Source organism: Sminthopsis crassicaudata, chromosome 5 (assembly GCF_048593235.1).
Source record: "Sminthopsis crassicaudata isolate SCR6 chromosome 5, ASM4859323v1, whole genome shotgun sequence".
NCBI lineage: Eukaryota > Metazoa > Chordata > Mammalia > Dasyuromorphia > Dasyuridae > Sminthopsis > Sminthopsis crassicaudata.
Window position 1 is genome coordinate 65238249 of NC_133621.1, and position 72089 is coordinate 65310337.

Sequence of the window (72089 nt, forward strand, 5' to 3'; positions counted from 1 at the left end):
AACCAATGATTCTAGCCACTGCATCATTTGCAAATCCATTTAAATGTATACTATCTAGCCCACACTTCTCCATCTATTCAATAAGAATGGCATAAAAGACATTATAACCCAACTAACAAATATTTATTAAGCACCTACTATATGTCATCAATGTGGTCCAGTGGATAGAGTGTACCTCCAGGAGTCAGACTTATCTTATTGAGTTCAAATCTGGCCTCAGACACTTCCCAACTGTGTGATCCTGAGTAAATTACCCTCTTTGCCTCAGTTTCCTCATTTGTAAAATTAAGGGGGGGAAGGAAATGACAAACCACTCATTTTCCCAAGAAAACCTCAAAAGGGGTTACAAATAGTCAGACATGGTGAAAACAAATAAATAACAAATGTTATGTACTATGTCAATAAGACACTGAGATAGAAATGAAATTGTCTTTGTCCTCAAGAAACTCTATTAAGTAAGAGATGTACAGAAATATGTGTATGCCTATATATGTACATATATATATGAATATGTATGGTTTATATGTACCTAAATTTTAGCAAATATGTAAATATATGGTATTTATATATTTATACACATATGTATACATGCATATATATGTGTATGTGAATACACATAAAAAATTAAATGAGGAAGGTAGAGAGGATACTAGGTACAATTGGCATTTATCAAATGTTTTGCTAAAATTTAGGTAGTTTTAGATAAATTTAAATCACCAAATTCTTTGAGGCATTCTGGGAAATACCTATCTCAATCTCCCTCACAGGAAATCGTCAACTTCAAGTAAGTTCTTTCCTTCCTCTAACTCTTAATTAAATGGTTTCTTGTCTCATAGCACTTGTGGATCCACAAGGACAAGAAGGACTTTCATCTACTTTCTAAGGTCTAAGTTCCTTCTTTTCAGGAAGCATATCCTATTTGTTATTTAGTTCCAAGTGTCCATTTGTCTTCTCTTCTCCTCTGTATAAAATTCTTCTTCCCTAAAGCTATCTGATGATAATCAAGATTCTCCTGTATCTCTTTTATAATTAATTTTTAAAGTTAACAACTATATATTTTATCTCCCTCCCACTTCCCTAACTTCCATAGAAAAGGAAAAAAATCAAAACCCTTGTAATCAATTTGCATCATCACACAAAACAAACATCCACATTGTCCATATCTGAAAATGTATCTAGTTCTGGAAATTTAATTCATCATCTTTCTGTAAGAAGGAAGATCCCATTTTTCATTATAAGACCTCTGAAATGATGGTTGGCCATTGTACTGACCAAATTTCTTAAGTCTTCCAAAATTATGTGTTTTTATAATGTCATTGTTACAGTAGAAATTGTTCTCTTGGTTCTGGACTTAATAAACGCTCTCTCTGGCTTTGTCTATTTGTTTTCTCTCATCTATATAAATAAACTCCCCTTTCTAGTCAAAAGGACTAGTTGGCTCCTACTATCCAGAGACTACAGATTTAGAAGCTACATGGTTTTACCCTTTTATTTTAAGGCTAAGGAAACCGAGGATCAGAATGGTGACAGAAATAAGTGACTGTTTTTTCCCCCCATTACATCATGCTGTCTCCTAATCTCATTATTACTGGTTCTACAATGGCTGGACACTTTGCTTTCTGGAAACTAAAGTCAGAAAACAGAAAAGGGGGCAGACAAAAGAAAAAGAAAAGCTTGTACCATTTTGAGTTAGAATGGAAGTGGGAGACAAGAATAGAAGAAGGGATAAGTCTCTTTTTTTCTCTGTCCTCTTTAACTTAAGTGATGAATAGATCATGACCGTTTGGTTAACTTCTAGCTTCCCAAGGAGACACTTCATATAAAAAATAAGCAAGAAAACAAAGGACGTAAAAATCCAACCTTCAAATGACTTTTAACATTCTACCATTAACTTTTGTCACTGTGCAGGAATTCCAAAACATGAAGGAAGGTATAAACAGAGATGTAGCAATCATTGCCTGATATTTATCCTTTCAGAAAGCACTGTTTTGGAAATATTGTTAGTATTTAGCAGATGTTCACAAATCTCACGTACTTTCAAACATTTGCTTTAGCTGATGAATTCTAACCACTGGTTTCCATTAGAACCAAACTGGATATAACAGAGCAATCCTGGTGTTTTGCCACACTCTTTAAAAATGGGATCCTACCAGTGTTTCATTGCAGACTAGCAGCTATGGAATGCTATCTGAGCTGTAAAATATCCCAAACATACTACCAAGAAAATGAGAAGGCATGATGTGTGAATTCTGACTTTGCTTAGCACTCTGGAAAAATGCTTGTTGAAAAGTTCAAGATAGGAATTTTAAAGACAATGAGAGGAAGGTTAGATGTGCAACTGATTGTCATTATGAGAAAATGCAATAAAATAAATCAGGTAAATCCCATTTAGCCTAATAAGCTGTATTCTGCTCATAAAGAAACAAACTGACAGACACACAGAAACAGAGACAGAGGCAGAGAGAAAGGGAGGAAGGAAGGAAGGAAAGGAAAGGAAAAAGGGAGAGAAGGAGGGAAAAGGAAGGAAGGAAGGGTGATATTCATGTGTGAGAAACTGGCCAATATGGTCAAAGATAGGGCCAAAAGAAGATATCCTTCTCCTCTTCCTCATCTAAAGGAATAGATCAGTGAAACATGGTAGAATAAATTTAAAATTATTTGGAGATGAATATCTTTTATGACTTTTTCTGCCTTTCTTTTTCAAATTTCTATCATTACTAACTCTTTACAGAGGTTCTACTGGTTGGGCATTCCTGGTTATTATAAGAGGAAAAAAAATCATCCCCATCAAGCCAACATATGCTAGGCTGGAAATCTGATGGAATAATTGATTACCTCAGATAGAGAGGCCATATCATACTGGAACAGTGACCAGAAAAGAAACTAAGTGGCGGCTACTATTGCTAGGGAAATGCCGACTAGCAGAACACACCATCAGTCCTGAACCATAGCCAGAATCCAGGTTCAAAACCCCAATCCTTGTGGAAAGTGCTGTTGGAGCTCACACGACCACAGTGGTTAGGATGTTGGCTTTCACCTGAAGTTCTTGGAGAAGGACGGACTCTCTTGCTCTCTCTCTGGCTCTCTCCCTCTATCCTTACTTGTTTTCTTTTTTTTAAATCCTTTCTATATCAAGTAATCACTTCCTTGTAAACCCCTAAGTTTCATGCCAACAGTGAGCACATGGCTTTCACTGGTAGGAGAGTTTTATGCCCAGTGTAGTACTAAGTGGCTACTTCAAACCAGCCGTGTTTGTAAGGTTCATCTGAGGTGTATTGCTTTGGCTGGCACTGGCTTCCCAGTTCCCAGGCCAGCCAACTCTGTTGGATTGAATATTTCCTGCTTCAGCAAGAAATGGAAGTACTGATCTCAGGGGGTGGTTTATATTTTGTTATTTAGGGCCAAAACCAAAATCAGTCCATGTTTTTTGGTAGGAAAGGGAGCTTCTTCATTTAAATACTTCCAATTTTTTTCCTCTTTTCCTCTTTTAAAGAAGGCAAAGGAAATGAATATTCCAACATTATTTAAGCTCAAACATTTGAATAAACACTGCTGTTTCTAGAAGTTAGAGATAAGAATGGGGCTGATATTATAGGGACATGAAAGTCTATGACACACAAAAGCTTTTGTTAGTCAAAAATATTTTCCCATTGAGTTAGTCACAGTGTCTAAAATGATCATCATTAGAAATCCTGCTTATTTAAGGATTATGGGATCATAGATTTAGAAAAGGAAAAGATTTTAAGGCCATCTAGTGCAATGCCTTCATTTTGACAGATTAAAAAACTGAGGACCAGAGAACAGACATTACTTGCCCAGAGTCATCCAGCATGCTTCCTATTGTGTCATGAAAGACATATATAAATTTTAACTGCAATCAGATTTAAACTTGGAGTCTTAATACATTAGTTGGATGCTATATTAACAAAAATTGGTTTAATCTGTCTAGCTCTTCACAATTACCCATGATTATGTAAGAGAGAGCAGATTTCTGACAGGCAAGAATAACAGATGCATCAGTTTTGATAAAGAGGAAGGAGAAGTTAGTACAACATAAGGAACTACATTTGGGGGTAGTGTAAACATTGTCATCCAACTATCTTTTAAATGAACAAATTTTAATTCCTTTAAAAGATGTTTATTGAACCATGAAGAATCATAGGATTCTTAAATTTAAATTCTTAAATCCTAAATTCTTAAATCACACAGCATCTTAAACTATAAATGAAAAAAGGCCTCCTTTGTAGGTTATTCAGTTCAACACAGTTCATCTGTTACTATTTTCAGCTGCATAGAATTCAAGTTTCAGCCTTGAAAGAATGATTCATGGGGTGCAGCTAGGTGGCACAGTGTATAGAGCTCCAGGTGTTTATTAATCTTGTTTTTCCTATCCCAGCTGTACCATTGGCCAGCCTAAGTAATTTCTGGAGAATTTAGTCATCTTCCCTGTGCACCATGTTCTCCCTCCTCAACCCGAGGATGGTGAAAATTAAGAGAATCTAAAAAAAAGCTAATCAATCAAGGCAATTCCAAGAGACTTATGACAGAAAGAATTATCCTCCTTCAGAGAGAACTATGGAAACAGAATATGGATCAAAACATAATATTTTCACCTTTTTTGTTGTTTGTTTGCTTGGGTTTTTAATCCCCTTTTCTCATGTTTTTTCCCTCTTTTGATCTGATTTTTCTTTTGTAGCATGACGAATATGGAAATATGTTTAGAAGAATTGCACATGTTTAACCTATATTGGATTTCTTCCTGTCTTGCGGAGGGGAAAGAGAGAAAAATTTGGAACACAAGGTTTTTCACAATATTTGGAAAAAATAAAATACCATTTTAAAAAGAAGACTTAATCAAATCAAAATGCTGATACAGCATCTTAATGCAAATGTCAATTGTTCAATATCTACTCAATTGCTTATTTGAGGTGCTGGAAGTAGAAAGAGATAGGAGGGATCTAAGGAGCCAGATTAAGAACCATCTTATTTGGAGATGGAGTTGCACATTACTCATGACTGATATATATTGGGGGAATAGCTCTCCTGCTATATCCACCTCCCTTTAAACTATTAACACAGTGAAAAATTCATTTACTGATGATGAGCCTGGAGCTGTGAAAAGAGTTAATGGACCTGGGGATAGGGGAGGGCAAACATTCACTCTCCATGAAGGGATTTGGCTCATTCTTCTATGGAACAGCCCCTTCAAACATCATCAATGGAGCTCCTTTATTAATGTCTTTCAGATGAAATCAATAGCTTCGGTTGCTCATTTTGCCCTGGACCTTTTCAGAAGGTACTTCCATCCAAGGTGTCTGGCAGAGAGTCAGGTAAGCTTCCATGTACTTGGCTTATTGAAATTGGACCTCCTGCTATTAACAGTCCCTCCCCCTCCCAACCTAGGCCACTTATTACAATATTCTATTTCACTGGAATTTTTAACACCTTTATTTAAAGCAAGAACTTGAGCGATTTCTTACAAGACTTTTCAGAAACTATAAATGTCTCACCCAATATCTATCCACACTGTTCACTTTCTCTTGCTAATGTGAATGGGATAAAATATACAGTTTATCCAGGAAGGGTCATACTTAATGGTGACATTGCATTTTGTTTAAAAAGTGGGTATCTGGTTACTTACAACCCCTCACCTTCTGGCCCAGACTAATGCCATAATTACTCTCTTAAATTTCTCTTTATTTAACATCATCCATCCTGTCTTCTTTTGTTACCATTATTTAACTAACTAAACAGACCAAACACAATACTGGAGGCTGAAGGCAGGCAAGGATCCAACTTGTGGAAACCTGCTTTTAATTTAGGATTATGGGGCCGGTTTCCTAGAAATTGCCACATTTGAAAGAAAATGAATTTTTCTCCTTTATGTCAAGTGATGGTTGATCTAATTAGGCTCAGTTTAATCTAATAATGAGTCATTTTGGTTCTAATTTCATGTCTTCAAAATTAACAATCTGGTCCCCAATCCAAACTTTAATCATCAGATGCAAAGTCTTGCTAGTCTGCATCCAAGATTAAATCACAAAATTCCCATCAGAAACTTTTTCTCTTCCCACACAGATTAGTGGAATAGTAGCTAGGCCAAAAGATAAGGGGGAAACAGTAACAGTGACCACCCAAAAGGACCACTAGGAATTCATTTCCCTGCTAAGGAGCCATTGGATTAAAGTCAAATGAAACTTCTGCTTAGAAAACTGGGAAACTCTTAGCAGAGGTCAGTCAGGATCACCAGTCCCGAAGATATAAGGCTGAAAAGTACAAGCTATTTGCCTCCAGGACACAGAATCACAAGCTGATCAGATCCCACCTAGTTTGGTAGAGGGATTTAATTCGTATTGAATCAGGGGTAATAATCCAAGTCATATTGAAATACCATGCTGCTTGAAGTGTCTGGCACATGAATAATTGAATTACTTGGAAAGAAATGTCACTGGAACACTCTGCTAGCATGGAACTTATTGTATCCCCCCTTCAATGACAATTTTACATCAGTGTTTGGCTTGGAGAGTGCTTTGGCCATGTAGAACCCCAATGCTATCATTATATTTGCCAAGTTAGAAGGGGAATCAGAAAGATGGATCCCTGAGGGAGAAAAAATATCCCAGAGAGCAGAGTACGGAGCATATATGATGTTAAGTTGTTGTTCAAGGATCTGAGACTTCTCAGATGGGGGCAGTCCTTCCCTTGCTACCATGCAGATCACGGCCCCTCTAGGAGAGGTCTTTAGGGCCTGTTATAAAGGAAAGAGGCATTCTCCTTTGGTTAGCATGGAGAGTAGCTAAGATGATCTTCTCAAGATAGATATATTATTGAGCTTAGGCCCAAGCAGTGGAAGAAATTTCCACTTTGCAAGTTTAAACTGCTTGATAACTAGTTGTTTTTTTGTCATTGCTCTGGTCCATGGGTGACAGAGAGAAAGATTTCTTGAGTAATATATTTAAATGTGTTTGCTAGGAAAGGAACATTTTCCAGTCAGGCAGGTTTGTTAGAAGTGAAGGACATTTTGCTTGTTATCATAGAGATAAAAGATCAAGGTTGCAAATGTTTGAACCTTGAATCACAGATCCCTCAAGAAGATGAACAGTTTTTAGACCGTCTGGAAAAATTAAAAAAAAAAGAAGCCAGTAATCTTTCTTTTACTGGAAGTTGCACACTGTCTTTCCTAACTCCTTAGTTAACAGTATTTTATAGACAAGCTTGAATATAGCAGCTGATCTCAGATGGGATGATTTGGGTGACAAAATGTTTAAAGTAGTATTGAGCTCAGGTAATGTTGGCTTTTTTATGTTTAAGCTGAAAATTAGGGGGAAGAGGAGAATCACAGTTACAGAAGTATGGCCACTAGAAATGACCCCAGAGTTTCTGGCAAGCTCTTCACAGAGATGTTGCTATGATAATGGAAAATGGGATTAAAAAAATAATGCTTTCTGTTGTCAGAAGATTCTGAAAAACTTTCTATATTTTGCCAAGAGGGATATAAAATACCCTATTTTTAATTTTATATCCCAAATCCATTTCTGTGTGTTTTTACATAAACTTATACTTTTCTCTGCATTATGAAGGAAAGATGAAAACACTTGCCTCAAAAACTGGGTCTGGGGAGAAACACAATAGCTATTTAACTGGGCACATCAAAACTCCTCAATGGTTTACTGATGGGCCTTTAGGCAATGAAGAATAGCGTGTCCAATTAGAAGTGCAGGAGGAATCTTGAGGCAGTGAAAAAAAAGGCAGAAAGAAATGAATCCCTCCTTTCTTTTTTTTAAGTTACTATAATATAATTTTTCAGCATTGTTCTTTTGAAGGCTGACATAATGATGAAAATACTCTAAGGAATATGAGACACTGGAATGCATTACCAAGGGAGACTGTGGAATCTCTCCCGACTCTCCTTTTTTTTCTTGCACATTTTTTTTTACAAACTTAGTAGAAAAACTATTTTTCCTGGGAGAATTAGACCCAAGCCTGCACAAAAATAATTAGAAATAAGGCTTTCAAAAAATTCCTTTCAGCTTTCAGATTTCAATGAGATATTTAGATGAATAAGTGTTCTAATAAACATTGATCCTTCTTACAAGAATACAGACTGCAAACCTCATTTTGGTAGGCCTCTTGCCCCTGTACACTTTTGCAGGGTGCCTCCTCACTATATATAGGTTGGTAGTCTCCCTCTGGATAAGGAGGTGTGATATGGAGCTTGTTGGCAATCTGGGAAAGACTTTGGACCTCTTCTCAAAATATTCTTAAATGCACATAGTAAAATACATAGTATTACAAGGGAAATCAATTATATTGAAAAAAAGTTATCAAGGAGCAGCTAGTTAGTGTAGTGGTTAGAGCACCAGCCCTGAAATCAGGTAGACCAGAGTTCAAATCTTATCTCAGACACATAATGCTCCCTGGCTGTGTGACCCTGGGCAAGTCACTTAGCCTCAATTGCCTCAGGGAAAAAAAAGAAAAGAAAAGAAAAGAAAAGAAAAGAAAAGAAAAGAAAAGAAAAGAAAGTTATCAAAATATCAAAAAAACAAGTTCATGGACTCTAGATAAAGAACTTCTACTCTTATCTCATGATATTACATAACTATCAATATACAAAATATGGAGCAAGTAGGCTCTTCCATCATCAGTATCCCTTAGTCTTAACACTTCAGCACCCTCTCTTTTTTCAGTAGCATATAATTGTTTCAGCATGTAGTTTATCATTGACAATATTCTGCTATATCTTCATACTCATCTTTCCATTACCTTTTACAAAAGATTAATCAATTAATTGACAAGGATTTATGAAGTCCCTCTGTGCCACGAAAGGGACAATGAAAGACTGGACATTTATTAAGTGCCTCCTATGTTCTTGGCACTGTGCTAAGTGCTTTACAAATATTATTTTGTTTAATCCATCATGAGATAGTAATTATTCTGGGCACTGGGGATAAAAAGCTATAAATAAAAAAGTCAATGACCTTAAGGATCTTGTATTCCATTGGGGGTAACCTACAACTCAGATAATTAGAAGCCTGTGGCATTCCAGCACTTAATTTCTGATCCCAATAATCTATGAAAAATTATAATTACTACATCAAACACAAGCAAAATATATTCTGCCTACTAATATCTGCATCCCTCTGGCCCAAGGAAAAATGGAGAGGAGAGCAACGAGAGGGAGAGGAATGAATGTTATGGTCAATGTGATGGAGAGAAGAAACTGCTCAAGGAAATCAAAGGAAATATGGAGAAATTCCACTGAGCCAGGTAAACTTGTCCCCAGGTTTCTCAAGTGAAATATTGGTAATAGTATATGGATAAAACAGAATTGACTGGAATGGAGCAGGAGATGTGAGTATGAAAGTATTAGGGGAAGGAGAGCCAGTGAATTAATGGATAATGATAGAGGCAAACAAAAAGGAAAACATGAATTAAATATCTTAAATGAATATAAGAAACATGAATGAATAGGACAATTATTACTGCAGTATTAAATTTAATATACATTTCAAAAGCAGACTATACAGTCCTGTATAATACAAGTTTGAATATTCATATAAAATCTTTTTTGTTCATCATATATGAAAATATTCATGTTTGTTGGCGATTCTTAAGTTCATAATAAAAAAGACTTGAATAAGAAGTTTGCAGAGCCATCGTAAAAATATGCATAGTTTTAACCTCATTCTGACAAATTTTGAGGGTAGCTATGTGGTGCAGTAGATAAAGTTCTGGGTCTGGAGTCAGGAATAGCTGTGTTCAATCTGGCCTCAGATGCTGCCTAACTGTGTGATTGTGGGCAATCACATCCTGTTTGCCTCAGTTTCCTCATCTGTAGATTAAGCTGGAAAAGTAAATGGCAAACCACTGCAACATCTCTGCCAGGAAAATCCCAAATGGGGTTATGAAGAGTAGGGCATAATTGAAACAATGGAACAATAACAAAAAATTCAGAGCAAAAAGGAAAATATACTATATATAGATATAGATATAGATATAGTAGATCAAATCAACATGTATTTATTAAACACATTTTGCCTACACAGAGACATGGAGAGAGACACACAGAAAGACAGGAAGAGAAACAGAGATAGAGAGACAGAGACATACAGAGACAGAAAGTTAGACACACAGAGACAGAGACACACACATACAGACCCAGAGAGACAGATAGACATAGACACAGAGAAATAAGGATTGGACTTATAATTTCACAGCCCAGATGAAGAAATGTTCATCTATCAATGTACTACCTTCTCTGAAACCTATAGTCAGTGTTGGAGCACAGAACTAATCCCCATATTATAGGCTAACTCTAGTTTATCAAACATTAGCTGTACAGCTATTATAGTTCAAGGAGTATGATTTAACCAGAGCTATATCTGAATCTATGTAATAATTAACCACATTATAACAAGCTCTTCTGTCACTTGGCAAAATCTTCTCTGGACACCCAGAGAACCAAGATGATGCCTTGCTCCATCCAAGCATACACTTAATTTTTTGAAGGATTCCACAGAGGCAAGCAGCAGCTTTATCCCTAAAAGGAAGCTTTGTCTCCATGACATAAATAGCATTTCTTCTTATCTCAAAGTATGGAGCCACCCAAGTGGCCTGTCAGTCTGTATTATTTGTGACACCTATGGGAAAGGGCTTTGAAAAGTTAAAAGCTTTTCCCAGATGTCAAAGAGCATTGTCATTATTATCATCATCATAAACAATTGCACCCATTTTCACAAACGAGTCCTAAAAATGGATTTTCCCATGTTCTAAGAAGAAATATCCTTTGGTTGTTCTTTTAACAAGTGAATGGCTTTGTTCAAATAATGAATTCTCAATTTGTGATTTATTTTAATTGTTCATATTCCTTCAAATTCAGCTCTGGTGTTTTTTTCCTACCAGTACAACTTTTATATAGCACCTTGGGAAAATACAATACATGTAATGTAGTGCAGATTGAAGTAATTTTGTGCATGCTCTCTACAGAGTAACATTTGCTGTCATGTTTGAGTATAGAAGTACAATACTCTATTTCATTAAAAAGAAATAGTTCAAATTCCTTGAGAGACTATATAGTTAATGTATAGCACAGGCAAATATAGGTCTTGAGAGGTATTTACAATGTTGCTTAAAATGCAATCATTGGTTCTTAAATCAAAGTATGTAATTTCAAATATGACCTCTGGCACTTACTATCTATATTACTTTAGCCAAATAATTTTGTCTTCCCGAACCCGTTTCTTTGTTTGCAAAATCAAAGGTTGTTTAGTTTTTTTCAGGCCAACTCTGAATATCCAACTCCTTCTATTTGGAGCCTGTATGGTAATGCAAAGAATGCTGGGTCTGGAGTCAGAGTTGGTTGACATCCTTCCTCTGACACTTCTTCCCTATGTGATTTTAGGGAAAACTCCTTTGGGTTTGACATTTTTTTAGCTGCAAAATGGAAGGGTTAGACTATATGATCTCTTCCCAAGGTCAAAATTGTTTGAGAAATGTTGAACCAATTCTCATTGGAAAAAAGAAAAGTCACTTAACCTGTATATATATTTTGACCCAAAAATAACATTTATAAAACAACCAAAATAGTAGAAAGAAAAATGATACGGAAAGATACCAGCATTGCCCAATTCCTTCTATGACACAAATATGGCACTAATACCTAAACCAGGAAGAGCCAAAACAGAGAAAGAAAGAAAATTACAGACTAGAAAGAAATTAGCACCCTGATGAGTTTAGGACATCAACCTTAGTAGCACTGAGTCAGAACTAAAATGGATTGTAGTGGGGCATCTAATTCAACCTGCCCATTTCATACTAAGGAAACTAAGTCTTTAGAAGCGATATAGAGAGCGTCATATGGGTATATGCATATGTATATCATATATATACTACATAGCTTACTATCTATATTTATATAGATAACTTAGAAGTTATATAGATAATAACAGACATATGTTTTCTATATAAATTACATATAGTATATATAGTAAGAAACATATATTAGAGTTATCTAACATATAGATACATATTATAGAGTTGTATAACACAGACACAGAAAGAGAGATAGACAGACAGACAGACACAGAGAAATAAAGACTGGATTTGTGATTTCACAGCCATAGGGAATTCCCAGATGAGAAAATGCTCATCTACCAATGTACTACCTTCTCTGCAACCCATAGTCAATGTTGGAGCACATATTATAGAGGATATATACCATATGTAGGTACATATTATAGAGTAATATAATAAATATCATATATAGATACATATTATATAATTATATAATATATACTATCAATATCTATATAGGTAATAAGCTATATGGATATAGCTATGTTATAGTTAAGCTATGTGTATAGTAATATTTATATATATTTATATATAATATATATGCTATATAGACATACTCTATATGTATATTGAGATATTTATATAGGTACTAACTGTATTTATATAGATAACTTAGAAGTTATATAGATATATAGTTATATAGATAACATACCCATATATATAGCCTTATATAGCATATATATACTATTAATATTCATATAGATAATAAGTTATATAGATAGGAACATAGTATATAGATAGTAGAAAATATATAGATATATGACACATATTATATATAATATATAGATACACTGTATCTATATAGAAAGTAAGCTATTTGGATACGGCTATATTATAGCTAATAAGCTACATAATTACATAGCTATATCCATAGTAATAAAGATATTGTATGTCGCTATATTGACGTGCTATTTACATATAAAAAGCAATATTTGAACTAGATTCTCCGGCTGCAATGCCAGATTTATTTGTGCATTCGTTCCTTCTCTGCTCCTTCCCCCTCCCCAACATTGCTACTTGTAATAATCTCTATTTCCAAGGCCCAGCAGTGATAGATAACCTCCCTCTCTGGCAGAGGGATAGACAACTAAAGATTTAGAATTGATTACATTGTCAGGCTTATCAATAGGATTCCCTCCCTTCCCCCACCCCCCTTAAACTAGTTCTTTTTGTAGGGGAGAGGACATTGGGAAGTAATAGTGATGTGAGTTTAAAAAAAAAAAAAAGCCTTCAATAAACTTTTTTTTTTTTTTTTTAACAGAGTAATTGAAAGGTTAATTGAGGGGTCATCAGCATGAATATTTAAGATTTTGATTATTATTTAATTTATTCATATTTAAGACCCCGAGAATGGTGGCAGAGGATACAATAGAAAAGGAGACAGGTGAGAAGTGATACCCCGGAATGATACACCAGGTTCCGGGGAACTCCTTAAATCGCTTTCTATGCAGCCAAAACTTCCTAGCGGGATGCCTGAAATCCTTAAAGCAACTTCTTGAAGAGTACCAAATTCCAGGGGCTAGTTTATCCACCCTCCTCCCACGCTGGGAATCTGAGGGAAGGGGGTCAGGGTAGCCACTGGAGGTGTCATTCAAAAAGGAAAACTCCTCTGGGGACTGTTTCTTGAGTCTTGCTGAACTTACACCGAGTTCAGTAACTCTTGCAAGCTAAGCCCGTCTGAGTTCAGATAAAGTACGTCTCCCGACCTGCTTGACCCTAACAAGTCTCCTACAAAGGATGTTAATGATCTCGGGTGCATACCTGAACGTCTGCTAGCTCTTCTGCCACCCCCATCCCCCAGTCCCCACCCGCTACCCCCCAGGAATCAGCAATCCTCTTTTTAAGGGTCTTTCTCTCATGAAAGAGATTTTGCCGGGTGAGCTTAGAAAGGGAATTCCTTGTGCTCATCTCAACTCCTCCGGGCATTCTGGCTGTTAAGATAAGTGAACCCAGCTCTAGCAGACAGAGAAGAACTTGATGAACAATCTTTATCTTAAGTCTTATCTGTGCCACTTTTCCCTGTCGAAAATGTCTGGAAACACATTTAGATATTTTCTTGCCCTCATTCTTTAGATAGGGACTATTTTAAATGGAGGTTTTAAAAAAGCTCTCAACATGACCTAGACTTGGTCAGGTCACAGTTTTTTTCCCTTAATTTCTCTCTTAAAAAAAATAATAATATTTTATTTTTTCCAAAAACATGTAAAGATTGTTTACATTCGTTTTTGTAAAGCTTTATGTTTCAAATTTTTCTCTCCCTTAGTTCCCCTGCCTCCAAGACACTAAGTAATCTGATATGTTAAATATGTGCAATTCTTTTAAACATATATCCATATTTATCATGTTGTGCACGGAAAAAAAAAAGAGCAAAAGGGAAAAAAAAACATGAGAAAGGAAAAAAGCAAACAAATAAAAAACAACAATAAAAAAGTGAAAAACTATGCTTTAATCCATTTCACTCCCCATAATTCTCTCTCTGGATGCAGATACAATTTTCCATTCCAAGTCTTGGAATTGCCTTGAATCACCTCATTGTTGAAAAGAGCCACCCACATCCATCAGAGTTGATCATCACATAATCTTGTTACCGTGTACAGTGTTCTCTTGGTTCTACTCACTACACTCAGCATCATTCATGTAAGTCTCTCCAGGCCTTTCTGAAATGATCTTGTTGGTCATTTCTTACAGAACAATAATATTCCATAACATTCATATACCACAATTTACCCAACCATTATCCAATTGATGGGCATCCACTCAGTTTCCAGTTTCTGGCCACTACAAAAAGGGCTGCCACAAACATTTTTGCACATGTGGGTCTTTTTTCCTCTTTTATGTTCTCTTTAGAATAAAGACCTGCCCAATAAAGCAGGTCACACCTTATATTGTCAGAGGAAGAAGATGCCAATTTGATGGGCAGTTAATTGGCACATAGTATCTTCCCCACAAAAGCTTTGTATCCTATGCACTTTTAGTAAATATTAATAAGTTGTCATTGTCAGGTCCAGCTCTTCTCATGATTCTATTTGGGGTTTTCTTGGCAGACATACAAGAGTTGTTTGCATTTCCTTCTTCAGCTCATTTTACAGAAGAGGAAGCTGAGGGCTAAGTGAAGAACTCAGGATCACACAGCTGGTGAGTGTCTGAGGCCAGAATTGAACTCAGCAAAATGAGGCTTCTTCAGTCGAGGCCCCACACTCTCTCCATTATGACACTTAGCTGCCCAATAGTAATAAAATAAATAAGAAAAGGTGGCTTGTGACCAACAGGATGATTTCAGAGAGGCCTGGAGAGATGAACTGATTCTAAGTGAAGTGAGCACAATCAGGAGATCATTATACACTTCACCAACAATACTATATGATGATCAGTTCTGATGGATGTTGCTCTCTTCAACAAAGAGATGATTCAAACCAGTGCCAATTGTTCAGTGATGAAGAGAACCAGCTACATCCAGAGAGAGGGCTGAAGGAACTGAGTGTGAACCACAACACAGCATTTTAATTCATTCTGTTATTGTTTGTTTGCATTTTTATTTTCCTTCTCAGATTTTTTTTCTTTCTAGAACCAATTTTTCTTGTGCAGCAAAATAACTATAAATATGTACACATATATTGGATTTAACATATACTTTAACATATTTAACATATATTGGTCTACCTGCCATCTAGGGGAGGGTGTGGGGGAAGGAGGGGAAAATCTGAAACAGAAGGTTTTGCAAGGGTCAGTGTTGAAAAATTATCCATGCATATGTTTTGTAAATAAAAAGCTATAATAAAATAAAAAGGGGGAAAAGAGAGTATATAATAGAAAAAGCAAAACAATAGAGAAATGTTTTTGTCAAGATGATGTATTTATTCTCTTTTTAATTTCCTTTATAATATTGATAATATTCTGGAATGTTAGCTAGCAAAAAAAAAAAAAAAAAAAAAAAAAGGTGGCATGTTGATAGAATGCTTGTGAAAACCTGAGTTCAGAATCAACTTCATTCACATACTAGCTGCATCACCCTGGGGAAGTCACTTAACCTGGTCTCCCTCACTTTCCCCCATTATAAAATGAAGATAATAATAGCATCTGCTCCAAAGAGTTGTTATGAAAAGTCAAATGAGCGAATATTTATAAAGTGCTTCACATAGTCCCTGGCACATAGTAGGCACTTAAATACATCTTCCTTTCCCTCTTTCTCTCTCCTTTTCCTCCTCTTTTTTTCCTTCCCTCTCTTTCCCCTTCCATTCCTCCCTCTTTTCTTTCTTCCCTGCCTCCCTTCTTTGGGATATTTGAGGAGAGCCTGGGAAAGTCCCAAAGGGAAAAAGAAGTGAGGATTTCCTTTATGACTGTATCATGCTACATGACTATTGAGGTCTTCTCAGAAAACCAAATTCTGAGATTGAAAGGGGTGAGTATGGGTGCACTTCACTACCTTAACTTCACTGGGTTAATAATCTGCCTAATTACTTTCCATTCCCTACCAAGTTGCATTGCTGTAGTGGTACTGCCCCATTACTTAATCCCCTCCCAGGCTGTAGAGATTAAAACCATTTTTTAAAAGCTCTCCAATGGAAAAACAGATCAAAGGTAGCTCAACTCAGACAATAGCATGGCAGCATAAATATTGTTCCATGGCCCAAAAGAATCTTCCCGATCACTTAGGCGTGGAGATAAGATTGTTATGGTCTCCCTATGTCCTTCCCTGTAAGAATCCTTGGTTATCCCATAAGACTCAGGAAGAAGGCCAAGCCAGTTCTTGAAGAATCCTAGTAAGTTTTAGATTGTTAGGCAACACAATGAAGAGTCTTAAATATTGTATCTTCTATATTCACTATGCTGAAAAGATAGATACTGGGATCTTTAGTGGTGGCAGCCAAGAGTAGAGGGACAGGGTGAGAACATGGATAGAATGAATGAATGGATGGATGGATGGATGGATGAGTGAACAAATAAAGCTTTTATTAAGCAGTCGCCATGTGCAAAGCTAATAGAGAGCTGAAAAGACTCAAAAAAACTTTGATTCAAATGCTGCTTCTGACGCATATGATTGTATGACTCTGGTCAATTTATTTTATTGCCCAGTACCCCAGACCACTCTAAAATTATAAATTCCAAAACAGTTTAGGATCTGTATTGGTAGGGGAATCAAATTTCCGCGCTGGGAGTTTCAAATGCTAATGAAAATCACAGGTCAGGTAAAATCAACAATGATGGCAAGAGGGGGATAATTTTATAAACCAATTAGCATTTTATCATATAGCAAAGATTAGCCCTTTCACTTTCATGCTCTACATTATGCCTCTAGGCAAATGATTTGGAATCCTTTATGAAGTTAGCATATGGAAAACCAAACATTTCCAGAGCATAAGAAGAAACCACACAACTTCAGGGGAATGCACACAGCACATGAGGAGATTAGCTCAGTTGCTGAAAGCATCAAAGGTGTCTCCATTTTTAATATCAGAACATACAAGTATGACTTACTTGAAACTGGGACTCTAGTTTTTTGTTTGTTTGTTTTTTAATTAAATATTAACAAAATTTGTATATTTTTTCTTGGAAAGGGAAGCTTCAGTTTTCAAACAACCTCTTCTCTTTTTCCGAGTTCTTACTTTTACTCTCATATTTCTAGCATTCTTTTCCCTCTAACTCAATGGTTTCTGGGTAAGTGGGTTAGCTAGCCAAATAAGAATGAATTTTCCATGGGTGAAGTAAGCCCATCCCTAGAACCAAGGAGGGGACATATGGGCTTTGCTATAGGGAAGGAAATATAAAGGATGCCTACATCACCCTGAAATATATTTTCTCCCTGTCCTTCACCCTGGTCAAATTCTCTAAGGCACTGGACTACACCTGGTTGTAAAATATATAATCTTTGCAATTCAGAGAGATTCCCATGACCCTCCATCTAAAGATGAAAGAACATCAAATAATCCAATTGCTTTTTTTTTTTTTTTTTTTAACAGATGTGGAAACTGAGGCCCAGGTCACAACTTGTCAGGAAGGTGTTAAGCATCACAGGAAGTATTCGAACCTAGATCTTCTGACACCTGAACTAATAGTCTTTCCAACACAGAAGACTGCACCTTGGAAAGCACCCCTTTCCTTCTGGGTCTCATTCAGGTGAACCCTACCCTATAATATCACTTGTCCCTAGTGCAAAAATTGCTAGTTATGGCTCTAAATTGTGGAATAACCATAATTTACACTAGAGAATCAAAGAACATAGAATATATGAATGGGAAAGGAGCTCAGGATCCCTCTAGTTCAAGGTAATATGATATAGTAGACTAAAGACCTGAGTTCAAATTCTATTATCATAGGTGAAGAAATTAGAGACTAGGCTTCCCCTGGAGAAATCAAATAAGTTGCCTAGAATTTTCCCCAAAAATCCAAAGGATAAAAGAGACTGTCATGTGTCATTTATTCTGACCCCTCAACTTGATTTTCCATTGCATTGAGAGCAATATTTTCATATAGCAAGAGTAACCCTTAAACCTTGCAATTAGCCTCCCTTCAGCTTTTATCCCTAAAAATGAAATAGACCTACTTCTTTTTGTCTTTTCTCATAGATTTTACTTTCCTCTCTTGGAGTCAGCACAGTGGCTTTCCCCAACAGAACTCCCTCCAGTGAGGAAGCTGGAAATTCAAAACATGCAGAATTAAGAATGCCCGACTTAAGAGTTAGGAACACTCATTTTCCCAAATTCAAACTTGGCCTCAGATGTTACTAGATAACTCTAGACTAATCACTTAACCCTGTCTGCCTCAGTTCCTCATCTGTAAGATGAATTGGAGAAGAGTCAGACACAATTAAAATAATTAAACAATTATCACCTTGTGATTCTATGAAGGTCTAATCAGTAAAGTAATATGTAAGCTGTAATCAGATGGAAATGAGACCAATCAATTAAAACTTACATATTTCAGTAGGTGATATTTTCATAAATTATGGTCTTAGGATGCTATGGATAGCCATATTCCAGAGAGGGGGTCAGTGGTTAAAACAATTTGAGAATAGCCCAATATACATTTTTAATAATAGCCTTCTATTTTCAAAATTTATGCAAAGATAATTTTCAACATTCACCCTTATAAATCCTTGTGTTCCAAATTTTTACTTTCTTCCTTCCCATGCTTCCCTCCCCTAGACAACAAATAGTCCAATATAGGTTAAACACATGCAATTCTTCTATACATATTTTCACAATTTTCATATGAAAATTTTCTTTCACAAGAAAGATCAGATCAAAAAGGAAAAACAAACATGATAAAACAGAAAGCAAACAACAAAAAAGGCAAAAATTCTAAGTTGTGATCCACATTCAGTCCCCACAGCCCTCTTTCTGAATGAACAGATGATCCTCTCCATCACAAGGGTATTGGAATTGTTTGAATCACCTCATTGTTGAAAAGAATCATGTCCCTAATGTAATTCTTATCACTGTTCTCAGTGGTTCTAGTGAATTACATCATAGTAAAATGTAAGCTCCCTAAGGGAAGCAACAGTTTTATTTTGTATGTTCAAAGCCTTTCATATAATGAACATCTAGACATATTGAGTTTCTTGCTAGTAGTAGTATGTTTTGAGTGGATAAACTTGAATTTTAGAAAGCAAATCTGGAAAACAAGGTAAATAGCCAATGGAATAATAATATAAAGGATATATTTTCTTTAAAAACAACACTATTGAATAATGAGATTTGTTTTCTCCCATAATTTATAAACTAACTCTCAAGGCAGTTTTGAAAGATCAAGAAAGTTTTGTACAACTGAAAGAAATGTCATTGAAATAAGTATATAATGAAATAAGTATATAATAATTATTAAAAATAATAAAAAAGTTTTTAAGGTAACTATGTGGATGGACACACATTTAAATTGGTTTATTTATTTGAAAGTCATTCTTGTCATTTTAAAGGAACAATCCACAGTTCCTTCAATTTTATTGCTATCACCCATAGCAGAGGAAAAAAAATAAAATAAGAATCTTGCTCATGCTAGACTCTTGTGGCTTGGCACTGGGTGAAGCGCTTGTCTTTAAAAACTTTTTTAAAAAAGGAAAAATGATTCAAGGGTGGGAAAAGCCATTGAAAACAGTAGTTTCTCCTCTAACTTTAGCTCCTACTTATCAAGATGTCTTATAACCTCTAAGCAGTAAATAGCACCTAGCAGGATATTCATTACATAAAAAAGGAGCCAGTGAAATGATAAAAAATGGTGGAAAGGAAATATGGCTGGATTGATAGCTATGAGACCTGAATTTAAAGCCCATCCTTACCACCACCAACCTGTCTGATCCTAGACTTAACTCTGCTTCCTCATCTGTAAAATGAAGGGTTGGATTAGATGGCTTCTAAGAACCCCTCAGTCCATGTCCTTCCCCAGAAGGGCTGTCTTTTCAATCAGTATTTCTTTAGGACGTAGCCTGGTGATCATTTTCTTTGGGATCTTCCTTTGACATTCTGCCAAACTCCAGGGAAAAGGCTATTCCAGCTTTGCCTCAATATCGTGGGCATAGATGGAGCGAAGGAGAGAGGGAGGGGATGAGTTAAGGGGAATTGTACATTCAAAACTAAAAAGAAAGCAGTGACCTATTTGTGAAAGAAAGAAATAGAGGGAAAAGGCTGGCCTTAGCGCCTGTCCAGAAACAAAACAAAACAAAACAAAAAAAAACACTCATGATTGCCATCTACTGGAAAGGAAGGAAGACAGAAAAGGGAGGAAGGTATGGGATATACCAAGACTTCCGGGAGAAAAGAAAGGCTGGGATCTGGGAAGAACTCCAAAATCTTGCTTATTCCTAGCGTATTGTTCCTTGTGATATCAGGGCTCTATTTCAGGGGCAAACTTATCATGGTTTTCTTTAAATTTTCAAAACAATCCCCAAATAGCATCTGAAAAAATGTGAAATAGTGAAATTATTTGCCTTTTATATATTCTCATTTCTTCACAATGTCTGTAACAGTCTGTAATAATGTGTAATGTCTGTAGTAGTGACTAATAAATGTTGATGGCAACTAGGTGGTTGGGTGAATAGTGTTGGGTCTGGAGTCAGGAAACTGGAGTTCAAGTCCAGCCTCACATACTTACTAGCTATGTGACCCTTGGCAAGTCCACCAACCCTCTTTAGCTCAATTTTTCATCTGTGAAATGATCTGGAGAAGGAAATCACACAAGTTTTTTTTTTTTTTTTTTTTTGCCAAGAAAACCCCAATGGGGTCATGAAGAGTTGAATACAACTGAATAACAACAATAAATGTTGAATGACTGATTGACCAATGACCTGGGATTACTTAAAACTGTGTGATGCCATCATCATCATAATAATAGTAATAATAGCTAGGATCTCTATAACACTTTAAGATTTATAAAACACTTTATACACACTACTGCATTTATTCCTTATGGCAATGCCATGAGATAAGTGGTAATTGTTAATCCTATTTTACAAGTGAGGAAACTGAGACTGGGAGAGATTAAGTGATTTACTTAGGGGCACATAGCTAGTAAGTGTCCAAGGCTGGACCCCGACCAAACTGAGGTCTTCCTGAGTTGAATTTAAAAACAATATGGCGATTGTAATTTTTTTTTTGGCCCTTTAATGTTGTCTTCATTTAATTATTATCTTTGTCTATGTGTGTTCTTTTAGTTTTACATCATTCTTCACATGAGATATTACTGTGCAATTCTGTTCATGTTTTATCACCTTATTTAGTTCTTTTATAGTAATATATTCCATCATATAAGTATAATGAATAATTTTGTACTTATATAATTAATAGAATTATATTCCCTTATGTTAATATACCATATTTTTTCAGCTATTTCCCAAACATGGTCTTTATTTCCAGCTTTTCTGCTATTTTCCGTGGTGGAAATGTTTTGGTATATTTCTTTCTCTTGGGATCACTTGATCAAAGAATATGAAGAAAAAGAAGTTTGGGGATAATTTCTATGAAGACTGACAAAGGGAATCCATAGGGAGGAATAAAAATACTGCCTTGCTGAAGTGATGGCCCAGTTGACATTGGACACCATGAATGGGTAATATCCCCAAGTAGCACCATAATGAAATGGTTCTTGAGGAGGATGGTGGGAAAAATCCATAGCTTGGGTTTGGGGACAGGACAAGGGAGCAAGAGTTAGAGTCAAAATGATTCCTAGGTTGTTGTTAAAATCCCAACAATGTGCAGCAGAGTGGACAGAGTACCAGACCTGGAGTCAGCAAGACTCATATTCCTGAGTTCAAATCTAATACTTACCAGTTTTTCTACTTATTTAATCTTGTTTGCTTCAGTTTCCTTTTCTATAAAATAAACTGGAGAAGAACCACTTTGGTATTTTTTCTAAGAAAACTCCAAATGGGATCACAAAGAATTGGATATGACTGAAATGACTCAACAACTATAAGATCTCACCTCCTTTAGGAAACCTCTTAGTTCCATTCAGTGCTTTCTCTATTTTAATTATTTCCTATTTATCCCACACACAACTTGCTTTGTATATATCAATTTCCATGTTGTCTCCCCATTAGATTGTAATCCTCATGGTCAGGATCATCTTTTGTCCTTTTTTGTATCTCCAGCCCTTAGCACAATTGATGGCAATTGATAAATATTAATTGATTGATTTGAGCAGGGTCACACAGGTAGTGTCTAAAATTAGATTTGAACTCATGAAGAGGAATCTTTCTGATTCCCAGTCCAGCATTCTATTCATCTTTCACTACAGATCAGTAAAGTGAGACCAATGGAGGGGAGGGTTACATGACTTGATCAAGGGCACACCACTAGTAAGTATTTAAGGCTGGCTTTAGGAAAAAAAACATGTAATATATTAAAAAAAAGAAATCTTTCCATTTCTATGCATTTTAGTGTTTTGAAATTAATTTGTATTATATTTTCTCAAGTGTTTTCCTGCATCTATTAATATAATCTTTTTTTTTTTGCTCTTATTTCTATTGATATGACTAATTGTCCTAATTATTTTCCTGATGTGAAACCATCCAGCTACCTGTGGTATAAATACAGTTGGGTCATTTTAAAATATTCCTATGAACCTGTGATTTTATCATTGTGGAAGCTTACTTCAATGATGCAGATTACAACCTCTCTTTATCAACTGACCAATGCTGATTATCTATTTTATCTTATAAATATGCCACAGGAAACTCAACCAATGTGCTAAAAGTGTAAAAATGAATTTCATTTATGACTTGACCTATGACATTACAACAAGCAATTTTATTTCACGATACCTCAGTATTCCCCTCCATAAAATGGGAAAGGTGCCACTTTTCCAAAGGATGAACGCAAAGCAATGAAGTTGCACTCTGAAAACCTGGGTTGGAATTTTATCACTTCTGAGCTATGTGACCTTGGACAAGAGACAATCTCTGGGAGAGGCAAAGTCCTCCATTTGCACTCTATCTCCAAGGGATGTTTTAAAGGGATGGAACATGTGCAAGTGCTTCCTGAACAGAGAAGTGCTATTACTTTATTATGATGAAGATGATTGTGTATTACCACTTAAATACAAGTTGTACACTATTGTTATAATAATTAGAACCATGGTTAATACACTGTCCTCAAGCCTAATCCATTAAATGTAATTTCAGACCCTGAGGGAAATGTATTTCAAGGATTAAGTTGGAAATGTATGTATAAAGAACTTCAACAAACAACATTTTCTATGCTTGCCTCCCACGCCTTATTGAAAGCTAGTTTCTCTGGATAAGTCCTTCCTGCTCAGCTCTGATGAGTCTTTCATCAACAAACAGGCTACTGTCATTTAAACTTGGCAAAAGACTGAACATAGATGAGACTAGTGTTCAATACCATTGACAGAGACAATGGCTGGGAAAATGTTTGAACATCTCCATTAATAAGGCAACAAAAGTCCACTGTGATCAAACAGAAATGGGAAGGCTGAGCTGCTTCCTCCCATAACCCACCTGCTTGTTTTAAAGGTCCTTTGGGCTGAGGAGGAGTCCCACAATGATCTGAGGCTTAAAACTCCTGTTGGCTAGCATGCAAACCGTGTCATCCCTCTGGCCAGAAGCCAGCAAACCTGCTCTCTTTCTCTTCCTGCCCTTCTCTCCCAAGTAACTCCTCTACCATGGAGCTCTAAAAAATTCAATAATATGATTTCTACTCTTATAATCTATTTCTATATTTCTCTAGTCTGCTTTTCCCTGAAGTATTTATGTGGAAGAGGAAATGATCAAGTTTGAGAATGATGTAAATGTAAATCACACCCCATGAGGAACTATAAATCAAACTTAAGAGGAATATAAATATATGTATGTGTGTCTGAATACATATGTGTCACACAGATACTAAGCAGCTGAAGTTGGATTTGAACTTGGGTTCTCCTGACTCTAGCTAAACCCAGCAACCTATCCATTACCTAGCTGCCAAGTATCTACAGTAACATGGAAAAGATTTTCCTCCTTACCAATAGCCCAAACATTTCTTTCCAAAACAAAATGAGTGAATGGATCAAGAATTCTTTTTAAATGTTTCAGTTATTTGAATACCAATGATGTGGGGCAAATGCTTTTAATTTTCAGCAAACAGAGCACAGTGTCAGAGTGTGCTTTTTTTAAATGTTCAGATATTCGAATTATCCTATTTTCTGCCCTGGTAGATATACCTTCCACTTTTTTAGGAGACCACAGAGACTATGTCAATCAAGCACATGGAGAAGTTAGGACATGTGGACTGAAATATATCTTTAAAAAAATCAAAATCTGAATTTTTATTATTGCCTTGCAAAGATATCTTCCTCCACAATCTTTCCTTCCCTTTTAATGTCTTCTGGAACTGCATTTTTGGAAAAGTGGCTAGCCTGGGAAAAGAGAAAAGTAAAAAAAAAGGAGAAAAGGGAAAAGAAAGTAACAGGGGAAAAGGAAAGAGAAGGGAGAGAAAAAAGAATGGGAAAAGAGAGGGGAGGGGGGGAGAAGAGAGAAGAGAGAAGGGAAAGAGAGATTGGGGAAAGAGAAATGGAAGAAATGATTCAAGGGCCCTAATAGATTTAATCAAAATAAAACATGCCCAACTAATCTAATGTCCTATTTGACAGGGTTGGAGGGAGGGATTTATCTAGATTTTAGCCAATCATTTCACAATCTCATACTGTTCTTAGGGAAAAGATGGAGAAATGAGAATTACACTGTCATATGTTTAGGTGGATTGGAAACTATGGTGGAACCAATGATTAGTCATTAATAGTTCAATGCCAGCTTGGAAGGAGGTGTCCAGTGGAATACCTCAGGAATCTGTACCAGGCCCTGAATGGTTAAACATTTTGATCAATAACTTTTATAAAGGTACAATTAGTATGCCTGTCAGGCTTATACAAAAATGGAAGGGTTCGCTAAATTTACAGTCAAAATTTCAAAAAGATCTCAAGAAGCTAGGCCATTGGACTGAATTGAATGAGATGAATTTAATAGGGAGGGGATCAGCTAGTGGCACAGTAGCTAGAACATTAGACCAGGAGTCAGGAGAATATGAGTCAAATTCAACCTCAGACATTTAACAAGTATTTGACCCTGCAAGTCATTTAACCCAGATTGCCTCAAAAATTAAAAAAAAATGAAGATAAAAAAGATAAGAAAAGAATTAAGGGATGATAGAAAGATATTTTGGTTCAAAAGCCGAGTACAAGATAGAAAAGACATGACCAGACAGCAGTTTATTAAAAAAATAGACATAGGGATTTTAATGAATTATATTCTCTATATGAGTCAAGAGTATGACGGGGAAGCCAAGAAAGCTACTACAATTATGGGCTTCATTAACAGAAAGAAAGCTTCCAGAAATAAGGAGGTGATCAGCTTTGCTTTGTCATACTACATCTGGAATGTTGGGAGTGGGAGGTACACACATTTTATGAATGACACAGATGGGGGAAGGAGAGGCAATGGTATTTATTAAATATTTATTGTGTAGCAGGGAAGGAAATAAGCATTTTTAGAGCACCTACAGGTATATGGGCCAGGTATTTTATAAATATTCTATCATTTAAATCTCTCAACAACTCAGCCAGGTGCTATTATTATTATTATTATTATTATTATCTCTTTCTTACAGTTGAGGAAACCAAGACATTGCCTTAATGACTTGCCCAGATTCAGTTATTAAGTGTCTTTGGTTAGATTTGAACTCAGGTTTTCCTTCTCTTCAGGCCCAACACTCCATCCTCTGTTCCATCCAGCTTCAAAGGATCCAAAATAATCACTAAGATGGTGATAGCTTGAGACCATGCCATATGAATATCTACTAAAGGAACTCCTAACGCTAAGCCTGCAGAAGGTAAAGAGAATCTGAGAGTCATCTTCAAATATTTGAATGGAAATGTGGGAGAATGTTCTGCTTTGTCCCAGAGGAAATATTGCGTGAAATTGCAAACAGGACTATTTAGACTTTATATATGGAAAAACTTGCTATCCAAAAGTAAAATGGGTAGTCTCAGGAGATGATAAATTCTAAATTATTGAATCAGATGCTAGATAAATAATTTACCTGGTTTATTGTAAAGAGAATTATTTTTTCAGGCATAGATTAGATTTAATGACCCTTGGGGTTCCTTCTAAATCAAAGGGAGTTGAAATTCGGTAATTCCATAACCAAAATTTGCCAATGAGGAATTTGAGCTGAAATAATTTGTTTTCAGTCATATCACTAATGGTTACAGGAAATAGGATTTGAATACAAATTTCTCCTGACTCCAAATTTATAATTTTTCCAATACAGATTTTTTTCCAGGTTATTTGGATGTGATTAATATCAAGAAAAGTTAGATGTGGCCAGGAAAAAAAAAGATCAACATTACTTTCCACCATGGAAGAGATCTATAAACTTTTTCCTTCCCCAAACTGACCCTCATTATCCCAAATGTCCAGTTCCCATTAGGCCCATTGTAAATGGGTGTATATGAGGAGGGTGTCCATATCCATCCCCCCCACACACACACACTCCTCATCTCTGCTGGAGGTATCACAAAACCACTTCCCTCTGATCCTTGAACCCATTTTCTTTTTGGTGAGGGGCCTGATCTTGCTTCCAAGGCCATTTGGGCCTTCCTTGCTACCTGTCCTGTTACTGTATTTGATAGTATCTAAGTACATTCTGGTCTTTCCATCTTCAATGAGTTGAATATGAACATGAGTCTCCTTTATGTGTTGTCTCCTTACAAACAGGAGTGTCTTGCTTTCTATTTGCATTCTTAGCACTTAATACTTTTTCATTAATTCTATAAAGGTTGTATACCTATATATAAATGCAGATTACATGAAAGTATGAATGAAGATAAATATATGAATACAAATATGAATATGGATCTGGATGGAGATAATGAATTCAGATACGGATGTATATATATAATATGTAAATGTATGTTAATAAATGTTGACATAGAAATATATGTGACTATATATTTAGATAGACAAACCAATAGATAAAAAGACAGATATTCTTTTTTTTCTAAAGTCCTTCTCCAATGTCTCCATATAGTTTAGTGAGTCTCTAATAATCACAATAATTTTAATTGAAATTTTAAAAAACAGAGCCTTAAGATTTGTATAGAGCTTCTCATACACTGTATCTTTCAAACCTACATCAAAGATTATGCCAGCAAGGTGTTAACTTTGAGTCAGTCATTCTATAAAACTATAGTGACTTGGAGAACAGATTTTGAGCTATAATCTTTATTTGTTGCCCAAAGACCAACAAGGCTGAATTCTCAAAGCCTCATTACTGGAAAGTTGGCCATAGACTTATGAACTGTTTCAGCCACAGAAATTAAAATATTAATTTGTCCAGTAGACTTCTAGAAAAAATGGCAGCTTCAATGGAGTCAGACCACCCAGCTCCCAAATACCTATAAAAAACTGAATATACACCTGACTAGAAAATGATCAAGAACTACTATGAGAAATTAAAATAAGTGACTTCTATCACAAACCCACACAAAAAGTCAGCCTCAGGACTAAAAGCAATAGTTGAGGGAACCTCCAATAAAGGTCATTGACAGTACAATTGGAACCCAAGCCCTTGGAATTCAAAGTCAATGTTCCTTCCTCTTTGTAATGCTTCTTCTCTTTTCAAAAATAACTCACCAATCAAAAGTAAAATTTTGCGGGTTTTTTCCCCCCAAACTTCACAATTCTTAAATATTCTTTCCTCTATGTAGCATCAATTCCAGTACAACTGACTCTCATGCTGGACCAGAGACAAACCAGGAACAATTATAGCCATTTCAATCCCTGGGAAAATTAGTAAGGGATCATGGAAGTAGGCCAAATGGTGAAATTATAAATGTTTAACAATCAGTTCAATAGGGGGAGGAGAAAGCATGGCAGGGAGAAGATATTCTCACCATATTTTAAAGTTTGGCCCTGCATCTGGAAATAGTAATGCCGACCCCTACTCTTATCCTCCGCCCCAGAAAGCCCCATTCTGATCAGAAAGATTGAGGAAGCACCAATAGCCAGTATAAATGTGCTTCAGATTAAGTCATTCCAAGGCTTTGAGATCTCTAGCACTCATTGCTCTGATATCATAGAGCATTGGTATCAAAGCCGTATAGAAACATATCTTTACTAGTTGCACATTGACTTAGATCACAACAAATTAAAATTATCTGTGTTTTTTTGTTGTTATTAAATATTTTCCAACTACATTTTAATCTACTTCAGATCTAACTAGGGAGTTTTGAGCCCTCCACTTTAAAGGAAAAAATTAGAAGAATAAACAGTATAGAAGAGACATAGGTTAAAAAAATGGACTTGCTAAAAAGTAGAATATACCAATAGGACTCAATAATTCCATGAAACAGCAAGAAATATTAGAACAAAATCAAAGGAGAAGAAGAAAGAAGAAAAAGAAAGAGAGAGAAAGAGAGAGAAAGAAAGAAAGAAAGAAAGAAAGAAAGAAAGAAAGAAAGAAAGAAAGAAAGAAAGAAAGAAAGAAAGAAAGAAAGAAAGAAAGAAAGAAAGAAAGAAAGAAAGAAAGAAAGAAAGAGGAGAGGAGAGAGAAAAAGAGAAAGAAAAGGAGAAAAATAATAAAGAAGCAAGAAGAAGAAAAATGTATACTATCTAATATTTTAAAAATTAACCTAAACAACTGATTAAGGAAAAATCATTTAAGAATCAATGAACTTCTTGAAAACCATATTTTTAAAAAAAGTCTGGACACTATGTTTCAAGAAATCATAATTGAAAACTGTCCAGATTCATTGGAACCAGAGGGCAAAGTGAAGATAGAAAGTGTCTCCCAATTAACTTATGAAAGAAACCTCAGTGAAACCTAAAAAGATAATTGAGGATCTTAAAGGAACAGTAGATGATTGAGGGCTGTTTGTAATTTAAAAAAGAAATAAGTGTCCCTTTTGAATCTGTCCAAAAAGTGTCAAGGGAATTAAACAAGAAACGGAGGCACTGGGGGTACTTTGGTTCTATATTGGAAATTTTAAGAGGCAAAATATGGAAGAGAAAAAAAGAGAAGGGAAGGTCAAAGAAGTAATACATTAAAGCAGAAAGGAAGAAAAATAAAATCAATCTGGCTAAGGGGACCATTGAATTATTCCTAATACACTGAAGAAAACAGAAACAAGTTCAGACAGAAACACAGAGAAGCAATACAGTTTTGAAAGGAGAGTATAGAATTTGTTAGATATTTATTTTTTAAAAAGTAACTATGAAATGGAGATTCATGTTTCTACACACACACACACATATATACATACATATATATGTGCAGTCCACTATGATGTAGAAATATTTTCTATTTTTTTCTTTTTTCTATTTTTCTTTAAAAAATCAAATTAATTTTTCAAAAGAGGCTTTTCTAAGGGATAGTTGGAATTTTGAATTTGGAGAGAATGGCCACTTGACAAAATCATGGACCCCCTTGTTTCAGAAGCCTTTGTGTTCAGAAATTGGTGATTCTCAGAAACTACAGAGAAAGCACAGATTTGATTTTTTTCCCCTCCTCTCCTTAATTAAGGTCCTTTAATCAATGACCACAGGACTCCATTAAGCAGTAACATCAGATCAAATTAACTGGAGCCAATTTTTGGAGCCAATTGTTAAATGTTCATTGTGAATATTTTACACTGTTTCTTTTTGTTGTTGTTGTTGTTTAATCCTGTCTGAATGTTAATGATCCTACCTGGAGTTTTCTTAGCAAAGATAACGAAATAATTTGCCACTTTCTTCTCCAGGTCATTAACGGATAAAAAAACAGGCAAACAGGATATAGTGACTTGTCCATACTTCTAAGATTTTATAGTTAGAAATCTGAACAGGCTACAAAAAGGCTTGATTTTTAATTTTGATTGTCCAGAATTAAGAAAGTGATGGAGAAAATGTTGAAAATTCAGATGGAACAGTATGGTTCCAGTACCTTTTCCCATTCCCCCCATTGAACTGGTTATTAACATTTATCATCCCACCACTAAGTCTACTTCTGTTATCTGTCTACTCATTTTTCCAAGAATTGAAACACATTTTTCTTTGAACATTTTGCTATTGTTTGTAGAACTATTTATTGAGCATATGAAAATAAACTTTACTAAGAGTTAAGCCACTATCCCTAGCCAAAACAAAGAGGGTGTTTCTAGCCCCTTCTCCACAAAATTCAAACAATAAAATGTCTCTCTAAAGGGAAAAATAAATCTCTTTGCTCTCTGATGTAGAGAATGTGTGTTCATAATGTTGTATTTCACAGTCTGCCCTCATCTTGCCCACATGGCTGCCATGGATGTGGGTGGGATTTTAAGACCCTAAACAGCTGGCTCATAGGGCAAATCAAAAGGGAGAAAACCTGCCCTAAAAATTCAACAGCTCAAGCCAACTAGCAATAGCTCTAAGGTTCCCATGACGGGAAGTCATAGAAAATTTAGGCATGCAATCTGCTGCTCTAATTATTGCTATGAATAAGCCTTAATTAGTAAAGTCATTTAACAACAGCTTTATGGGGATTTTCAATGTGTAGCCAGAGTAACCATGAGAAATCTTTTTTATCTTGTGGGTCCTTTTTATGAATAATGCTCTGAGAATCTCATTAACTTTTCCCAAGATTTCTGAATGTAGTGTAAATGTCATTCAATAAGGAAATTTTCATGGTTCAAAAAAGTCAATACTCTTCTTCAGCACCATGTGCTTAGCCATATCTTCTTTCCTACGCAGAATGTCACAATCCCTGGATAATCTTTCCCTCAGTATATTTTTGGCAGTTGGTCAGTTGGTTAAACACTTGGAAATCACCGGGCAGTGTGCTTCATGCTAGAGACACAAAGAAAAGGTAGAGCTTACCTTCTACTGGAAGAAGCTAACATCTAAATGACTAAGTTGTACCTAGAAGATGGAAGATAGAGTACTGGGCTGCATGAAAGTCACAAAGACCCAAATTCTGCCTGAGACACTAATTGAATGAACTTAACCAAGCCACTTAAGCTTTCTTGGCTCTAGTTTCTTTATTTAAAAAGAGGGACAATAGCATATAAAGGGGGGTATAGTAATAATAATACACAGAGTTGGTGTGAGAAAAAGAGAACATCTAGTTTCCTTATTTGAAAAGGGGGATGAGAACATACAGAGGGGAATAATTAATAATAATAATAATAATAATAATAATAATAATAATAATAATAATAATACACAGAATTGGTGTGAGAAACAAAGAGAATAAATGTAAAGTACTTTGCAAACATCAAAGTGCCATATAAATGGTGTATATTATTATCATTGAAGATGAGAAATTTTTAGCAACTGGCCATACCCAGAAAGAAGTACTCCTGCACAAGAATGATTTTGAAAGAAGCCATGGAAAGAGATGGAGATGAGAGGGGATAGAGCATCTTAGAGCGAGTGCAAATACACAGAGAGGAGAAATGGAATGGTTTGTTAGGTTGGTTAGTAGGTTGAATAGTAGAATGAATGGAGGGAAATAAAGGGTAAGAAGCACAGTTAGGTGGTGCAGTGGATAGAGCACCAGGCCTGGAGTCAGGACATCTTCCTCGGTTCAAATCTGGCCTCTGAAACTGTCTAGCTATGTGATTCTGGGCAAGTCACTTAACTCTGTTTGCCTCAAATCCTCTGGAGATGCAAATGGCAAAACACTCCAGTATCTTTGCCAAGCATATCTCATATTGGGCCATGAAGAGTTGGACATGACTGAAAGACTGAACAACAGCAAAAAAAGGCAATCCTAGACAATGAAAAAATGTGAAGCTCAGCTTAAGAACAGGAAGGCCACGTGGATGCCAAATGAGCCAGTCTTAGATATCACTGGCCTCTTTTTCCTGATATCCATAGGTTGTTGTTCACCGATCTAGAATGAGAAGGATCCCTATGAGGACACTGAATCTGACCCCCTCATTTTGCAAAGGGGGAAACTAAATGATCTTAAACAAGTTATTCAACATCACAAAGTGATATTAGAGCTAAGATTTGAACTTGGGGAAAGTATCACTCTTAATATTTGCCATTAAACCAAAGACAAGATGTCCCTGGGAAAGGGAACCTCAAGCCAGGATGACCTTTTTCAATGAGACAATTAGCCGAATAGAAGTTTTGCTTGGGAGAGATAAGGAATGCAAAAGTCTGGGAGAAACAGAGAGGTTGTCAGAGGCAGAGGGAAGGCAGCAGATAAGAAGAAAAGGAAGAGCTCTGGCAGGCCTGGGTACCCAAGGGGCAACGAGAGAGTACAAGGCAGTAGGAGAAAAGAGAAAGATGCTGAAGGGGAATTTGGGAGACAGATCAAGGTAACAGATATTGCTCACTTAATAATGTGGCTCAGAACTGGCTCTGCACTGTCATGGAGAAGAGTTCTATATAACTCCACAGCATGAAACTCCTGACTTAAGCATCAAGTGCCCCAGAATTCTGGATCGAACTCACCATGTAACTTGAGGCAAGAGCCTTGATTCCTGTAAGACTGACTACATAATAAAATTGAAGGGTTGGACTTGGGTACTTTCACATTTGCTTCTGTTTCTCACATTCTACTATACTGTGGCTTTAGGAAATGGGAGCCTGGGACCTTGGTCTCAATGGAAAAGTTCCTTCCTGGAAAAGATAATGATAAATGTTGGAGGGGATGTGGGAAAACTGGGACACTGATGCATTGCTGGTGGAATTGTGAAATGATCCAATATTCTGGAGAGCCATCTGGAAATGTGCCCAAGGGGCTAGAAAACTGTACATATCCTTTGACTCAGCAGGATCTCTACTGGGTCGCAAGGAAATCACAAAGGAGGGAAAAGGGGCCCACATGTGCAGAAATGTTTGTAGCAGCCCTTTTTGTGGTAACAAAGAATTGGAAAAGTAGTGGATGCCCATCAGTTGGGGAAAGGCTAAACAAGTTGTGGTACATGAAGGTAATGGAATATTATTGTTCTTTAACAAACGTGCTGATTATAGAAAGGCCTGAAAAGATTTATATGATGTTGGGGTGAAATAAACAGAACCAAGAATATATTGTACACAATAACAAAAAGAAGATGCTATAATCAACTATGAAAGACTTGGTTCTTCTCAGTGATTCAGTGATCCAAGCAATCCCAATAATCTTTGGGCAAAAAATGCTATCTGCATCCAGAAAAAGAACTAAGGAAGCTGAATGTAAATCAACATATACTATGTACACTTCTTTTTTCTGTTTTTTTTTTTTTAAATCTCTCCCATGGTTTTTTGCTTTGATTTTTCTCCCCCAACATGATTCATAAAGCAATGTATATTAAAAATGAACTTACTACAATTAAAAAGACAATTAAAAAAAAGAAAAGTTCCTGCCTTCTGCCTATAGGAGTTTTTCTTAGCTTAGGCCATGGGATCACCTCCCCTTCAGCCATTCACTTCTCAGAGGAAACAAGGGTTGCTTTTGTCCTGGTTCCCATTTGAACCTAGCTTTTGTAGTTTTCCCTCAGATCAAAAGGGTTGTTTGCAACAGCACGGGACTTGAACCCAATAGGGAAGATCAAAGAATTTCTCTTTCTTCCAACTAGCTCGTTCCAGGTGTTTTCTTCCACATCAGTTACCCTATTGACTGAAAATCAGGGATGTACTTTGCCAGTCGCACTGCCACAGAAAGCCAAGCCTGCTTGTAGCAACAGGTCCCTCACAAAGTTTCTGGTTTGATGATTTACACTCCACCCCATCCCACCTCCATCCCCACCCAAATGGGAGCAGGATGTACTGCTCCTTAGCTTGGGAATCCGGAGAACTAAATACCATCCCTTTTCATAGGATCTCAGACCAATAGAGTTAGAATTGAAAGGGGTTGTAAAGGTCATTCACTCCAACCCTCATTTTACATTTTACAAATGAGGAAATCAAAGATAGGAGGTCAAATGGCTTCTGATCATTGTCAGGGGGATGGTGGGGAGTATTTGAACCTACATCTTCATTTCCAAGTCCAGCACTCAATCAATTCTACCATGTTGCTTAAGCAAACAAGCAACCTTGGACAGTTCACTTTTCTCGTTTGTCAAATGTTCAACAGAGCTTAGCAACTTGACAGTAAGATGAACAGGAGGCCAGCAGATGGTGGAATGAGCTGTGCTTCTTCCCATATCCTGCTCTGTTCCCTGCCCACTCCTCATCTCCCTGCCTGCCCCATCAGCCTCAGTCAACGTCAGAGTCTGTCTCATAAATGAGGATACGCTTTGAGCCTTTTGTCCTGCAAACAACAGTTCCTAATTCTAGCTCTGTAATAATAGTAAAAGATTTAGGTGGGCAAATGAAGTTCACAGAATCATAAGATGATACATTTAGTGTTAGAAAGACTTTAGAGGCTCCCAGATCCACTGTCTCATTTATAGAAGAGGAAACTGAGGCACAGAAAAATTAAGGGACTTATCCTAGGATTGCTCTTTTGGCAAATATTTTCAGCAAGATTTGTAGCCAAATCTTGTCCTCTTCAAGTCCCATGCTCAAATCACTGCTCTAAATTTCTGCCAATCATGTGGATATGGTGATGTGATTTTTTTTTAGAAGAGGAAGATTCTGGTTCCCTTTATCAATGAATCATCAATAAATAAAGATTTATTTATTCCTATTATATGCCAGACATTGGGCTAATCACTTCAGCAGAAATAAAGGAAAATCAATTACCCAGCTTAGATCATTGTATCTCCAATAGCAAGCAAAAAAGCAACCCCATCTTTAAGAAAAGGAAAATTTTCATTCAAGTAGGAGGCATTTACGTTGTGTGTAAGAAGGGCAGTTAAACTTGACTTTCTTTTCTTTAGGTAATATTTCCTGAGGGAAGCACCTTGCCTAGAATGCAACCTCCTTGCCTCCACAATGGCCCTTCCCATTTGGCAGTATCTTCTAAAAGAGCTAATATGATTATTTCTTGGAGAGCTGCTAAGTCACGTTTCATATCTGAGCAAGTCCTGGCTGCTGCACCTGGGGGGTTCTGACCCAGATTTCCAACTTTATAGCTTCTAGGGCGGAGGGAAAAAAAAGAAAGTGGGCAAATTATGGTAATTGAATACCTGGCACATCCCATCAGTGCACAAGAGACAGTGTATGCCGGAGGACTGGAAAAGGGTTTTGTGAAAGTTGGCCATCTGTGTGTAGACAAATTTACTTTCTACAATCTACAGAATTTGTACCAGACACTGTCTTGAAAACTATCTCCTTAAGAAGCAGTTTATTGATCTGGCAAGGGATTAAAAGGCAATGGAGGATAGTCTGAGCAATGTTTTGGGTTTCTTTTCTTTCTTTCTTTATACTGAGAGTCTGAAATTTCCTTGGGGGATCATTAGCCCAGCTGCTGAAAAATAGGCAGATGGATCTTTAACCCAGTCAAAGTTCACAAGTGTGTCACTGTCTATGTCTCCTGGCTGGGTTGCCTGGTGGTGAGCACCCTCTATCTCAGGACCTATTCAGTGGGAAAAGGTATCCCAAATGCTTCATTTAGAATTTACTCATTTATTCACTTATGTATCCATCATCTGTTTGTTTAATTCCTTGTTTGTAGTCATATGTTCATATACATATGAATACTCAGACATAAAAACACACACATATGATATATTAATGCACACACATGCACGTATATCACACATATGTACACGTATGCATTATATTGCATTTCTATGCCAGCTTTTTGTTCACAATCATGAGCATGTACAATATGTGCTACATTTGTATTTCAAAAGGAGCTTTCTGAGATGTCTCATCTAAGCACTTTATAGGAGGAAAGGAATGATGACTAGAACAGCTGTAAAGCCTTATAACTTCTCTTAGGGCCTGGGGAAAGGCCTGGCTACTATAGCAAGGAGAGCAGACGGTTTTAAGCAGCTTTGTTTTGGAATACCCCAAATCACCTACAGTTGTCCTTCGAAATGGGTCTTGGTCTCTGCCAAGGCCTCCGACAGCCTACATTGAACATTGTTGAACTTGTCTGTGAGTCAATGGGCTTTAAATTTAAAAATTCAAGGAGAGGGTGGAATTAAGAGATTAAACTATGTCCAGATTATTCCTGATCCAAGGGCTTTTTAGAGTCAAGTTATAGTGAGACAAAAGTAAACATTAAAAGGCCAGAGATGGCTGGATTATATAGCAGGCCACTTCTAGCAGCAGAACCCTGTTCCATCTGATTAAAGGGGGGTACAATTCTCCACTGGAATGAATTATATATTCTGTCCAAGACAGATAAGGGAGAGCTTAAATAACCAATGATGGCCGACTTCTCCTTCTCTCTGTTATAGTCAAGCTGACACAGATGCTGAAGTAAGAAGTCTCCTCACTGGTCAGAGGACACCAAGGATAACAATAATTAACATTTAAAATATGCAGAGGGCTTTCGTGCATTTGATTCTTACAACTTTCTAAGGTAAGTGGTAACAACTCCATTTTATAGGCGAGAAAACTGAGGCTGAGTGTGGTTTAAGTGACTTGCCCAGAGTCACATAGCTATTATGAGTCAGAAGCTGGATTTGAATTCTGGGCTTCCTGACTCTGTCCCACTCTCATTCTGATGATGATCAACTCATCCTAAGGGATTCTGAATTTTAGGCTTTGAAATGAACTTCTCAACTGAGCCCCTCAAAATCTTACTTTGAAAATCTAGTGGCATGGAGCAGCTAGGTGGTGCAGTGGGTAGAGAACTATCCCTGAAGCCAGGAGGACCAGATACTGGTTTCAGATACTTAACATATCCTAGCTGTGTGACCCTGGGCAAGTCACTTAACCCCAATTGTGGAAGGAAGGAAGGAAGGAAGGAAGGAAGGAAGGAAGGAAGGAAGGAAGGAAGGAAGGAAGGAAGGAAGGAAGGAAGGAAGGAAGGAAGGAAGGAAGGAAGGAAGGAAGGAAGGAAGGAAGGAAGGAAAGAAGAAAGGAAGGAAGGAAGAAAGGAAGGAAGGACGGAAGGAAAGAAGAAAGGAAGGAAAGAAGAAAGGAAGGACGGAAGGAAAGAAGAAAGGAAGGAAAGAAGGAAGGAAAGAAGGAAGGAAGGAAGGAAGGAAGGAAGGAAGGAAGGAAGGAAGGAAGGAAGGAAGGAAGGAAGGAAGAAAGGAAGGAAGGAAGAAAGGAAAGAAGGAAGAAAGGAAAGAAGGAAGGAAAGAAGGAAGGAAGGAAGGAAGGAAGGAAGGAAGGAAGGAAGAAAGGAAGGAAGAAAGGAAGGAAAGAAGGAAGGAAGGAAGGAAGGAAGGAAGAAAGGAAGGAAAGAAGGAAGGAAGGAAGGAAGGAAGGACTTTCTTTCTTCCTCTCTCCCTTCTTCCATTCCTTCCTTTCTTCTTCTTTCCTTCAAACCTCAGAGCCTTAGTTGGGGAATGCAGGGAATTATGAACCAAAAGAGATGAGCCCACTTAATTGAGTTCTTATTTCAATACTTATTTCAAAAATCTAGTGGCAGGAATGGTTTGATCGTGTCATATACATGCACACAAAGTGTAAGAGAGCAAAACGAGTGACCACAGGAAGCCACTTCCTCCCCTACCCCCCCCCCAATTTTTTTTTTACAATGGGTTCAGAATAGGTATAAAATAAGCCATTCTTTTTCTTCTTGGAAGGAGCTATGGCTACAGTTCATTAATCACCCATCTCTCACACAGACAGACGCCGACAAAGAATGCCGATAGCATCTGGGCCGGACTGAGCAGGCCACAACAGGAATGGCGGTGCTGACGACCTGCTTGGGTCCCATCAGTGGGCTCCTGCCTCAGATCCTGACATTTCTCAGCACCTTTTCATGTTCTAAATGGGCACTACAGATAGACACATGGACTAAAAACTGGCCATGGGCGCTGAAACAATGGGGCCTTTGATACCCAAACAGTGACTGCTCTCTCAAGCTTTCCAGCCCATCTCAAATGCTGTCAAAATTAGAAACTAGGAATGGAGTCTCTATTCTTTAGTGAAGAATAGTAAGTCCATTGCTTTGCATCTGTGAATATCCAAGAAAGTTTTTCCTTCCTTCCTCTGTCCCTCCTTTCCTCCCTTCCTCCTTTTTCCCCTCTTCCTCTCTATTCTTCTCTCTTCCCTTTTCTCTCTCTCCCTTCCCCTTTCTTTCTCCCTTTCCCTTAATTTTATTTTCTTTCTTCCTTCTTTCTTGATATGATAATAAGTTTCTAGTGCTCTATGCCAACTGGGTCCACTTAAGATAAAAAAGCAATACAGATAATAATAATTAAGTATACAGTGCTTTAAAATATATAAAGAAGTCTACAAACCATCTCTCTTTTGATTCTCACAACAGTCACAAAGATAGTCTTGTCTCTGTTTTATAAATAAAGTGAGAATGAAAGTGGTTAAATGACTTTGCAGCGTCATGCTGATCATAAATGACCAAGGTGGGATGTAAATTCAAGATCTAGTAGTCTAACCACCGTACCAGGAATAATCACGTAGTACATTTCTGGTCCACTTATGGCAGTACCATAATCATTGCCTGAGGTTTAGAAGGGAGAGGGAGCAGGGGAAATAACATCACTTTTCTATTTAGCATCAATTCCAATCCAGGTTCACTGGCCATTCTTTGTTGTTGCCACTTACAAGAGACATTGCAAAATTCTCAAAACAAAACTCATTCTAATTTTCTTTAAACTTAAAAATCAGCAGTGGATAGAGCACCAACCCTGAAGTCAGAAGTACTTGAGTTCAAATCTGGTTTCAATCACCCAACACTTCCTGGCTGTGTGACCCTGGGCAAGTCACTTAACCCCAATTGCCTCAGCAAAAACAAACAAACAAAAAAAAAAAAACCCATAAAAAATCAATACTTGCTGTCCAACACTGTGGATGGTTATTTATTTGCATTGTTCCATAATACTGAGAATCACTAGTTTAGAAAAATGAAGGAAAAGACAGTGGAAAACACCAAAGAACTAGAAAGCTGGAACCTGGGAAGGGATGGGGAGAGAGAAAGTGAGACGGAGAAAGACACAGAAACAAAGATGGAGAGAGATAGAGACAGAGTGATGGAGAGATACAGAGAGATAGTGACAGAGACAGAGAGACAGAGATAGACAGAAACAAAGATAGAGAGACAAATAAAGAGAGAGACAGAGGCAAAGACAGAAATGAATCAGCAAGCTTAATTTCTGGATTTTGGTTTTTGAGTTTGTCAGAATGGGTACTGTGTTTAATTACATAGTGGAGTTTTCACTGACTCATTAAAAAAACACAGAAAAATGTTAAAGATTTCAAAAATAAATGTAGCTTTGTTTTCTTATCAATAGCTTAATTGCATAATTGAGGAATCCGTTCTTGGCTACTTCCTGTCAAAAGTTTATAAAGACATCTTCAGGAAGGACAAAACGACAGATTTTTTTCTTAAAAATAGAATAAATTTTAATTATTTAAAAAAAGATCAACTTCCACAAATGGAGGAAGAGGCATTAAAATGCACTGAATCTAGAATGTCACAAGGGAAGTTTTCAGGCAATATAGTCAGTTAGCTAGAAATGTTTCAGTAAGTTGTACAAGCCCTAGACACTGAGCGAATAAAAATATTCAAAGCCAGTTACCCTTACTCAGCCTCCAGCTGCACCAAGCTGAATTCCAGAGTATGAAACCGAGGTGAATATCAACAAAAAAACTTTCAATGAGGGGCCTGTAGAAAGTCTCAAATTGATAGTTTTAGTTTGAGGTTTCAGGTGGATAACTTTCATTAACATTAATGTCCCCAAACCAATTGTTTAGCTGCTGAAGAAATATCTTGAAGATATGAAGTAAACTATTCCCTCTCTATAAAATTTAGAAGGAAAGAAAAAAGAAGGAGGGAAAATTAAGCAACAGAGTCCAGACATGCCATAAGGCCTGCCTCCATAAATAAAGAGTGTCGTTTAAGAGATAAGGCAAATACTGTGACTACATAATGGCCTCCCCCTGTAAGATAAATGTTGAGGCATTTATAGAAAAGAAAGTCAAGACTTTGCTTGTCAAAACAGAAGATTATTTTCTAGCAACCAAGTTCAGTCCCTTTGACCTTATTTGCAAATGAGATAGCAAGAGAGTAAGGTTGTACATAAGTGAAACTTCAACTTAGAGAGGGGAAGAGAAAGCTTTGCAGGGATTCAGACTAGTTTTTAATACCCCATTGCATTCTCAATAACTATTTATTTATTAAAGACTGAAGCTGGAGAGTATGCCCCAGAGGATTGGGGGTAAATGTTTGGACTTCTGTTCTTACCATATATATATATATTTGCACCCCATTGCATTCTCATTCCTTAAGTTAAAAATCTTGCTTTTTATTACCTCCAAAACCCAATTTAATTCAATTTAAAAAACATTTATTAAATACTCACTATAGTTGTATATCATGCAAGGCACTAGACCTTTGGTTTTATTAGAGCAGGGAACTTCTAGGTGAAAAACTGCCTGCTAACCTAAAGTACTTGATTGTTTATACTCTTTGAAAACTGAGAGAACCAGTGATTTTTCCTGATCCTGAGCCTGTGTCAGTAGGCACTCTATCCACTATCTTAATAATGTCTCTCACTGGCATTGGACTTACAAAGACAAAAGAATGGTTCATGTTCTAATTGGAGAAGATAACATAAAAGGGAACTCTGGGGAGTCGGATTAATCTTCAGTGAGCTGGATTTGGAGAGCCAACAGACAAAACTCCAAGAACTTCATGTGATCAGCAGGCAACGATGGTTGTTTTGTTTGTTAGTGATTTCTCTAATTCCAGCAGCTGTGCCCTCCCAGGACCAGGGATCTGGTAGCTGCCGGACCCAGGAGGGCAGCATTTAAGTGCAAGGGAACGCTTGGAAAACACATTGTCTCTGCGTTCTCGGCATGTACTGGCAAAAAAGCGCCCTGGCTTGTCTTGTAAAAAGTAGCTCCAGCGTGAATCGTTAGCACATCTAACCTCAGTATTTTGAAATCCAGAAACAACATTGAGTCATATTGGTCGTGCTGTAAAGTTTTATGACTTTTTCTTCCCCTTTAAACGGGGTAAAAAACAAACCAGGGATCACGCGAATTATCTCTTTACATGTGTCAAGCCCAGGAATTTGGCACATGGATCAAGATGATGGCGTGGAGCATGGAAGCCACCCAGAATGCATCATCAGAGGAAAATCTCTTTGGCATTGGGGCTGAACGTATGGCAGTGCTTCAGGCAGGCGTGCCCCTGTCTGCACCACATACCTGGCTTGGCTTTTGATCTTTGGAAAGCTGGGTCTATAAATACCTTTCCGTGTGTATTAAAAATAGAGGGCTACTTAAAGGAGAAGGGTAGGGAGAAGCAAGGGGAGAAGTATTGACTATTGCTGGAACGTCCAGGAGGCTTCCAAACCGTGGCTGAGGTTTGTGGCCAATTTGCTGCTGCAGATCTCCGAAGCCTGAGAAACGTGGACGAGCATTCCTTGGAAAGACCATTAGTGGTTGGTGAATATTCTTAGAGCAAGAAGAAAGATGACTCAAAAACAGTTTGTAACTATAAAGGACATAGGAAGAAAGACTATCTGTGTACAGAGAAAGAACTGATAAATAAAAAGTTTGTATAGAACACTTTACCATATATATATATATATATATATATATATATATATATATATATATATATATATATATGAAATATTGTGTGTGTATGATGTTTGTATCTAATGATGTGATGGGGAAGGGAGAAAAAAGAAAAAAATGCATGATAATTTTGTTACATTTTTAAAGGAATAGCAAGTTGTACATAACAGATTTGTAGTTTCATGTGCAATCATTTTTATTGTATTACATTATAGAAATGCTTTCTTATTCCATAAATTAAAATAAATAAATAAATTTCCCACCCCACCAAAACAAACAGGGTCCTTAACCTTTCTGATTAAGATGGACCCCTTTAGGAATCTGATCAAGCCCTTCTCAGAATAATGCTTTTAAATGACTAAAATAAAATACATAGGATTACAAAAGAAACCAATTATTTTGAAATAGAATTATCAAAGAGCTCAATAAAAGCCTGAGAACTCTTTCAGAATAATGCTTTTAAGTACCCAAAATACATAGCATGTATTTTGAAAAAGAATTACCAAAATAAGTATGTTAAAAAAAAAATCCCCAGTCAGGAATTCATTTCTAGGGGAAGATTAGGATTAATTTATGAGTAAAAAAATCATCATCCCTTCAAGTCAAACTTTCCTGGAAATTCTATAGTTTTTCCTTTGGGATGTGGCCAGAGTCAACAAGATGAGACCTTCTAGGCTCTTAAGTTTATCCTCATTTAATAAGGGACAGCACTGAAATCTAAAGGAACTTGGCTACAATCACACAGGTAGGAAGGGTGTCACACAGGATCGGAAACCTTAACTCCAAATCCCCCTATTTTTTTTTCACTATTCATTCTCTCTAATATTAATCATCATTTACAGTTAGTATTCCCCTTATTTCATCAGTATGCTCCAGTTATTAGCACTTCAGCTTCATTTAACAAGTTTATCCCTTTCCTTTGATAAAGCATATTACTGAGAAAATATAACGGGAATAGCAATAAACAGAACTCCCAGGGGCATACTCATCCCTACGTCATCTTCATCCCTGAGGAAAACTCAAGCAATTTCTACAAACCATTTCCCTCACCAAGTTTATTTCTCCATTTGGCATAACTCTATGGATGACTTGCTAATGCTCCATTTTGGCTGCCTTTGAGCCACAGCTGTGCAAGTCTAGGACTTCACTACCCACCTGGCTCAACTGTCCCCAAACTCTGGCATGTTTCCAGACCATCCTTTGACGGTCTAGTCAGCTCTCCTGATTTTTCAAAGCTCACAAGGTCACAGCCTAATCTGATGCTCCTAAAATCAAAACACAGAGGCAAAGACCAGAGGTCCACACTCCCAGAAGACAGGAGACCAGGTATAGAAGGTCTATGGCAGCTCCCCACCCAGAGACTTACCTCACATCTTCTTCACTCAACAGCCAGGAAGTAAAGAGAGCCCACAGTTACATCCACAGGAATCTTTTTTATGTGAACTGCACTTGAAAGCTGTGGATCAAAAAAGACTTGAAGTAAGTGACCAAAAAATGGCCATAGGACTATTGGGTATGCTCTGAAATGGGGTCTGGAGGCAGTTCCAAATACACACTTTCCAATACCCCGCCCCCATTCATTGATTAGGGCTCTTATACATGTAATTGTGTATAGGCTGTCTCTTCTGATAGGTATAATCTCTAGAGATCAGGGACTCTCATTTTCACCTTCATACAATGTTTATAAATATTTATCAAATGATTATCAGTGATGATCAATTATTTATAGTGTTTATCAGTGACTATCAAATGGTAAACAGTGCTTATCAGTGATAACCAATTGATTATCAATTCTTATCTGTGATAATCAGTTGATTAACAATCAATGTTTGAAAGTCCATTCAGTGATTCACATATTTATTCTGTGCAGAGCACTGTTTTAGGCATAAGCATATATAAAATTTTAATAAGACACGATCCCTCTTGTTCTGGTATAGACAGAGTATAATAGAAAGAGCTCTTGTCTGCAGTCCGTGCATACTATCTGTGCAACTTTGGACAGCTCACAACCTACCTGGACTTCAGTTTCCTCATCAGTAAATTGAGGGAGTTGGAGAATCATGATTCTGAGGTTGCTTCCATCCCCAGATCCTATGAAATATGTATAATGCAATCAAAATAAACATGGTGTTTATTTAGAAAGATTTGGCTTCTCTGCATCCAGGGACTGAGAGCATAGATCACAACATAATATCTTCACTGTTTTGTTTTTGTTTGCTTGCATTTTGTTTTCTTTCTCATTTTTTCCTTTTTGATCTGATTTTTCTTGTGCAACATAATAAATGTGGAAATAAGTATAGAAGAATTGCACATGCTTAACATATATTGGATTATTTAATGTCTAGGGGAGGGGTGAGGACAAAGGGAGGGAGAAAAAATTAGAACCCAAGGTTTTGCAAGGGTGGATGTTGAAAAATTATCTATGTATATGTTTTGAAAATAAAAAGCTTTAATTAAAAATATAAAATTTAAAAAATTTAAAAAGAAAAGAAAAAGAAAGATTTGACTCCATCAATACAATGAGACATTGGTTGTTGTTGAGTCATTTTAGTTGTGTCCAACTTTTCATGGGATTTTCTTAGCAAGATACTGCAATGGATTGTTATTTCCTTCTCCAGCTCATTTTTTACAGATGAGAAAACTGAGGGAAACAGGGTTAAAGTAACTTGCCAGGTGCACACAGCTAGAGTCTGAGGCTCAATTTGAATGTATTCCTGATTCCAAACCCAGCACTCTGCTTTACCCTCCTAGCTTCTCCCAAATAACTTTCACTCTCACGTGAGCTTCAGGCTTACTAGTAGTCAAGGTACAATAAATGAGGGAGACAGAGTCCACCCGATTTCCAAGCCCTGACAAAGCTGACTTTGCTCGCATCATGTCTCTGTCTCTCTCTGTCTCTGTCTCTCTCTCTGTCTCTGTCTCTCTCTGTCTCTCTCTCTCTCTCTCTCTCTCTCTCTCTCTCTCTCTCTCTCTCTCTCTCTCTCTCTGTGTATATATATATATATATATATATATATATATATATATATATATATATATATATATATGCACTGGTACAGATGAACCCCATCCTGCTTTTCTATTCTGGGCAAGTTCTGATCAAAATCTTTTCCATAAATCCTTCCTTATCAAAACAGATGAAAAATCTAGAAGTATGTATTTTATGCCCTACAGAGAAGAACAATAGTAATGACCTTCCTATCTGGTGGTCATATGATGTGTTGAGCGACCAAGGATCTAGATCCCCTTTCCCAAACCTCTTCCTATGATATAAATATTTTTTAAAAGCCTTTTTTTTTTTTTTTGGAGGGAGAACATATTCCCATGGTGAGTGAAAGAATATAGAAAGATGAGAAGGCAAGAAAACATATTTCACTAAATTAAGGAAAATGAGGGAATGGTTGAAAGGTCACAATAGTCTAATTAGCATAAATCCCTTTATTTAGCTTTTGCTCCAAGACAATCTGGCATCTCAGTTAGTTTGCTTGCCAAGTGAGATGTTTTTTGCTGCTCCATTCCTGACCCAGCAAGTTACATGGTGTAGATTTTATTGAAAAAACATGTTCGACGTGTTTCCAAAGCTACAATGTGGAGAGATATATTTGCTACTACTTCCAAAGCACTCATAAGGGAAGGCATGGGCACATGAACAGATGAAAGTAAGAGTTCTTTGGGCTGCTTCCCCACTCTAATTCTCAAGTCTAAGGAAAATTATGGGTTTTCCAAACCAGTAAAGCCCAATTGTTGCAAATCACCACAGAGGAATGAGTAGGTGATAAACATCCCTGTTTATCAGGACTTTCCTTACAGTTTTATGAGGGAGCATCACATCAATGTACGCATGTGCATAAGATGTTTTTATTCTCAGGTCCCTGGGCCCGTCTTCATTTTTTTGTACTTGTTTTGTTTATATTTCCAAAATGCAAATTTCGACTTTCGGCCTGGGAACACCAGAAAGCCTTTCCTCACAAACACTGAGATGGCAGGAAGCGCCTCCGATTCCCACAAAAGTGGCTTTCAACTCTTATTAGAAGTCAAGATCTTCAAAACAGGATCCCAGATAATAAAATGTTTTCATTATGCAAAAATGAAATAAGAGAAGCTGGGGTGAGCCTGAAGGAAACATGTAGAATCATTTTATTACTGATTTTAGAATCCTGTGCCCCAAATGCGATCCTGCCCCAAGGCCTTCTGTCCTCCTAGGAAAAAGAAACTCAGTAGTACAATGTGAAGAGTGATGCACTTAGAGAAGATCTGGGTTTAAAATCCTGATTCTGCTACTTTCTCTCTGCATGATCTTGGGAAGTCACTTAATTTCACTGTTGGTTTCATCATTTTTCTACCTGTGTGATCTTGGGCAAGCCCTCTGCAGACTTTAGTTGCCCAAATTGCAAAATGAGTTAACTTTAAACTCCCTGTCTTTATATCTATGATCCTATGAAAACAGTCAAATAAAAGCTATGCCATATTTCTTCATTTTGGGGAAGAGGGCAATATTTAAGAAAATTGACTGGCTAACTAGTCACTGGAAAAATTCATCCCAAGTGCTGTAACAGCATGGGAAGGAAATTGAAAAGTAAAATATTATATTTTAACACTATTATAATATAACACTAATATAATATAATATAATATTATAATATAACACTAATATAATATTTTAACACTATTCCAGAAAGAGATTTGGGGACACACTTAATCCTCTCACTTCTCAACCAATAACTCTTGGGAGCTTAAACAATGGACAATAAGATATTAGGCTGGCTGAACCTCATAGAAGAAAGAAGATGCAATTTTGCTAGTGAGAAGGAGAAGTATATTTAATGAAATCTAGCAAGCATAGGGACCTAGCAGGAAATTCCTAGCTCAGCACAAACATCCATCCAAACCTATTAAAGGAAATATCTATAAATCGAGGATAGTAACCTTAAAAACACAAGTTTATTCTTGCAAAGAGGAGGAGTTAAATTATTTCTTTTAGGGACATCTTTGACATGAGACTGTGCTGACTTTTTAGCCCCAAACAAAACAGAAAGAGAAAGAGGAAGGGGAGCCATCATTTGGGGTTCTGATCCCTAGAGAGAGAGAAAGGGTAAATAGTGAACAGAATGAACTTGGTTGTCAGCAACCTTTCTCTATCTAGAAGAAGAGTAGAGGCGAGAAGGTGCAGGAGCCAGTTCAGACTAGCCCAGGAGAGCTGATTGTTAATATTGCAGTGGAAGTTTAAAATTTATACCTCCGACAAATAATAATAACCAAGGCTTAATTCATAGTTTTGTCTAGACTTAAGAAAATGGAAAAATAATATTAAAATAAATTAAACAAAGGTGTATAATTAGTACATTTGAAGGGGGACACAGAATTAGTTGTTATTTTCCAGCACATCTCTGACAGGTGACGCTGGCTTCTCTAGCCATAAGGAAGACAGATAATTGACCCAAAGATGATAGAGTAGAGCAGAAGAATATCCTTAGATCCATTTTCATTATTCCCAGTCTAGTTAGAACACATTTAATTACCTTCCTTTTTACTAGGATTTATAGCAAGAGTTCTAAAGTTTTGAGATCCTCTTAACCAAGTTTGGTGAAGTCTATGGATTCCTTCTTAAAATAATGTCTTTAAATATATAAAATAAATACACAGAGGACCAATTATATAGAAAAAATGTATTTGTTTTCTTACCCAAAATCAGATCCTCTGAAATCTACACCGAAGGGGTCTGGGGATTCCATGTTTAAAACTTCTATGCTACAGCCTACTCTCTCAGAAACTCCTGAAGGTTTTGGGCAAAAATCACACATTTTTCATTTTTTCATTCTACAAAAGTTCTGAGAACTGCTAGAGGATGGGTCCTTCCTTTCAGAAGACAAATATCCCTACCTCATCAGAAGCCATCAGCCCAACACTGATCAGCATGGAAGCTTTAACCAGCTCCACTTTTCTTTGGTTTTGTGCTTCCTAAGTCAGTGTGTAGCCTTCCCTTCCCAGGTGCTCCTCATATTGCTGCAGGATTAATGCAGTCACCCAAAACATTAGTCTTATTGCAGCTCAGAACTCCTAAACTCAAGTAATTCACCTGCCTCAGCCTCCCCAACAGCAGGAGCTACAGGTGTGGGCTATCACATTCAGCAAAACTTCTTGGGTAATGCATTTTATTTGTATCTTTTGCTTTTATATTGCATAAATTTTTCCCTGTATCTCTTCCACTCTCCCCTTCCGGAGAGTCATCTCATATAACAAAGAGTATTTTAAGGGAAAAAAAATTAAAAAGAACAAAAAAATCAACCAAATCAATCAATTGATTCAAAACATTAAAAAAAATCTCAGAATTTATGCAATGTTCCACACAAATGTGTTGACCTTCCAGAGGAATGGGTGCTAAGGATGTGGCAGTATTTTCTGGTAATGAGATGTCAATAAAATAAATATATATAAATACACATGCATATATGTATATATACACACATATATATATACATATATATATATATATACACATATGTGTAAATGTGTATGTATATGGCCATATATGTATATATGATGTTACCAAGGGCAGTAAAACAGTCAAGCTTACGAAAAGGGACAAATTCTACTGATTCCCTTTAGGAATTCTCCAGATCCCACAATGGGCCAATTTTATCTGTGATTGCCCTTTTATTCTTTTCCCCTAGAAATTCTACTGTGACACTGGAGAGCAAATGTTGAAGGAAAAAAAATGTAACACTAATAATATAGTTTGTGATTTAGGCTCCAGTTGATTGGAAACAATTTTGTTTCTAACTTATAGAAAGAAATGTGCAAACTGATACCAGGCCCAGGTGAGAACGTAGGCAGCCATCCCATCTAAACTGGAACTAAGTTTGGTTATCACTATTACTCCGTTTGAAAGGAAGAGTCTAGGTTTTGTTCTTCTCACTTTCCTAAAGGGAATAGTCTGGGAAAGGTTTTAGACTAGAGAAATAAGTATTTCTTAATATGTCTACAGGCTCTAAAAAAGATTTTTATTTTTAATGTGCTTAAAATGCCAACAATCTGTCAGATAAAGTGAGATCCATGGAAATCCTTATCTCCATTTCTGGACTTGATGAGAATGTAGCAACCAAACCATGTGTTCCCAGATGAGCTGAAAATGTTAGTGGCCAAATATTACACTAACATTTACTATATACTGTTCCAATAAATATTGGCTAGTAGTGCTGGCTAAAATTCTTCATTAATAAGCAGTTTTTTGATTGTGAAGGTCATTCTTAGGGGATGACCAAGTCCTAATTCTTTATATGGAATTATCTAGGTGGTAGGTGATGTCACCTCAATTATATCCCCCAAATAGTCCCAATCAGCTAACCATGCTACTCGAAATTTCTACTCTTAATCATTCTAATAAGGTGAGACACTGAAAGATACATTTTGAATAAAACATACTCACCCATTTTGAGACGTGTGTATGTAACATTTAAAGTTATTATCTACTATTAATACCTTAGTACAAATTGGTCAAATTAATTGATCAGATTAACTTGTAGAGAATAACAACCACTTTTATGTAGAATAGACAACTTCTGATATGGGTGAGTTAAAGGGCCAAATGAGGGAATGGAGGTTTCTAGCACAAAACTGAGGAAAGTGGCCCCAGTGTGGTACTCTAATAGGAAGGCTTCAAAGGATGAATGAGTTCCTGGGATCTGTGAGGAAAGGGGAGAAGGAAATGGAGAGGCACTAAGAACAAATCTCTGTTTTATAATTTTGCAAGTCAGTTCTGTGCTGCCCAAGAAACTTCTTTTTTAAAGGTAATTTTAAATTATATAAAAGCATCTCTTATCCCAATGACATAGTACAGGAAGTTAAATATCCAAGGACCTAGAATGGTCGACCTTGCTGAGAATCTCAGAAGGATCGTACAGTTTCCCTAATTCTACTCTGGAAAGAATGCAAGAGCAAATGGAGTAAAATCAATGTTATAAAATCCATTCAACCTTTATGAGAGTTGTAGAAGTGATTTCAAAATGTTCTCTGAAGCATTCTCAGTAAAAAGTCCCCGAGACAGACTGACTTTATGCTTCCGACAAAGCAAGTTAGGTACTAATATCACTCTTGGCTTGGGCTCAAAATCTACCCATTGAAAAGAAAATAAAAATACAAAACATCAAATATTAATAAAGAAATTTAGCCAGAAGTACCAACAAGGAAATGACAGCAAAGCTCAGGAAAAATTTTAAGTGTTTGAAAGGGGCAGTTATAATAAGGGAATTCAGAGCCAAATTGGAGCTAGTGTTAGAATTTATCAAAAATCATGAAGGAAAATTGAGACATCCATTTATCTTTTTTTAACCAATCAACATCTTTTCCTTGAGAAATAGATGGAAAACTCACTCAAGTTTTAGGCAATCTGCCAAAGGATGAGAGACTAAGCATGGCACAGTTAGAGCCAGGAAGATCAATGTTACAAATTCCATTTTTTTTCTATTAAAGCTTTTTATTTACAAAACATATGCATAGGTAATTTTTCAGCACTGATCCTTGCAAAGCCTTCTGTTTCAACTTTTCCCCTCCTTTCCCTCCCTCCCTTAGATGGCAAGTAGTCCAATACATGTTAAATATGTTAAACTATATGTTAAATCCAATATACGTATACATACTTATACAGTTATCTTGCTGCACAAGAAAAAATTGGATCAAGAAGGAAAAAAAACCTGAGAAAGAAAACAAAAATGCAAGTAAACAACAACAGAAAGAATGCATATGCTATGTTGTGGCTCATACTCATTTCCCAGAGTTCTTTCACTGGGTGTAGCTGGTTCTGAGCATCACTGATCAGTTGGAACTGAATTGGATCTTCTCATTGCTGCAGACAGCCACTTCCATCAGAATTGATCATCATATAATCTTGTTGTTGCCATGATCTCCTGGTTCTGCTCATTTCACTCAACATCAGTTCATGTCAGTCTCTCCAGGCCTTTCTGAAATTATCCTGCTGGTCATTTCTTATAGAACAATAATATTCCATAACACTCATATACCATAATTTATTCAACCATTCTTTAATTGATGGACATCCATTCAGTTTCCAGACAAACTCCCTTTCTGACACTAGCACAGAATTGTTAGTAAATCATTTAATATCTCTGACCCTCAATCGAGTTACTATCTGCTTTTGAGAGGGAAGTTCTTGTGAACACAAAATTATGGTCCTCTACAGTGCCAAAGAAAGATATCAAAATGTCCCTATCTACTTTTGCTTCAGTTGGTATTTAATTGTCACGGAAATAATTTTCACAGAGTGAGACATATACAACTTAAATAAGTCTCTCTATCTCTCATAAAGAAGAAAAGTCTTTCTCACCTGTCTATGAAGGTCTTGCCTTAGAAGGAGCTCTCAAAACATTCTGAATGATGGAAGCATCAATGGTAAAAAAAGATTAATTTGGTCAGTGACTCCATAATGTACATGTTTGAAAAGAAGTTTGTTCTTGCACAGAGACAAAGCAAAGACAAGCGTCTTTGGGTGTTTTCCAAGTGGGGTTGGGTTATCCTAGTTTTTGAAGTGATGGTAATAGCATCTTTCCCTTGGTTGATGGAAGAAAGCAATGATGAGATAGGGATGTGGAAATGCTGTGTAAAAAAAAAAAATAAAATAAAACAAATAAAACAACAAGGAAATTAAGAAGCTTCTTGGCTCCCATGAGTCTTAGGTTTAGAGAGGAGATCAGATCAGATAGGGATGTCTCCCTAGATCAGAACAATGCCCATTTCCAGATAAATGAATTGCCAAAATAATATTGCTGTATTGTGGTCCAAGAGAAAACCATTGTTTTTGTTAATTAGGAGAAAGTCAGTTTGTGGTTCTGTGTTCCATATGCAGAGAAGATTGAGGGTCAAATTAGGGCCTAGAGAACTATAGCCAGAAAGAATAGCTTACAAAGAGCTTAAGTAATATCCAATCTAGGATAGTACATATGTTCATTATATTATTTCTCTCCCTTCAGCACCATATAATTAAGCTTGATATTTTTCCTAGCACCTAGCACAGGGCTCTTTGCACATAGCAACATTTTAAAGTATTTGATGAGTTAGAGTGAATTGAATTGCAAATAAAGAAAAAAAAGCACATTTGTAGCATGAATTGTATCATAGCAGGAGAAAGAAGGAAAACTGGGAATTGATGTTGAAATCAGGCATCCGATTAGAGCAGCAGCACAAGGAAGGAATAATGTGGTCAATCTAATTAAAGAGAAAAGAAACTATCTTAGGTCCCTAAATGTCTGGAAGGCTTGGTTCTCTAAATTGGGGCTTAATAGCTACTTTTCCCAGTTTGCCTCATTTTTCTCATCTGTAAAATGAGCTGAAGAAGAAAATGGTAAACTACCCCATTATCTTTGAAATCAAAGATTAAGAAGAAAGCTCTGGAGCCAAGAGCAAGAACTCTTGAATCACTTTTGAGGAGAAATTAAATTCCTTAGGGTAAAAAAAATTGCTTACAGTAGGAGCTTAATAAATACTTTTTTTTTGACTTGAACTGAATCTGATCTTATTCAATCAAGCCTAAGACCCAAGGTTAGACTTTCCATAATCAATAAAAAGACTGATAATAAAAATATTTAAATTAGTGATTGTTTTCTCTCATCCCTCATCCTTCCACATCCCTTACATCTGTTGCTTCTTTTTTGTTTCTACTGCCCCTATTCTAGTCCAGGGCTAAGTACTATATTCCCACCTGGAAATTATCAGTAGTCTCCTAATTGGTCCCATTGTTTTCATTCCCTTCCCTCTCCTAATCTAGCAAACACAGGGCAACCAGAGAAGCTCTTAAAACATTGTTTTGCATCAGTATTTTCCTGCTTAAAAAACACAAAAACAAAAACAAAAACAAAACTAATTTCAAAGGTTTTCCATTGTCCTCAGGTTTATGAAAAAGTTCCTTACTATGGCTTTCAAATCTCTCTGCTATCTTTCCAACTTTGCCTTCTAAAATCATTAAATAGTACAATATCGATATGAATGTTTTCTAATATCCATACTGAGTCCAAATCCTTCTAATGCTTACTACCTCTACAAATTTATATTTCCAGGCCTAATCCCTCTCTCTTATCCTTAAATCACTTCCAGTTACTTAACCTCTCCTAAGCTCAGTTTCCTCATCTGTAAAATGTAAAAAAAAAAAAAAAATCCCCTGTAAAATGGGGATAATAATAGCACCTACATCAAAGGATTGTGAGGATCAAGCAGAAATAATCTGTGTAAACCTCTTTGCAAATGTGAAAGTACAAGGCAATCTATTCCCATTATAATATAATCTATAATACAATCAATTAGATAAAACCCATTCTCATTATAGGGGCAAATAAGTGGTACAGTTGATAGAATGCTCCAGGAATCAGAAGGACCTGAGTTCAAATTTGGTCTCATTCAGTTACTAACTGTGTGACCCTGAAACAAGCCACGTTACCGTTTGCCTCAGTTTCCCTATTTGTAAAATAAACTGGAGAAATAAATGGCAAATCACTCCAGTATCTTTGCTAAGAAAAAAATAGGCTCACAAAGAGTCAGACATGATTGAAAAATGACTTAATAACAATAAACTTCTCATTATAATAATTTGTATTTACAACTGCTCTGTGGGTTAAGCAGAATAAGTGTTATTATCTTCACTTTATAAATGAGATTTAGAGGGGAGAAGCTACACTATTACTACTACTACTACTACTACTACTACTACTACTACTACTACTACTACTACTACTACTGCTACTACTAGTACTACTACTACTATAGCACCACCACTACCACCACCAGGTCTGACCTCCCTTTCTAGCTCTTGTTTTACATTTCCAGCCATCTCTATTTGGATTTATGACATCAGTTCCAACTTAATTTATGTAAAAAAATCTTTTCTCTCAGTGTAACTGTTACCTCCAATGTGTGCATTTCTGTCAGCAATAGTACCATTCTCCTCGTCCCAGAGAGGAAAACTTGGAAGACTTTTGATTCTCTCCTCTCCTCTCCTATCCAAGTGTAAACTTTAAGATATATTCATTTTAAAATAACTTTTGGATTCATCACTTCCCCTCTATTCCCACTTTTACCACCTTGTTCATATCCATTGGATTAATTCCAAACCTTTTAACTTGACATTTAAGAGTTTCCATCAAGTGACGCCATCTTGTTCAAATTTATCTTCCATTACTCCCCTAAACAGACTTTCCTTTCCTCTCAATTCTATCTCTTAATGGTTCCCACACTTTCTTTCTGCCTGAAATGGCCTCCCACTATTCCCAACGCTTAAAATTCTCCTTATCTTTCGAGACAGTCAAAAGCCATCTCTTCCAAGAAACATCTCCTGAATACTACCCACTCTAGAACGATTCTTCCTTCTGAACTTTCTATTTTACTCTATTAGTATCTTAGTTACAGTAAAACAGTGATGTACTAGAGGGAGAAGAACATGAGTTTAGATCCTAATTATGACATTTGTGCCCCAACCAAGCTCCACAGCACAGGAGCAGATAGGAAAGATCAAGAAATGTCTGGGAAAGAGACATGGGACTGGCACATGAATCTCGATCTTAGGATTAGATGGGTCCAGAATCAGCACGTGAATAAAGCTATTTTGGCCACTACTACAAGAATGTAAATGTGTGTACATTTTGTTGTTATTGTTATTCAGTGATTTTTCAGTCATTTCTGACTTTTGGTGACCCTTTTTGAGGTTTTCTTAGCAAAGATACTGGAATGGTTTGCCATTTTCTTCTCCAGCTCATTTTATAAATGAGGGGGAAATGAGGTAAATATGGTTAAATGACTTGTCCAGGATCAAACAGCTATTAATTTGAACTAAGAAAGATGAGTCTTCCTGAATCCAGGCCCAGCATTCTATCCACTGTGCCACCAAGCTGCCCTGAGTATGTGTATTATAGTTATATATATATATATATATATATATATATATATATATATATATATATACAAATGTATATAAAATACAAAGTTATATATATTTCTATTCATATATATTATTTGGTGACTAAGATCTGCAAATTAACTTATATCAGTAGATAAACTGATTTCTCAATAAATATGATTTTGTTTTGTTAAGGGCATTCATTTGTTTGTGTTGGAGTTTTTTTTCCTTCAGGAGCCTAATATAATGCTGTACCCCCAAGAGAAAGTCCATAGTATTGCTGATGGTAGCTGGGACAGACGGATGAAAGTCACATTTGGTTATTATTTAATTTGCAAACACTTTTCATTGATGGAAAAAACCTCATGCCCCACAGGGAAGTTGAGAAATCTTATTGAATATGAACGGTAAATCTTGAGCAGAGGATCTTCTACTATTCCATTGGTGCTTTAATTTGCAGTAGGAACTAATAATGATAATAATGGTAATGATTATAGCTAACATTTACATAGCACTTATTATGTACTGGGTACTACATTAAATACTTTACAAATATCTCTTTTGATCCTCAAGACAACTTTGGGAGGTAGGTGCTCTTACTATCCCCATTTTACAGTTGAGAAAACTGAGGCAAACAGAGAGAAATTAAGTGACTTGTCCAGGTCACACAGCTAGTCAGGATCTGAGGCTGGATTTGAACTCAGGTCTCCCTGACTCCCGAATGTTCTATTCACTGTGACCTTGGTTTCCCATCATTTTGACAATAATGCCTGTAGATTGAAGATGTTTTCCATTCTGAGCTTCCAAATTCCATCCCTGGAATTGTTTTTTGATGGTAGAAATGGAGGAAATACACTCCATTAATGGTTTCTAAGTGCTGGGGGTTGGTTAAGAGCTATGAGCTCTTGCAACCCGTGTTTCTTCAAGAACAAAGATGAAAGTCGGACAAACTAAGCCAAAGAAGGGATGAATGGAGACTATTAAGTCCCTAGGGATTTACTAAAGTTTATTTTCTTCTGACGGTGAGGAAAGACTTCAGCTGAAGTCCATTAAGCAAATTAAAAAGCAGAAGGAAAATAAACACAGATTGATGTAGATAGGGATTATTTTTTACGAGGGAAAGGAAGCAGTTAGTTCTTCTGACAGAGCTTCTAAGTTGTTACTTTTGATTTTGGATTCCCAGATCTTGAAATGGCAAAATTGACTTCACTCCCCAGTATGCTACTGACCACCATCATAAAAGAAAGTTAATGGATTTTCCCTCCACTATTACAAGGACTGGTAGAAAGTAATGTAATAATAATATAATCACAATAATAATATAATCACAAGTCTTAGTGCAAAACATGACACTGAGCCATGTTTCTGCTCCTTCTGCTCTAAGCAGGGAATTAAATTATAATTCCAATTTTTACAGTTACTGAAGTTGCTGCCTTGTGTCCAAGTGGCTAGTGGAACTGATACCCATTAGAATTTGCTCCTTTAGAATTATAAGCCGGTATAGTTAAATGATCATTTACAACTGGTGTCTATTTAATTATGACGTAGTCCTGACTTCTACATTTCAAAGGACTTTGGATCTCCCCAATGTGAGTAGTCCTATCTAACGGAGCAGCTCAGTCTGTCCGTTCCTTCTCCAGTACAAGTCTCATCTGTTCTTGTCCATTAGAAGATTTTTAGAAAAGATTTATCCAGCACCTTTCCTTAGAAACCTTGCCATAGCAGAGTACATCTGCCATTATTTAGGAATACCTACCCATTAGGTATCCCTCACTCTCATTACATAGCTAGGAAACATTTGAATGAATGAAACTTTCCAAAATCCAAATCAGATCAATAAACATATATTGTTGATAACAATAACTAACATTTTATAATCTTTGGAAGTTTCCACATCAACCTCATTTTTAACATTATCTCATTTGATTCTCAGAAGAATTTTTGGAGATAGGTGCTATTATTAGCTTTATTTTACAAATGAGGAAACTGAGGTTAGATGAAAGTGACCTGCTTAAGGTCTCTTAGCTAGTAAGCATCTGAGGTATAATTTCAATTCAGATATTCCTTACGCCAAGTCAACTGGTCTATCAATTTTGCCACCATAAAATGGTGGCTACCTCTAATTTTTTTTGAAGAACCATGTGCACTGCTGAGCTAGGAATTATGATAATTGCCAAAAGGCTTAAACCAAATTAAGCTTTCTTTAAATAACATTTTCTTCCTCCCCAATTACAAATAAAATCAGTTTTTGAGTTCTCTTTTTCAAATGTTGAATTCTAAATTCTATTCCTTTCACCCTTGCTTTCATCCATCTTTTTTTGAGATGGTAAACAATCTGATATTATAAATGTGTAATCATGTAAAACATTTTTCCATATTCAAATTATATTTTAAGCTTCCATTGCAGACCAGAAAGACTTTTGCTTTGCCTTGTCTAGCCTTTATTTGCCCAATAACCTGTCTATTCCCTAGTTATGTTCTTTCTCCAATTAGATCCCCCTCCCATCTGCCCTGCACCTTTTTTGTAGCCCCATAATTCCCATGTATTATACAACATACATTATAAGCTCAAAACATCAACTTTTCTAGTTGATTACTAGTATTTCATAGGTGGGGAACTCAATCAGACTAAGCTGAGCATTATTCCTTCTCTATGAGATATCTGAATAACTTTCATCATGTAGCCATGGCCCTGGGAGATACTAGGCCTTTAAAACTGAATCAGCCTCCACACTCTCAAGTTATCCAAGCTTCCTTAAAGCACAATCCTAGGAACCCTAGCCCATAATGCCCTCCTTCCTGCCCTAGTCTCAATATCATCAGCTGAAGGATCTCTGTTGCTATTCCTTCCTTGGTGATATTCCTTTCTTGGCACTTTCCGGGCCTGCTTTGGAGATGTTAGCCCCAGGATGACTGAAGTTGGTGAGATGTCCTAATTGGAAAACCATTCCTTTTGGTTCCAGTATGAGGAGGCCCTATCTATTTTTTAAAAGTTTTGCCTTCTAGAAGGACTTTAAGATAGCCATTGATCAAGATGGGGAAAGATCTTGAAACCACGTAAAGAAGCTTGGTAGGTTTAGAATGAAGACATATAGACAAAGCATTTCATAAGTATCATTTGGGCCAGGCACTTTTTCAAGTGTGAGCACTGGAAGAAAAGATGGCTTAAAAGAGCTAGGGTAGCTGTTTTCCACTATTTGAAGATATGCCATGGGGCAAAGACTTCTACTTGAACCCAGAAGGCAGAACCCTGAGCAGTAGGTGGATGTTATCAATCAACTCAGTGGCTTCCTCTTTTTAGATAAAATATAAATTCCTCCATTTAGCATTTAAAATCCTGCACAACTTGGTCCCAGTCTATTTTTCCAGTCTCCTTAGACTTACTCTTCCTTGTGCACTCTATTAGCCAAACTGCCTTTCTCTCTCTTCCTCACATGTGACATTTCTTCTCCTACTCCAGGCCTTTGCACTGACCATTGACTATCCCCAGGATGCATTTGTTCCTTACTTTCACCTGACAGTGTCTCTCCCTTCTTTTAAGGTGCTGCTCAAATGCCATCTTCTACAAGAAAGCCTTTCTTGATTCTCTCAACTACTAATGTCCTCTCTCCCAATATACTTAGGATTTAATTACTTCATAATTATTCTCTTTAAATTTACCCAGCTTATGAATAGGGTTTGTTTCATTCTTTGTACTTGAATCCTCAGCATATAATATTTATTATATGCCTAGCACATAGTAGGCATTTAATACATTTTTGTCGATTGAGTGATTGATGGATGAATGGATAAAACTTGAAATCAACTCTTTTGTGAATGACCAAAATTCTGTAAACAAAATGTAAAGTGCATCAGTTTTTCTATAAAGTAGTTTATTTTTCCATTTACACATAAAGGCAATTGTCAATATTCATTTTTTAAGATTTTGAGTTCCAAAATTTTCTCCCTCTCTCTCTTCCTCCCTCCTTTTTTTCCTCCTCAAGACAGCAAGCAATGTGATATAGGTTATAGATGAAATTACATCAGTCTTCACAGTACATGATTCTTCTCTTTCAAGGAAGGAAATTTTGAGCTGGTTATACATTTTTCTAAGGGGCAGTGGGTAAGCCTAGCCTTGAATTTTCCATTTCACAATTTAAAATACCAGATTCAAAGATTCTTCCCCATCTACATTCGCCATGCCCTGCAGTTAGGGAAATCAAGCCTCTTGCCAGTCTTGGCTTCTCATGGATTCAAATGAATTCCCCTGGTTTACATCCAGGCCTTAGGCCTAAGGGGAAATGGTGTGTATGTGAAATCCGAACAAAAACTTGCTCCTGTCAGTGCAATTTGGTACCTGGATTTTCTATGCCAAATAAACTTGCCATTTCAAAACACTTTTACATTGGAAAAAGGCTTGAACTATTCAAAGGCTGCCAAATTCCTGACTTCTAAATGTCACTGGCCATTACATTCATATTAAAAGTAGAGAAAGATGTGTACAGTCGTAGACCTAGAGTATTTCCAAACCAAAAAAGGGAATAAATCCACTGTCACCCTAGCCTCCTGAACACAACACATAGCATTCATGGTAGGAAAAATAATCCTGGTTCTCGCAATTTGTTAAGTTTTCACACATGTTCTCGCCTAGGATTAAACCTGAGATGGTTCACTTATGCTTAACAAGGGCAGGTAGATGGTGCCATAGTGCATGGAACACCAAGGTCTGGAGTCAGAAAGACTCTTCTTCCTAAGTTCAAATCTGGCTACAGTCACTTAATAGATCCTAGGCAAGTCACCAAACCCTATTTGCCTCAGTTTCTCACTTGTAAAATGAGATACAGAAGGAGTATCTCCATTTTGCAGGAGAGGAAGCTGAAATGGAGAGATATTCCATGGTTTGCCATTGGCCATCTAGGTAGTTAGTGTCAGACTTAGGACTTGAACCTGGATCTAATACTTGCATAGATTTTGTCATGTTACTGCTCTGTTCCAAATCTTACTGCCTCAAAGACCATGAATTCAAAATGCCTCAAAATCTGGTACCAGCCTCCCTTCCTCTCTTTACCAAAACATATTGTTCCTTTCCATGTGTTTTGCAAACCTTGCTATTCTATGCAAATGGGAATTGTAAATGTTACTATTACTCAGTGCTCCAGAGGGAAGGACAGTTAGATGGGGTAGTGGTTAGACTACCAGTCCTGGAGTCAGGAAGACTCATCTTCCTAAGTTCAAAACTGGCTTTAGACACTTACTAGATGTGTCACTATGAGCAAGTCAGTTAATCTTGTGTGCCTCGGTTTTCTCATCTATAAAATGAGCTGGAGAAGGAAATGGCAAACCACTACGGCATCTTTGCCAAGAAATCCCAAAATAAGGTCATGAACAATAGGACATGACTGAAAAAAAATGAACCACTCCAACCTTAAGTGGCTCCTGGTTTTTGCCTCTTAGCACTATAAGTCATTACATCATCTATGTATATGTCAATCAACAAAAATGTATTAATTTTCAGGGATTATGTTAAATGCTGGGGATATAAAGAAAGGCATGTCAAATTTCCCTAGGAGATATTAAGCTATATGAGGGCAAGAGCCATCCTACATAGAGCCCCAACCCTGGCATAAGGTTGGACACACAGAAAGTATTTAATGAATATTTATTGAATTGTTGAAATGACTTGAATATAAAATGTCATGAAAAGCAATGAACCAAATTCTCCTAGAGTCCAAAGCTAGTCATTGGCCTCTATAAATAGCCAACCCTTCCTGGTTAACCCTGATAATGTGACAAAGGCAGAGAAAAAGGTAGTTGGTTCAAGCCAAAGAAAGTCTCAAGGCTCATTTCATCCAAGTATTTGAACTTCCTCTCCCAAAACCTTTTATAGCTGCTGCTGACATGTAGCAAAATTGCTTTCTCTGAGATTTCCCCCCCTCTATGTACTGTAGTCTTCTGGTAAGTGTAGATGTCAGCAAACTGAAAGGGAGAAAAGTGTACTAGAAAAAGAGATAAAAAGGGAGGGTGAGCTTAAGGAATTTCACAAACTACATAATTATTTCTTGAATAAGCAAGAAATAATGGTGGGTCCCTAATCCCTAAACAAAATTAATAATAAATTCAGTCTACTTATTTGCTAAACATAACCATAATGGTTAGTATCAGTGGTATTACAAGTTAATTTAATACCATATATCACCAAATACTATGTATCAGATGTTAGCTCAAACAACTTGTCAATCGATTCAATAAATTCAGTTCAACAAACTGAGAGACAAAGAGAAAGACAGAGAGAGAGAAAGAAAGAAAGAAAGAAAGAAAGAAAGAAAGAAAGAAAGAAAGAAAGAAAGAAAGAAAGAAAGAAAGAAAGAAAGAAAGAAAGAAAGAAAGAAAGAAAGAAAGAAAGAAAGAAAGAAAGAAGAAGGAAGGAAGGAAGGAAGGAAGGAAGGAAGGAAGGAAGGAAGGAAGGAAGGAAGGAAGGAAGGAAGGAAGGAAGGAAGGAAGGAAGGAAGGTAGGAAGGAAGGAAGATCTTCATTCTCAAAGGATTAAATTCTCTTTCAAGAAAGAATGGAAACCTACATGAAAATATATAGAATAGGGGCAGCTAGATGGTGAGTGGATAAAGCACTGACTCAGGAGGACCTGAGTTCAAATCCAACCTCAGATACTTAATACTTACTAGTTGTGCAACTCTGGGCAAATCACTTAACCCAAATTCCTTTGCAAGAAAAGAAAAAAAGAAAAAATGGAATAAATATTAAGGCGGCATATACAAGGTGGTTGGAAGGGGAAGTTATTAATGGTTAAGAGATTAAGAAAAACTCTGTGCAGAAGGTTATATTTGAACAATGCTCTGAAAAAAGAGAAGGATTACACATGATAAAGACAATAGATAAAGGGAAGTTTGTTTCAGGAATGGGGAACTTCCAGTCAAATGCAAGCAGAGAGGAGATGGGGTATATAAGAGCAGAGAGAAGAGAGTTTGTCAAAATTATATAATACAGAAAGGACAAAAATACATAACGAGGCTGAAAAACTGGATTGAGGCCAGATTTTAAAGAACCTAAAAAGTCAGAATAGTTTGTATCAGACCTTAAAAGTAATGGGGAAGCACTGGAGTTTATTTAGTAGGGGGAGTCACTTGGTCAGATCTGTGTATAAGGAAAATCACTTTGGCAGCCATATGGTAGATTAATTGAGACTTGAAGCAGGAATACCAATTAAGAGGCTTGTCAGTGATAAATATCTCAACTAATACAATGGCAGAAAATAAAGGTGAAATGTAAGAGATTGTTGTATTGACACAGCAAAATCTGGCAGTTTGTTGCAAGTGAGAAATAGTGAAGAATCCAATACTAAGGTTGAGAACCTGGGAGCACAGAAAAATGTGGGTACCTTCCAGAGAAATTAGGAAATTTGGCAGAATAGGGATGGGCTTGGGGGGGGGGCTTTCGAAAGATAATGGGTTTTGTTTTGGGAATGTTGAGTTTGAGATATTTCCAAGCATCCAATTTGAAATGGACAAAAAGTTGATGATGCATGATTGGAGTTCCCAGGAGTCTAGATCTGTGACTTGTCTTCATAGAGATAGTAATTAGATCCATGAAGTCATTAATTCTTATGAGATCACCAAGAGAAGAACCCAGGATAGAGTGTTGGGAGCATCCATAACGAGTCAGTGAAAGAGACTGAGGGAAAAAAAAATCCAATAGGTGGGAGAACCTGGATAGAGTAAAGTCAAGAAAATCTAGAAAGGGGAGAATACCCATTAGGCAATAGAGTACCCACATAATGGTGTTAAATACAACAGAGAGGTGAAGGACTGAGAAAACAGGAGCATGCTGGAGAGTACCTTGGACAGCATATTGGATCTGGAATTTAAGGCTTTAGGCTCAATATGGCTCAGCTCCATTGAGCATGTGAGCCCTCCAAAGTTGTTTGCAGCTCTAAATCTGTTATAGAGTCCTGCTCTGACACTTACTAAGCAGTGTGACTTTGAGCAAGTCACATAAGCTCTTAGTGCTTCCAAGTCCTTCTTAAACATTCTAAGCTAGAAATGAATTGCGCTGCACAGAGGAAGCCTCCTCCCCCACATGAGTGAAATACAAGGAAATATGCAAGGAATTGGAGATATTTTTAAAAATGAAAAATAGTCCCTTCCTGTGCTATCATTTGCCTAGGGAATAAAACTTGTAAACAGATAAGTAAACAGGAGATTATGTGAGAAAGTAGAATGCTCATCACCAGGGAGATGTGTGGGAAGGGAAGGGGCTCCTAAGTGAGCCTTCAGGGAAGCTAAGGATTCCAGGAGATGGAAAGAAAGCATTCCAAGCATCTTTTGTCTCTTGTGGCCAAAGTTTAAGTCTGGGTCTCTGCTATAGAACACCATATTTTGTAAATATGTGATTACTTGTTAAACAAGGCAAGTTATGTTTTGTATAAGAGCTTAAGGCTATAGATGTAGAGTTAAAAGTGAACTTAGAGATTACCTCTTGCAACTGCTGTCTCTGATAAATGTGACAACTGTGAAATGAATGAATGAAAAACATTTATTAAGTCCTTTCTGTATACAAAGAATAGCCCTAAATTCTGGGAATGCAAAAAAAGGGAGTAAGATAGTCCATTCTCTCAAGGAATTCACATTCTAATAAAAATGGAGAAATGAAAAGGCTTTCTCAAATAACAAGAGTAGGAACAAGACTCCAATCTCTAGACTCTGAACCCAGAGCAAATGCCCCATGATGTTCTGGCTTCTACAAATAGAGAATAGGATTCGAATGGAAGCAGAAATTCTAAGAGACTGGGGTGAGGAGATGAATTAGGGATGCTTCAAAGTCATACCTCTGTATGTAAGAAAATCAAGACTTATGAAAAGTCATGAGGATTCTGGAGAATTCTGTAAATCTGAGAATTCTGGACCATTCTGTGATTTGTAGAAGACATTCTGACCAAAGTCACAGGGAGAGTGAGCATCTTAAATGAAGGAAATCGTAACTCTAGATCAATTTTAATTAAGAAGCATTAAATCTTACAATCAGTTTCTGTAAGAATGCATTAGCTAAGAGAAACAATTTGGCACCAGGGTGTACGACTGACATAAATTAGCTCATATTTTGACATTAGAGACCACTGGGGCACAATTAAAGCATTAGTCTGGTGTGTGAGGAGTGACATCATTGAATTTAATTCAGCTAACCCAAGGCTGTCAAACACAAATAAAAATGAAACCCTAGGGGCCATTTATTGACTTGAAAATCATAAATTAACATTATCTATGTTGTCTTGTATTTTTATTTATTTAGTTAAACATTTCCTAATGCTATTTTAATTTAATTCCCTTCATTAGGGAAATTTTGGGGACCATGGGTTTGACATCTATAATTTATATAAAAACAAACTAAAAGTTTACAGTGTGAAAAGTTCTCTTCTGGGCCCTGAGGATGTAAAGATGATTAAGATATGACTGCGGCTCTGATGGAGCTCCTGGCTGAGCATAGGGAAATGACAAATTCCTAGGGATATGGGTTAAATGTACTACATGTCACATTGCTTTTGCAACAAAGTGATGCAAATGGACCCATTAAAGCCAAGGGAAAATCAGGAACTGCTTCTCAGAGGAGGTGTTATTTCAATTTGGTCTTAAAGGAGAGAGGAATTCAGCAAGTGTTTAGTAAAGGAGAGTGTGCAGTCCCTTCTTATACAAGAAACAAATCAAGAGTGCAGATAATTATAAATAGAAAGAAGAAAGCACATAGGAGAGGAACTGACAAAGGTTTGGCAGAGAGACAGAGAGGGAGAGACAGAGACAGAGAGAGGAGAAAGATTGAAAGAGAGACAGAGAGACAAAGAGAGAAAAAGAGACAGAGACAGAGAGAGAGAGAGAGAGAGAGAGAGAGAGAGAGAGAGAGAGAGAGAGAGAGAGAGAGAGACACAGAGAGACACACAGAGAGAGACACACAGAGAGAGAGACAAAGAGAGAAAAAGAGACAGAGACAGAGAGAAAGAGAAAGAGAGAGAAAGAGAGACAGAGAGACAGAGAGACACAGAGAGAGAGACAGAGAGAGAGAGAGAGAGAGAGAGAGAGAGAGAGAGAGAGAGAGAGAGAGAGAGAGAGAGAGAGAGAGAATTTTTTTTTTTGAGTGAGAAATGAAGGAAGGCTTTAAGTAGAAAACAGCCCCAGAGGGAGGTTGTAGAAATGCTTACGAGGCATACAGCATTGTATAGCACACAGGTTGAGCAAAGGTAAGGAGGTGGCAAAGAAATGGCTAAGTCCAGGAAAGAGTGAGTAATTCAGTTTGGTTAGAAAATAGAGTACTTAAAAAGGAGATCTTTGAATCCTAGAATGAAGATTTGAAAGAAACCTCACAGACTCTCTATTTCTAGACTACATTTTACAAAGAAGGAAAATGATTCTTAAGAAAATTAAATGATTCACCAAAATCAAGACCTGTAGTAAGTAGTCAGGGGAGGTATCATCCCTGACTTGCTCTCTGACTTATATTATGATAAATAAACAGAGAGATATAGTGGATGAATAAATGCACAGAGAAATGAATGAATTAGTATTTAATAAGTATTGTTTAATATATAAAATATTATAAATAAATAAATTTCCTTCCCCTCTAAGACTTCAGAGACAATGTTCTTTCCATTCTACCATACCACTTCTTCAGACAATGAGTAAAGTTAGAAAGAAAAAAAGAATGAAAATTAGCCACACCATGAGTGTCAGGCCAAGGAGACCAGAATTTTGAGAAGCCCTCATAACTAGCCTGTGAAAGATTATTATAAGTATAGAATGTTGGAAAGAAAGAAAAAGAGACAAGATAAATAGGAATATATTGGTATTCATTTCATCAAATATGACAAATCTTATTTTTTTTCTTGTTGACTTTAGACAATTTGCTTAAACTCTTAGGAAATCAAGTTTTTGTCTGATATAGTGAATGAATTAAAGATCTGTAAGGATTCATTTCCCTGTTTTTCAAAGAAATTAAATTCTTTTTCATTTTGTACTTTGCTGATAAATTATTTATCTTTCATTTATAAACTTATAAAGACCCTGCGTCATTATTGATGTTATGACTGGGTTCTCCTTATGAATTCAGAAAGTAGACAGACTATTCAGTCATCACTCCCAAATAAGTAGCACCTGCTAGCTTCTGGTGACAGCAAAATCCAAAGGGCTGAGGTAAAGGCTATCTGGGATCATAAACACCTGGCCCAGAATTCTCTCAGTTCTGAAAGGCAATACATAAGTGACAACAGAGAAGTTACAGCCTCTTTTCAACAATTTCTGAAAGACCTCTTCGTCCCTTGGTAATGAGAGAATAACTCGGTCTCTGGTGAACTGGGGACCCTCTCTTCTAACTATCATTCATGTCTTTTTATTTAAATAATAGCTTTATATTTTCAAAATACATGCAAGGATTGTTTTCTACATTCTGCAAGATCCTGTGCTCCCTCCCGTAGACAGCAAGAAACCAACACATATTATAATATCTTAGCCCACCTTACGGGGGAGATTGAGGGGGGAGAGAGACTTTCTACCAAAAGGCAAAGATGGGCAGTTGAAACGTAGGGGGTGTGTGTGTGTGTGTGTGTGTGTGTGTGTGTGTGTGTGTGTGTGTGTGTGTGTGTGTGTCTGTTTAAGTTCCTCATTCCTGAAGTACAAAACTGGACTACACAATGGAAAAAGTCACACCACAGAGACGTTTTCCTTTCCAGAAGCTGAGAAGAGTTCAGCCATGGTACAAGTTCTTGAGATTTCTGCATTTATCCTGGATTGACTGAAAAAAACCTTATTGGCAGCAGCTCTTGACATGACATGCATGAAAAATTAATAGATGGGAGGTTAGAAGAGGTATTAGCAAAGAGAGGTGGGCTCCCCAGGAGAGTGACACATCTAAAAATAATGTGGCCAATACCCAGTGGAACGGACTTGGTGTTGTGAAAACATGAGGTGGACTTTTCCCAGGATAAGCCCAGCGAATGGGGTTCATAGCAGGGCCAGAGACCCCATAGGGTATGCGGGCCATTCTTTCGTTCAGAGATACCCAGGAATCAGCTGAAAGTAGTTCTTGCCCTCCTCCCTTGCCTACCCCTCTACCTAGGAGGTGGGAAAGGAGGCATTAGGCAACCCTGGGAAGATTCATCAGTGTCCACCTTGAGGCTGTTTCCAGGGCAGCAAAATACACCTTGCATTCTCAGGCTGCTCTGTGAGACTTTCCCTTACAGTGAAATTAATGGAGGGCATGAGAATACATTCGGGACCCTGCCGCACTCCTGCACTGCTGTCACTGGCTGCCTGAGCTGTCAACCAAGGTCATTTCAGCCAGCAGCAGTGGAACAGCCCAACAGCCACGGCTCAAACCAGCTCAGATGGGTGCTGTGCCAGCCGGTGACACGGGCAGAAAGCCTCTCCCCCAAGCCAACAGTAAATTCCAGTTAACTTTTACAGTAACTGATACTGGGGCTCTTTGTACGTGACAGTCCGTTGCCCATCCTGTGACTTTGCACTGCCTACTATGCCAAAAAATCTCTCTGAATGTCTCTCTGTCTGTTTCTCCCAGTCTGTCTCTCTCTCCATCTGTCTCTGTCCCTGTCTGTCTCTCTGTGTCTCTCAATTTGTCTTTCTCTTCATCTCTGTCCCTCTCTCTCTCCATTTCTGTCTCTGTCTCTCTGCCTCTCTCTCTCTGTCTCTCTCTCTGTCTCTCTCTCTCTCTCTCTCTCTGTCTCTCTCTCTCTGTCTCTCTCTCTCTCTCTCTCTCTCTTTCTCTCTCTCTCTCTCTCTTTCTCTCTCTCTCTCTCTCTCTCTCTCTCTCTCTCTCTCTTTCTCTCTCTCTCTCTCTCTCTCTCTCTCTCTCTCTCTCTCTCTCTCTCCTCTCTCTCTTTCTCTGTCTCTCTCTCAGCTCTGAATTTGGAGTTGGAAGTTCTGGGTTCAAATCCTATTTTGCCTCCTATTAATAGTATTAATTTCAACAAATTAATTGACTCTTGACCTCTTTGGGTCTTTTCTTTGGCTTATGAAATGTTGGTCTTGGACCCACTAGACCTCTAAGCCTGTGACCCTTAGACCAGAGACCTGATCACTGAAGAAAAAGTTGTACTCAATAAATAGTTGGTTATTAAGCTCTGAGACAGGAAATGTGCTCCATCTTAAGAATATAAAGCCTTATATCCCAAAGAAATACTAAAGAAGGGAAAGGGACCTGTATGTGCCAAAATGTTTGTGGCAGCCCTTTTCAAAGTGGCTAGAAACTGGAAGATGAATGGATGTCCATCAATTGGAGAATGGTTGGGTAAATTATGGTATATGAAGGTTATGGAATATTATTATTCTGTAAGAAATGACAAACAGGAGGAATACAGAGAGGCTTGGAGAGACTTACATCAACTGATGCTGAGTGAAACGAGCAGAACCAGAAGATCATTATACACTTCAACAATGATACTGTACGAGGATGTATGCTGATGGAAGTGGATATCTTCAACATAGAGAAGAGCTAATCCAATTCCAATTGATTAATGATGGACAGAATCAGCTACAGCCAGAAAAGGAACACTGGGAAATGAGTGTAAACTGTTATTTTTACCTTCTGAATCCAATTCTTCCTGTGCAACAAGAAATTCGGTTCTACACACATAATTTGTATCTAGAATATATTGTAATATATTTAACATATATAAGACTGCTTGCCATCTGGGGGAGGGGGTTGTGGGAGGAAGGGAAAAAATCTGAATAGAAGTAAGTGCAAGGGATAATGTTGTAAAAAATTACCCATGCATATGTACTGTCAAAAAAAAAGTTATAATTATAAAATAAAATAAAAATTAAATAAAAAATAAATAAATAAATAAATAAAAGAAGAGGAAAAAAAAAAGAATATAAAGCCTAACCAAGCAAGAGTTTAAGAGTTTGCCCTCCAAGAGTTTACATTTTATATCAGTGGAGTCAAACTCAAACAGAAATTAAAAAAACAAATGAAATAACCACATGGATTCTGCACATTGATTTAGAATCCCATATGTTATCTGTGTACTATTATATTTTCATTTATTTTGTTAAATATTTTTCAATTCCATTTTAATTTGGTTTGGGCTGCCCTAGGAGTGTCATAGGCTATATGCAGCCCTATATTTGATACTTCTGTTCTACTGAAATGTTTTGAATTTGGCAAACAACCAAGAATAATAATAATAAAGAGACCTTTGTAGCAAGAAAATGAATGTGAAATCCTTTGAAATCTTTACTAAGCCATAAAAACAAATAAATATGTAGACTTCTATGAACTATTGATTTTGTGTTCATGATTGGAGCAAAATTAATGCATTTTTTCAAATTTAGCCTTTAATATTAGCCTGTGATAGGACAGTTGTTAGAAAGTATTTAGATCATATTAGCTTTGATAGTTATATTTAATCCCTTGACAAGCCTCCCAGCCAAGCTTTTTACAGGTGCAGATTGTTCTTTATGTCCTTTATCCCACCTCATTGCCTTTGCACAGGCTGACCCTCAGGCCTAGAATAATAATTGCTAGCTTTTCTATACCATTAACATATTATATTTTACATTTTACAAAGCACGTTTATTTGTCATCTCACTTGATTCTCAAAATAACCTGTTAGGTAGGGATTATTACTATCCCCATTTTACTGAGACTAAGAGAGGTTGTGACTTGCCCAGGGTCACACAACCAGGAAGCATCTGAGGCGGAATTTGAACTCAGGCAGTCCCGATGCTGGGCAGCTAGATGGAGCAATGGATGGAGTATTAGGCCCAGAATCAGGAAGGCTCACCTTTCTGAGCTTACATCCCATCTCAGACACTAGCTGTATGATTCTGGGTGTAAGAAGCAAAATATCCAACCAAGAACTCCACTGACTCGCGAATGAATGCGGCAAAGAAATTTATTTTACATTCTTGCCAGACGGGGTATCTAAACAAGTAGACACACCTTTGAAACTCCAAAGGCAAAATTTTATTTTCTATCCAGAAGCACAAGTCCCTCCCCTTATTCCCCATTAATTTGATGTTATAGAATTTATATGACATGAACCTTCATCTCTCATTACATATAGCCAGTTCCCGCTCCCAAAGACCTTCCTTTCTAAAAGAGGGAAGCTAACAGAGGAGGGCCAAGGACAAAGAACCCAAAATTCTTTTCAAATTTCAGGACTCTGACCACAAAAGTCAGTCCCTGCCCCCAAGGAGCTTACATTCTTTTAGGCAGACAAATAGAAGATAACTAACCTCCACCTTTGATTATTCCCAGATGTCCTTGTGGGCCTCAGCCTTCCAATTTAAGCTTCATTTCTCCAATTTAATTTTCATAACTGTGGAAACCAAACATCCATCCATTTCTCACACAAGCAAGTCAATGAACCCCATTTGCCTCAGTTTCCTCATCTGTCAAATGAACTAGAAAAGGAAATCGCAAACCATTCCAGTATCTTTTCCAAGAAAATCCCAAATGGTATCACAAATGGGGTCACAAAGAGTCAGACTTGACTAAATTATTGAATAAACATCTTATTCCAATCCCGTACTCTAGTCCTTAAGCCATCTAACTGCCTAGAAGCATTTCCCAAGTTTGAATTTTTTACAAGAAGCACTCAGATGCTAATTATCATCCATAACAAGTGCCTTGGAGATATGAATCTCTGAGAAAACTATGCATCTTTGCCCTCAGTTACAATCTAAAACTAAGAATCTATATCTAGTACCTCTGGCATCTCTTCTCTATTTTTATTAAATTCTAGATACCTTTGAAATTCAGCTTAAGTACTCCCTCATACCTAAGGTTCCCCCACCAAAAATATTTTAGTCATTCTTTTGAGCTCTGTTCAGCTCTGTGTGATATCATTTTGGGGTTTTCTTGGCTAAGAAGGGTAGTGATTTCCCATTTTCTCCTGCAGCTTATTTGACAGATGAGTAAACTGAGGCAAACAAGGTTAAGTGACTTGCCCAGGTTCACCAATAAGTGTCTGAGACTAGATTTGGACTCAGGAAAATGAGTGTTGTTAACTCAAATCTGGCCCTTTATACACTGGAGAGCCACCTAAGTGCCCCACCAAAAAAAATGTTTCATATATATTTTGTTTACTGAAATACATGTAATTTCTCCTAATAGTTCTTGAAAATAAGGACATTTTTATTTTGATTCTAGCACTTAGGACAGGGCTCAGCACAAAGCATAGGCTTAATAAATGCAAACAAATTATTCAAGAGAAGTGTGTCTACTTTTCACTTTAAAATCCACAGGAAGGAAGAATCAGAAACCTCCCTTTGGAGGCTACCTTCCATCTGTCGACTTCATATTTCTCTTGCTAAATAGCCACTAGCTCTATCTCCTTTCCAACTTTTCTTTAGTTTGTTCAAAATCTGTTCTCTTCTTCCTCTGTAATTCCTTGCAAATCCCCTTCCCTCCTATCCAAAAAAAATTATGTGTGTGAAGATGAAAAGTATCAAAGTAAAATCATAAGAAAAAACAAAAAATATTTTTGAATCAAATATTGTTTCTTCCTGTTCTCCTACATTGTGGAGCTTAGAGGTTCTTAACCTTTTGCATGTTATGATCCCCATTTTACATTTGGCCTGTGGACCCCTTTTCAGAATAAAGTTTTTGGACACAGAAAGCAAAACAGGAAGGACTACAAAGGAAAATTATTATATAGGAATGCAGTTATCCGAATATTTTAAGAGAACAAATTTAAAGATTCTCTGAAATATCTCCATCAACGTCATCAGAGTCTATAGATCTTTGATTAAGAATCTCTGCTTTCAAACTAAGGTACCCAAACTTTTTTTCTTTTTAAGGAGTTACTTTTCAATTCTAGGATGTTCACTACTCTTTTGTCCCACTGGAAATCCAGCAACAACAAACCACTACATGACGGCCTCAGATTCAGGACACTGGATGTAGACTCTTAGTTTTAGACTGTGACCTAGAACGAAAAGATGTACAGGTTTCCCAGACTCCATATCTCCAAGTTACTTATTATGGATGATAACTAGCATCTGGATCTCTCTATTAAACACTAAGATGCAATGGGAAATTCCAAATTTAGAAAGAAAACAATAAGCGAGTATCTATTCCCTCCAGTCCTCATCCCTGGTCCCTTATTCTAGGGTTCTCATTATTGCTTCCTCTATAAACACCTTTCCTGGAAAAAAGAATGGAAGACTTGGGGGGGACAAAATAAAATCTGTATTTCCAATGGCTAAAACTCCATATCCATCTTTCCATGAATTGCCATGCATTTATTATTGGCTAGGTTCCATGAGGTTCTGTGTACACAAACACAATGAAGTAGAAAAAGTTCTGCATTTGAAGTCTTGTGACCTGGGTTAAATTCCAGGCTCTCCTTTCTTC

The 72089-nt window shown here is 36.9% G+C and overlaps 1 long non-coding RNA gene across 2 annotated transcripts; it reads right to left on the reverse strand.

Annotated features, from left to right (window-relative positions):
- Positions 1-31052: 31052 nt before the first annotated feature.
- On the reverse strand, positions 31053-47819 carry LOC141545176 (uncharacterized). Of its 2 annotated transcripts, none has more exons than XR_012482920.1 (3): positions 47723-47819; positions 43209-43298; positions 31053-31138 (listed from the first exon to the last, which is right to left on the reverse strand). It is a non-coding gene; the product is annotated as an uncharacterized LOC141545176 (long non-coding RNA). The 2 variants fall into 2 exon arrangements; XR_012482919.1 differs by lacking the exon at positions 47723-47819 and adding an exon at positions 47525-47659.
- Between the last annotated feature and the right edge of the window lie 24270 nt (positions 47820-72089).